This window comes from Cannabis sativa, chromosome 4, assembly GCF_029168945.1.
Source record: "Cannabis sativa cultivar Pink pepper isolate KNU-18-1 chromosome 4, ASM2916894v1, whole genome shotgun sequence".
In the NCBI taxonomy this organism is placed as follows: Eukaryota; Viridiplantae; Streptophyta; class Magnoliopsida; order Rosales; family Cannabaceae; genus Cannabis; species Cannabis sativa.
In genome coordinates, this window is record NC_083604.1 from 63,447,261 (window position 1) to 63,516,873 (window position 69,613).

The 69,613-nt window shown below is 34.1% G+C and overlaps 4 protein-coding genes and 1 non-coding gene across 8 annotated transcripts; 3 read left to right on the forward strand and 2 right to left on the reverse strand.

Annotated features, from left to right (window-relative positions):
* The first annotated feature begins 3,369 nt into the window (after nt 1-3,369).
* On the forward strand, nt 3,370-6,710 carry LOC115714105 (ras-related protein RABH1e). The gene is made up of 6 exons (XM_030642650.2): nt 3,370-3,779; nt 4,425-4,495; nt 5,435-5,523; nt 5,818-5,929; nt 6,078-6,168; nt 6,310-6,710. The coding sequence occupies exons 1-6, from the start codon at nt 3,663-3,665 to the stop codon at nt 6,451-6,453; spliced, it is 624 nt and encodes a 207-aa protein (XP_030498510.1). The 5' UTR covers nt 3,370-3,662; the 3' UTR covers nt 6,454-6,710.
* A 172-nt stretch (nt 6,711-6,882) lies between these two features.
* LOC115714104 (uncharacterized) lies at nt 6,883-10,202 on the reverse strand. 4 transcript variants are annotated; one of them, XM_061114280.1, is made up of 6 exons: nt 9,818-10,202; nt 8,611-8,775; nt 8,138-8,422; nt 7,955-8,042; nt 7,499-7,598; nt 6,883-7,279 (listed from the first exon to the last, which is right to left on the reverse strand). In XM_061114280.1, the coding sequence occupies exons 1-6, from the start codon at nt 9,839-9,841 to the stop codon at nt 7,201-7,203; spliced, it is 741 nt and encodes a 246-aa protein (XP_060970263.1). In that variant the 5' UTR covers nt 9,842-10,202; the 3' UTR covers nt 6,883-7,200. The 4 variants fall into 4 exon arrangements, with proteins under 4 accessions (XP_060970263.1, XP_030498508.2, XP_030498509.2 ...); XM_030642648.2 differs by having other exon boundaries at nt 7,499-7,607; XM_030642649.2 differs by having other exon boundaries at nt 8,611-8,781; nt 9,818-10,192.
* A 15,263-nt stretch (nt 10,203-25,465) lies between these two features.
* LOC133037061 (uncharacterized) lies at nt 25,466-37,829 on the reverse strand. Its single transcript, XM_061113870.1, has 2 exons — nt 37,589-37,829; nt 25,466-26,943 (listed from the first exon to the last, which is right to left on the reverse strand). Exons 1-2 carry the CDS (start codon nt 37,827-37,829, stop codon nt 25,466-25,468), a joined length of 1,719 nt encoding a protein of 572 aa, XP_060969853.1.
* Nucleotides 37,830-38,408: 579 nt separating this feature from the next.
* On the forward strand, nt 38,409-38,515 carry LOC133037579 (small nucleolar RNA R71). The gene has a single exon (XR_009687671.1). It is a non-coding gene; the product is annotated as a small nucleolar RNA R71 (small nucleolar RNA).
* A 26,065-nt stretch (nt 38,516-64,580) lies between these two features.
* LOC115714238 (probable mitochondrial adenine nucleotide transporter BTL3) lies at nt 64,581-67,481 on the forward strand. Its single transcript, XM_030642864.2, has 4 exons — nt 64,581-65,415; nt 65,813-66,116; nt 66,680-67,147; nt 67,232-67,481. Exons 1-4 carry the CDS (start codon nt 64,910-64,912, stop codon nt 67,304-67,306), a joined length of 1,353 nt encoding a protein of 450 aa, XP_030498724.2. The 5' UTR covers nt 64,581-64,909; the 3' UTR covers nt 67,307-67,481.
* The last annotated feature ends 2,132 nt before the right edge of the window (nt 67,482-69,613 follow it).

Genomic DNA, 69,613 nt, shown 5'->3' on the forward strand with positions numbered 1-69,613 from the left:
CTTTTTCTCTGATATTTTTCTAATCTTCTTCTATTTTAAATCTGCAAAAATAAAAGATAACAAGCGTAAAAATGCTCCAAACACGATTAAAACTTAATTAAAAATATACTAAACTTAATCTAAAATTAATACTAAAAATAACCTAACACTGGCTTCTTCGCAAGTGTAGATAAAAAGTACCTTGAACGCTTATCATTTCGAATAACTTCAGGAGGATACTCATAGCCTTTCCTGTACTTGTAATTTACTTCCAATTTCAAGTCATACTCCGCTTTGTCAACATCCAGTTCTTCGTACAAAACATCAACCAAACCTGAGTAGCTTAGGTTCAGATCAATGTCAATTGTCAAAGCGGCACTCCCTTTATAAATCCAATCTCTACCATCAAGCTCCCAAACACCGTTATACATAACACACGCATTAACAGTTGAATCTGTCACAAACATTTAAAAAAACACAGTTATAATTTACAACAAAAATCTCACCGAAAAAAATCTTAATTAATCATTAATAACAAAACAATAATAATTAATTGATAATAAAATAATAATTAATAATTAATAAATAATAAAAAAATAATTATTAATAAAAAAATGAAAAATAAAACTATAATTAATAATACATAATAAAACAATAATTAATAATAAAAAATTAAAAAAAATTAATAATAAAATATAATTAATAATTATTACTAAAACCATAAAAAATATAACAATAATTAATAATAATTCATAATATAAAATAATTATTATTTAAAAAAAAATAAAACAATAATTAATAATTCATAACAAAACAATAATTAATAAAAAAATAATAATTAATAATAAAAAATAATTATTAATTGATAATAAAATAATAATTATTAATAAAAGAAAAATTAATAACACAAATATTAATAAATCACTACAAAATAAATTAAGCATACAATAATAAACAATAAATAATCATAATTAATTAAATAAAAAATAAAAAAAAAAACTTGCAGTAGGGTCCGATTGGTCCGACCATCGGACCCCATGGAGGTGCATCGGACCATCCTTTAAAAAAATAAAAAAAATTAAAAAAAAAATCCAAAAACCAATCGGGTCCGATGGGGTCCGATTGGTCCGACCATCGGACCCATATGGAGAGCATCGACCCCAGGGTCCAAAAAAATTAAAAAATCAAATTTCCCATAAAAAATTAAAAATTAAAAAAATACACAGGGTCCGACCATCGGACCCACATGGTCCGACCATCGGACCCATCGGACCCACGTAGAGAGCATCAGACTCAGGTCCAAAAAAAAAAAAACACAACGGGTCGGACCATCGGACCCACATGGTCCGACCATCGGACCCATCAGACCCACATAGAGAGCATCAGGCCCAGGTCCAAAAATAAAAAATAAAATAAAAAAAAAATACACAACGGGTCAGACCATCGGACCCACATGGTCCGACCATCGGACCCATCGGGCCGTCTTCCCTGCCATCAAATTTTTCAGCTCATCGGACCCCATCGGCCAAAGACGGCCCGACGAAAAAAATGCAAAAACCGTAACAAATCCGAGATTTCACAGCAAGAAACTTTTTATCGAAAAATGTACTAAATAACAGCAACAATCTACAGATCAAGCATCAAAATAACATTCTAAACTAAATATAACAACAACAAACAAGATTGTTCAAACAAAAAAAAAATTACCCATGAGTTAGTGTATGATGCTCGTCCAAAAATGAGAGAAATTATGTGGTGAGCCTTGTGCAGTGTGGTGCTAGTGTAGTGAGGATGAGAATAGAGGAGCAAAATTTGACCTTCCCTTTGTGTAGCTTCGGGCAGGTTAGAGAAAAGAAGAGAGAGGGAAAGAGAGAAGAAGTGATAGGGGGGTGAAAGAAAAAACAGAGGGTATTTTGGGCATAATAGAAAAATTGTCATATATTTTAAATATGGGGTATTATGAGTTTTGAGGATAAATTTTAATTAAATGCAAGCATACAAATTCAAATTTCCCTTTAAGTAAAACTAAGCCTTATTTGATTTTCCATTGTTCAATGAGAAATAGAAGGCATGTATATATAGTACGTAGTATTGTACCACATTTTTTGTTTTCACTTTAAAGGCACCACCATAAAATAACTCAGATCTAATTCTTTCACTCTCCAATGACAATATAATTGCAAATAATAAGTAACTTCTATTTTTGGTGATGTCTCAAACACGTTTCATACACCAAGTCTTTAACTTTTTTTTCTCTTAAAAAAGAAAAAAGAAAAAAAAAACTATTAAAACAAGCCTTAACAATTACTCAAGCCTGTATAACAATATATATGCTAGTCAACTTAATCAAATTACCATACAACATACTAAAACAATTTGTTAGCTAGTATTTTTATTTTTTATTTTAGTTTATTTATTTATTTAATCTCAATCTTTTTTAAAAACGAAAAAGGTGTTCGGAAGAGTTCTCAGAAAACATCATCGAAATCGGCCCAGGTTAACAAAATATTAACTTGGGCGCTGGGCCAGCCCCAGGTGTCAACTTGAGCTCTGAGCCTTCTTTCTGACACTCGGGAAGTGTTGTTTCTTCCCTGAAAGGGACTATTTCTCTGTTTTTGATGAATACGAAGAAGATGCAAAAGTCGGATCATTTCTGATACTTGGAAGGCGCCCAGATTAATAGATTGTCAACCTGGGCGCTAGGGTGCTCGAGGTCCCGAGTGCTCAATAATGAACTTGCTCCAATGCTAATTATAATGCCTCAAATATGTCAGTGGTATGTCTAGTTGATGTCTCAATGCAAGTTTTGACCCATTTGCACTAAGACATTTCCGAAAACTAAAACCTTAGTTGGAAATGTCAACTTGGGCGTAAAACCCTAGGTGCACAGGTTGGCTTCAGGTTGCAGGTTCATGTAATTTTAGCTCTTGGGGCTTGGATTAGGTTGGTCCATGTCTTCATGGTACAAAGTACTAAAAGATAGTGAGTTGGATTCAAGTTATTGAAATCTGAACTTCCACCCCGAAGCTTCTGAAGTCAACCTGGGCGTAGGGTTAGGGTCTCCTCCCAAATCGACTGCTATGATCACTCGGGTCTACTCAACTGTATGACGTCATCCTTCTTTTTCACATGCGTATAAAATAAAAAAATCACGCGTGCAACAGAGTCTTTGAACACTGTTTTTAACGTGTTAAATTTTTCTAAATTTCTTAAAATTTTGTAGGATGTCTTAAATAACTATAACGTACACGATTTTGAGAAAATTTAGACTAAAAAATTTTCATAGATACCGATCAGTACACCTATTTTAAGGGTGTGTATTATAGAATTTTCTTGAAAAAATATAATATAAAATACAACATTATAGCAAATGGACCATTTATTCACTATTAAAGGGCAAATTGGGTATGAAATAAAATTCATAGATGATGACTTTTGCCGTCTTCGTCGTGGTTGGCGGTTTCTTCTCCCCTATGCTAATTAATACATTACATCCTCATATATAAATTACGCTAAACTCAAAAATAAATAAATAATATATGCAATTATATAGTGATCCTTTTTCCCCTTTGAACACAGAATTTTTCTGAGATTCAGATCCAAACCCGCTTTGTGTTCTTAATTTCCGCCATTGTTGCCAATTTGAAATTAGCTTAAAAGAAAAATCAAAGAACCTGACGAAAATGGCAACGGTGTCTCCTTTGGCCAAATACAAGCTCGTCTTTCTCGGTGATCAATCCGTAGGCAAGACCAGCATCATTACACGCTTCATGTACGACAAATTCGATACCACCTATCAGGTATATCTCCTTCTTTCCTTCCTTTTCATTGCAATTCTATTCGATTCGAAATTTCTATTTATTTTCGTTGCTTTACGTTGTGTTCTTGATATTTTCCCTTAACACTATGTATAGATAATACAATAATCTTATACGTGATCTTGATCTTTTATGGTTTCAGTTTTGTTTTTCATTCCAGACTATATAAAATTTATAAATTTATATATGAATATATACTTCACCTAAAAATGTGAACTACAATTGTTTTTGAAGAAATATATTATGAGATTGTGAAATGAAATAATTTGTTACACGTTTCTATGTTGATCTTACTACAAAGAAAGTCAGAATTGGTGATAAACGGTTATGAGCTGAATTAATTTAAGAATTGTTTTGGTAAATGAAATGTATTATTAATCATTATTCTCCATATAGTCTTTAAAGTAGCAAAGATCATGTTTAATCTTTTTGAATTACCTGATTGCGAAAAACTTTATAGCAAATTATGCAACATTATACTACTCTTTCATTTTGTCCTCCTTGTATACTGAAATTGCTAACTTAATAATGTGTTGCAATTGAAGCTTTATTTAAATTAAGATAAATGTTTCGGGTATGCAAATATTAAAGCTTAATTGATCTTATGATCAATAATGTTGTATACAGGCCACAATAGGCATCGACTTTTTATCCAAAACAATGTATCTTGAAGATCGGACAGTTCGTTTGCAGCTTTGGTAAGATCTTGCTAATGCTGTAGTCACTTTGAATAAGATTGCATAACTTCATGTGATTTAATGCAGCCTGATTGTATGAAATGATTTTGCATTCAAACTTTATTTATATTATATATTTATAAAATTTATTATTGGCAAATGATTGCTAGTTTAGTCTTTTGTTTTATTTTTCTCTCCTTTCTTCTAATTCAATCCTGAATTATCTTATGATAGAAAGTTTTTCTGTTCTGGTTTATTTGATCAATATAGAAATCTTGATTCTCGATTTTAGATCAAACGGTTTAAGCCTGCTCGTCAGTGTGGGCTATTATTATTAGAAGGCTAATTAGTAATTTTTCCTTCTGAATTTTGACATTTATTAAATCGTGTCCCCTGAACTTTTTTTGCCGTTAAAAATTCCCCTGAACTATTGAGATTGTTAAATTTAAGGACTTTTGTCTAATTTTAGTAAAAAAATTTTAACATGGATGAAAGTTCAAGGGGCATGATTTAGTACATATCAAAGTTTGAGGTACATGATTTGGTAGATATATCAAAGTCTTAGGAGCATGGTTTAGTACATAAACAATCACTGAAACGGTAAAATTGAATGAAATTAGACAAAAGTTCTTAAATTTAACAATCTCAATAGTACGGGGGAATTTTTAACGGCCAAAAAAATTCAGGGGGCACGATTTACTACATGTTAAAGTTAGGAGAAAAAATTACTAATTAGCCTTATTAGAAATAGTATGACATTCTCTGTTTTTGGATTTGAGTATATCCTTTTAGATAATTCATACATTTATGATTTATCTCATGTGGCACATACCCTGTATACATTTCAAATTACAAAACGATATAATATAATAATTAGCCTGTTATTTATGCATAATGTGTTATGTATAACATTTTTACCATTATTTTGGCATTTAAAAACTTTTTTTTATGACTAAGCAGGGATACTGCAGGACAAGAAAGGTTCAGGAGTTTAATTCCAAGCTACATCAGGGATTCATCTGTAGCAGTAATAGTTTATGACGTCGCAAGTAAGTAGAACATACGACATCAAGCCAAATATATCTATAGACAGTTCACAGTAGCAATTTTTTTCTTTATTAAATTCGAGATTTCGATTAATTAGTAGTAGAAGAAAAAAAAAAAAGAAAATTGGTTGCTGGGTCTTCCTCTATTTTCAACTTTTCATAATAGAAAGTAGAAACGACAGCAATGTCTGAGCCTAGGTTGGTGTTTTGCATTGGGTTGTGTGGAATTTCGTATTCATGTGAGTGTTTTCGTTTGCTTCCTCACTCACAAATCACAATGATATGGGCATGGTGCAGATAGACAATCATTTCTTAACACAAGCAAATGGATTGAGGAAGTACGTACAGAGCGGGGTACTGATGTCATTATCGTTCTTGTCGGAAACAAAACTGATCTCGTTGATAAAAGGTGAGCCAAGTATATGGTCCACTCACTCACCACAAAACTAGAAACATAATGTTTTTGTTGCTTTATTACTTTAATCATTTCTGCTTCATTCTCTTGTCATTATTATTCTATTGCCCATAACATAATACATCATTATTTATACAAACAGGCAAGTTTCTATAGAGGAAGGAGACGCCAAGTCCCGTGAGTTTGGAGTTATGTTCATAGAGACTAGTGCAAAAGCAGGATTTAATATCAAGGTATAGAAACAATTTTTGGTAGAAGTCTAATCATTGATTATTAGATTTGACTCATGTTAAGGTTGTGATTCGTTTGACATGCTCTGAGGGCTGAGCCATCTGATTCAAGCATTTCTTTTTTTTGTCGAATTGCCTTTGCAGCCTCTTTTCCGTAAAATCGCGGCTGCCTTGCCTGGGATGGAGACGCTTTCTTCCACAAAACAGGAAGATATGGTCGACGTAAACCTTAAGCCGACAGTTAACTCATCACAGATGGAACAGCAAGGAGGAGGTTGCTCATGCTAGCCTCTTCATTCTCTCTTCCGAAGAAGAATACTATGAAAATTGGTTCAACATATCTCTCAGCTGGATATAAACTTTTTTCTTTTTGTTTCTAAGTAATTCGTTTTCTCAGCGCATAAAACACATCACTCAAGTTCTAACAAAATCAGAGTTACAATTTTTGATGTATTTATTTTGTTTTAGATGCATTGTCTTGGAACTTTAACCTTTTTCACTTTAGTTATATTTTACAATATAAATTTATTCATTACATATCAAAAGATATGTAAGACTTAGATGCCCACAAACACTGTTAAGCTCGAAGAATCAGGGAACAAAAGGAAAAGTTACTTGCAATCCGTGATGCTTTATGGTTTTTATCTAATATAAAAGTTTAGGATTAGAAATAAATTTTAATGGTTTCAGACTGCTCAGATGGATCTGCTAAACATGTGAACAAAAGCACCAATTTACATAGAAAGCCTAACCAAGAATTATGAATATTTACATCATAAAAAGAAGGTTCGTTCAACATTAATTTCTAGAAGAGAGCTCAAAAAAGCATGCATATGAGGAAGACAAATAAAAATTCATTAAACCTAAATATTATAATAAAAGCCATCATCACTCTGCAACTCTAGACACTATACCAATATCAATATATACAATCTGAAGGGATCTTTTTTAACTCTAGTTATCAGGAGACAACTCAGAAAAATAAAAAAACAAAGGTGATGCGTGTGAAACAAGTAGCCGAGAGAGACACGATCTTCAGACATGAACAATGCTATCAGCACTCTGCCTGACTTTGAGCGTGAGAAATATCAAAATTAATGTGCCCAAAATTGACCTGGAAAAGAAAGAGCGGTTGTTGAATTACTAATAGAGACAAATCAAAATTACCCAAAACAAGGCTAGGGAAAAATAAAAGCTGAAGACAACAATCTCGGTTGTTGCTTAAAGATTTTAGACCTTTACTGAAAAGATGTACTGCATATTTATGGGTGCACAGAATTCTTTGGAAGTAAACTTGTGTTGTATCACATTTACAAAACCATTTAGAACTTACAAGATTGAGAACAGAAGAACCACTTTTCTTGAATCGAACGAGGCAGCTCGTTTGTACCTTCTCCATTGGTTATTTGGTGTTTCATGAACCCTCTCAACCCCTGTTTTATCTATTGAGAATGTGATAATGAGATCCCACTTTAAGACAGTTTTTTTAGACAAGGGGAAAGTACAAGTGATAAGCTAAATATAATCATTTTTCTAGTGAAGAAAGCAATTTGAAATTAAGTAAATTATATCCACGCCTTGTATACTTGAAATGGTAAAAGTGTGCAAGTATTCAGACCAGCATGCCTGTCTAACTATGGCAGCCTTGAACTGTCTTTAGATGACTTTTTTAAGAATAAGGGAAGATTTTACATAAGAAGAGCACTTGTGAAGAAAATTATCAAAGTATGGTTACTAGACAAACTTTTGAGCGAGTATTGCTACGAATTGTATAAAAATGTTTATGTACCTCTGGAAGTTCCGTAATTCATGAGAAGTTGGATCAGTTTTGCACCAACAGTTACACTTGCTTGTCTCCACAAAACCCTCTGCAAGTACTATAAGCAACAGAAACATTAGAGACGCAGAAAAAATATGTTTCCTTAATTAACTTAATGCTATACTACATGAAGATGAAGAAGTGAAAACTTACTAGCAAAACACTCTCGCTTTTCAAACTTTCCACAGCTTTCTCATTAGATTCAGGCACTTTCAAGGACATCTTTTCAACATCTATGTCAACAACACAAGAAGAAAAGGTCTGTGTACTGTTCATTTTTAAATCAGTGCTGTTCTGAGAGTTCAGTTTTGCTTCCATGTAGACCTGATCGTTCTTAGGATTAGTAACTTCTAGAAATCTTAAGAAAGCCAAATGAGAAGAACAATGTAGATCATTGCTCTCTTGGGGCAAGACAGAAATGCTAAAGAGATCTTGGACCTGCAGGAATGAAGAGAGAAAGAGAAGAAAAACAAAAATTAAGTTCAGAACCTTGGGACATCAAGCCATGTACGATTAGCAATGAAATGGTGCATTATAGCAAGCATGTCTTACAAAGAGGTATCAACAAAGAAAACCAACAACAGCCACTTAAAGATGTACCATAGGCAATAAAACAAGACACTTACATGTGAGCCATCCGAGGGGAGTTTTAAACTTCCTGCACACGAAGCCTCTTCAACAAGAAGGGGGAAATTACCTGAATCAAAACCTGACTTCAGCATTTGGAAACCTGAATAGCTGACAGGTAGGTTACAGCTTCCATCCACAGTTCCCTCAACCAATGGATTTGCCTGCAACTTTTGCAAAACATTTTAGCACATACAAGCCTCTCTCACTCTTACGTGGGGAAACTCTATACCAGAACAAAAAAACTAACTACAAAATGAAGTTACTTGACGAAATATGTGATTTGCATCCCAAGAATCATGTCTCACAAACTTGGTATCTGACAATTATGCAGAAATGCTTACACTTACTCACCATTACAAGATTCAACAAGCTGGTCTCAAGTTAAAGTAAAAGGAATATATATCTGTCACTTTTAAATGCTTACTTTTTCTGTCCTGCTCTTAGTTCTAGAATCCTGAGCTTTTTTATCACACAGTAACTGGACTATAACTAATTTATTCCTTTTTAAGATGGATGGGGAAGGGGAAGAGGGTTTATGGAGTTGAACATTTAAGAATCTCTACATGTTAATAGACATTCAAGCAAACCATTAATGTTAGAAGGCCATATTTATTGATCCACTCCTATTAAACATCACTTAAGCAAGCTAGTACTTACAGCTTACACTCTTAATTGCTAAGATGTGCAATAATCTGAGTACTTAACTCTATGAAATTGTTACTGCCATGAGACTGAACCATAAAATCATGCAAGACAAACACGACAAACATGCACAAAAAAAATTAAGAAAGAAAAATACTATAAATCCCCAGTTATTATACAAGACTGAATAGCATGCAAATCTAGAAGTTTTTGGTAGGTGTCTAGAAAGAAAGAAAAAAAAAGATTTTAAAATATATTCTTCCCATTGTTCAACCTAGAAATTAACGACAATTGGATCAAAACTCGAAAGAGCCAGAAGATTTTGTACTTTCTTTAATATTCACCCCTTATATTATCCGCGACAAGGTCAATGAAGTTCATAAATTGGATTCAAAATTTTCTCTTCTTGCTACAAAGCAAATGGGTTTTCAACATAAAAGTTAAACCTTCAAATGCAAATGAAATCAGAACAACAAATCTTCAGAAAATCTGTCAAATACATACAAAATAGCTCAATTGAGAACTAAAATGAGCCAAAAGCACAGAACACAGAGTTGGTACCTCCTCGGAGGGCTTAGCAGCCATCGCAGGCAGTTGCAGAGAATCTGTGAAATGCAGTTTCTTTCTTCACTGATTCAGCTGAGCCTAGAGAGAGAGAAGTAATCTCAGAAGAAGAAGTGTGGATGTGAACGTTGCATCGAAGAAGAAGCTTATTTATTTTATATTTTTAGTTTTTATTTTATTAATTTTATATAATTGGCGCGATTCGCCAGAAAAGGCTCCTGACTACGACATCGACTCCCAACGACCGTTTCTTCACACTGTTCGATCCATCATTTGACCAAAATACCCTTTCCTTTATTTAATGTGCATTATTTTATTTTCTTTGTCATATTTTCACTTATATATTCTTTCTATTATTTTTTTTGCCCCTTCCCAATAACCCTCATCCCTTTTTCTTCCTTTAAATGATGCTTCTTTTTTTTTTTTACTTTACTCTTTAGAGTCTTTTTTCAATTTATTAAATGGTTTTTTCATTTTTCATCTCCAAATTGATGCAAATACTATTCATGTTTAGTTATAAATTACTAGGTTGCTAGTACATTGTCATCAATTTTATTTCACATCTTTTCTCAATAACTCCCCATCCCCCACCTTTGTTTTTTGAGCTTATTGTACTATTTACTAGTGGGGTTGCCCCATTATTTTTGGACCATATCTCTCCAACCCTTATTTTCTTTAATCTTTTTTACACTCAATTATGTTACTCAAATTACAATAACACTCTTTTTTACCTTGGTTGGTACTTCATTCATTCATCTCTAACTTGGGTTCATTTAACTCAACCACAATATTGTATCCTATGTTAAATTATTAACTTGTCTTAATAAGTGTCGGCTCAAGAGGTGGGCATCTACCCTTAGGTTACGCCCCTTAAGGACAAAATCTTTTATTATAAAATCTTTGATAATCGATTCAATTATATTTGCACCTAATTCCTAGATAGTTTAGCCAATTTAGGGATTAATGTTTTTGCATTAGAAAGTTAATTCTGTTTTTGACCTAACCCCTAGATGTATATGAGAAATTAATTAGGTTTTTAAGAATGAGTTACACAAAGCACCTATGACTTCTTAAAGTGTATTGATTAAACTGTTAAAGTAATATAAAAGTTGTATTATTTTTATTTGTAGTTTTTCAAAAGAAAAAGCATAAACTTAAATATAATATTAATAGGCGTTGGGAAGGGCAAAATAGGAAAAGAGAAAGATAGAAAATAAGAAAGGTACGTGATGATAGATTAAGAGGATGCATGTGAGTTCGAAAAAGGCCAAAAGAAAAGATAGGCACGGGAGAGAGAGAAGAAGAAGAAGAAGAAGAAGTAGTCCCTCACGGGTGGTTTTACTATTTCTCACGGGCATTCTCCACCCACCTTCCGTACGTACTCACTCCTGTCCCCTTCCTTCTAACTTATGGGCCGCCCCATCTCTACATGGGCCGGGCTGCTCTTTTCGGAAACTACTATTTTTTTTTTTTTGAGAATTTACAAAAATGTAAGAAAAATTAACATAGCTTAGAAAAAGTAATGCATAATTCTAGAGAAATTTACAAAAATATTGAAATTTGGATTAATTTTTTCAAAAAATACTATCACATTGAATTTTTTTAAAAAAATACTATCTTTTTATAAAACACCAGTAAAACAAAAGCAGATTAACTCAAAACAACAGTAGAACAACTAAAAAACACCAGTAGAATAACAATGAAAACTTAACACAGTATAATGCAATATGAAACTTATAAAAAAATATAATAAAAAAGTAAAAAAATACCGCTTGATAGTATTTTTGTAAAAAATTGGCAAAAGTTAGTATACTATATAAATTTCTCTAATTCTATATATATCTTTATATATTAAAAGTGACTATCTAACGGCATTTGTTAGTTTAACGCTGTTTAAATTTTTTATTCTGTTAAATTTAACAGAGATTAAACCCTCCCGTTAACTTTAAAATAGTAAATATAAATTAAACTCTTAAGCCGACTGTCAACCCTTGTCAACCCCCGACTCCTGTGATATCAATCACCTATTGGTGCTATACGATTGAAAGATGGTGCCATACGATTGAATTTCCAATTTTAAAATTCAACAAATAAGCGAGAGAATAGAAGATTTTTAAGTCGGTACACTGATTCAATGGAACATTCAATTTTTTAATCAGAATTGATATAAAATTGTTGTTGATTGATAAGCTCCGGAATTGTCGATTGAGGCAAACAACGATTAGGTCGATACGATTTTACATACCCACAACACCGTTCATTCCTATTATCTTCCTATCTGCATCTTTTAGTCTTTGTTGGCACCCTACAAAAAAAGTATTGGTAGAAAAGATAGCAGATTACAAATCCTGATCGAGCATTGTGTCGCATTCGATCATCCTCCAAAAACTCACCATCTCCGCCATGGACTGTCCCCTTCCAAATGTCTAACCTTAACTTGTTAAGGTCAGACGAGATCAAGATCATCATCTTCATAATCATCATAGCCAGAGCTTTTTTTGAATAAGAAAAAATGTTGAAGCTTCCCGGTGGAGGTCGCTATGGATTGTCCCCTTCCAAACTCACCATTTTGTTTGCTTTATTATCTGTGTAATTTTCAAAATGTGTTCTTATATTTCAGGTATGATGTTATGGAAGTATCATCACTAATTTTGTTGCAGTGATTTTTTAATTCAGAAAAAACTAAAAGACGAACTGAAACTTCAGTGTTTAAATCGAAAACATTCTCTCTCTCTCATATTGACGGCAAAACATTTGATACCATTTTTAGATAATTGAAATCATAAACTAGCTCCGCATCATTACAAATATATGGGAAAAAATCCATAAAAATATAAAAATATAAAAAAAAATACCATAAAAATTTTAATAAAGAAAAATTGCCATATTTTTGTAAGACAATTTTTTTTCTTTCATATTTCATGTAATTTTCTCTTATTATTACAATACTATCATCTTTTCTTTCTTTTGTAATTTTTTTTATGTGTATGTTGTTATACCCGAAATTTAATTATACACCAGAAGGTGACATGTAACAGAAGGAATTTCAATCAACTCAATGAATATAATAATGACATTATATCATTAAATGCAATTTAAATAACTCATTTTAATTAAATATATGTTTGATAGAAATATTCAAACTCGCTGATTGTTTTAATCTTATGCGAGACAAGAATAATAACTATTAAATTAAGGATTGACAAAACATATGTCAGCCTTGGGATAAACTTAGTAAAATATATGAGAATAGATACTCTCATGCATGAGCAGAATAAAAGTGGCAACAACCGCCTTGCATTATTCATAATGTGGAGATCATCTCGCATCATTAATATAAATAGAGGGGTTCAGCGAGATAGAGTGCATCTAACACATAGCATTTTTTCCTATTAAGATAGATAAGAAGGAGAGCTCGTGTTTGACGAGATGCAACCTTCCTAGTCAGCATAACCGTCTAAAGGATAAAGATAAGGAGCGGTTAGGTAGTTATTAGATATTATCCCATGTGTGAATAAATAAAACGTGAGGAATGTCCATGTTTCATTAGCATTTATAGATGAATCAGTCCCAAATAAAATAAAGGAGTTCAACCTCTAGCTCCTCCAAACTTCTAAGGCAAAACCTAACCTAAAATTTATTGATTTTTCTACGGTTTTTGTTAGTTTTCAGTGGTTGTTTGTAGTTGAACATGTTGACAAATGTTCATTGGTAAGGTTTGGCTCAGGATTGGATGAGTTATGTGATTTCCAAACTCGGACAGGGAGATTTAAGACCATCCGATTTAGGCAGTTTTAGGATAGCCATTTAATTTTATTTTTGTTGATAATTTGATTGAGATTCCTTCATGAAAAAATTTCATTATGATGTTTTTAGGTACCCCAAAAAATTTGGTAAGATTTGGCTTAGAATTGAATGAGATATGCAAGTTTTAAAATTGGGTAGTGGAGTTCAGATTGTCTGATTTAGGTAGAATTTGGGGGTCCATTTTTAAAGCGGACTATCTATTTTGAGACTTTTCCAGGACCCCAATTGAATGTTTTCTCAATACTTAGGGTATTGCCATGATATTTATCGACAGGAAAACTTTTAGTTTTGAATTTAAGTCTCCAAAAGTGTTAGGGCAACACTTATTGGTTTTTCTAGAATTGTGACTTAGGGCCTTCGATTACCAGTAACTATTTCCACTCAGGTTGACCGATACACCTGAAATAAAAATTGAGGTAAGACTAGTATAACACACATACATATGTACATATTTATGTTTATGTTTGCCAGATGTATGACATATCCGTTAGAACGATAGTTGGTATATATATGATTGCATCTTGATATCATGAATATATATGTTTGGCAATTCAAAAAGTATGAACCAATGATACCAACACTTGTACGCCAGAGTACTGAGTGCATGTGGTATTATGGTTGATTATACTTTTGAAAGCATGAACTAATGCTACCAACACTATGTTGGGAATATTTTACCAGGATCTAGATTTACTAACAAGTATGTTGATTAACATCCTAAATATGAATTCTCTAAAACAATGAAAATAAACACATAACGGTTTAATAAAACCTTACATTGGTTGCAGCGGAATATAATGACTTTCATTCCGTTCAAGATCTCTAGCCCTTGATTCCTTTATGTAGCAGAGCATTATCAAGATTTGAACCTGGATCTCTTTCTCTCCTTCGGGTTTGGTTAGCACCGTCTTACTCACTATGATTGAGTACTTGACTTGATATGTGTGGGCACGTCACTCTTTCACTCAAGGTTTAGAAAGTGAAGAACAATGAAGGAGGTGAAATCTCTATAGAAGGAACTCTCTCATCTAGATTGGTTGAATAGTCAAGTTTGACATTAGTTTGACAAAGTGTCAAGTGGATGAGATGAGAGCATCATGTTCCTTTTATAGTGTTTCAACTAGGGCTTAGGGTTGAATTATATGGATTAAAAAAGAATAAAATATTGGGCAAAAATTACTTATGGCCGTACACAATAGTGGACCCATCTCTAGTTAGATTTTTGCCACTTTATTTCAATCACTTATTCTTCTTTTCAATAATATCATATTTTCCAATTCAATCATATAAATGCCAAAACTATTATTTAATAATTATAATTAATTACTAAATAAAATTGTCATTTATGTAATTTATTAATTAGACCACACAAAGTCTCTTTATTAACAAATTGACACCAAAACCTCTTTTCTTCACAATTAAGCCCTTGCTTAGTGAAAATTCATAAATAAGACATAGTCTAATTTTAGAATTATAATTGATTAATTAAAATTAATTAACTGAGTCTGCAAGCAGTATTATCTCAACTAGTGAGGGGACCATGGGCCTATATAACCGAGCTTTCAATAAGTAGATTTAGAATTTGTTGGGATTATTTTACCAGGATCTAGATTTACTAACAAGTATGTTGAATTAACATCCTAAATATGAATTCTCTAAAACAATGAAATAAACACATAAGGATTTAAGAAAACCTTATGTTGATTGCAGCGGAATATAATGACTCCTTCCGTTCAAGATCTCTAGCCCTTGATTCCTTTCTGTAGCAGAGCATTATCAAGATCTGAACTTGGATCTCTTTCTCTCCTTCGGGTTTGGTTACCGCCTTCTTACTCACTATGATTGAGTACTTGACTTGCTATGTGTGGGCACGTTACTCATTCACTCAAGGTTTCGAATATGGTGAAGAACAATGAAGGAGGCTGAAATCACTAAGGAAGGAACTCTCTCATCAACTAGTTGTCTCACATAGAAAACTAGGTTTGATTTTGGTTGAAGGCATCAAGTGGATGAGTGAGAGTATCATGTTCCTTTTATAGTGTTTCAACTAGGGCTTAGGGTTGAATTATATGGATTAAAAAACAATAAAATATTGGGCAAAATTCAACTATGGCCGTACACTTTAAATGGGCCATTCTCTGGTTACAATTTTGCCACTTTATTTCAACCACTTATTCTTCTTTTCAATAATACCATATTTTCCAATTCAATCCTATAAATGCCAAACCTATTTATTTAATAATTATAATTAATTACTAAATAAAATTGTCATTTATGTAATTTATTAATTAGACCATACAAGGTCTCTTAATTAATACATTGACCCCAAAATCTTTTTTTTTTTCACAATTAAGCCATTGCTTAGTGAAAATTCATATATAAGACATAGTCTAATTTTAGAATTATAACCTCTTTTCTTCACAATTAAGCCCTTGCTTAGTGAAAATTCATAAATAAGACACAGTCGAATTTTAAAATTATAATTGATTAATTAAAATCAATTAAGTGAGTCTGCAAGCAGTATTATCTCAACTAGTGAGGGGACCATGGGCCTATATAACCGAACTTTCAATAAGTAGATCTAGAATTCACCAAGTAAATTCTCAACTTATTAATTTTGCCTTGCTCTACTATAGATTTGGAATTGAATACACTCCCAGTTATATATAACGCTCTATATGTACCACGATATAGATACATTATAATTATTCATTGTTACAATCCTAATAGTCAAGGATCCTCTATAAATGATCTACACTTAATAGGGATAAATTTACCGTTATACCCTTCAATGTATTTTATCCTTAAAACACTTAGCAACCTATAAATGATACTTCAGTAAACTAATATAATTACTGAAATGAGGCCTCAATCATTTATCTCTATTCAGCCAAGCTCAAACGAAATCATCGTTTCACTTCTAAAAAACTTATAGAAGCTATAGATTCCATATTTATGTTTAGCGTTCCATCTCAATTGCACTACCATGTTCCTAAGATGTAAGTATCCACCAGAACCAAAAGTTAATTTCCATGAACAAGTCAAAGAACATAAATAATACAACTAAGTTGAACCTAATCATATCAAGATTAAGACCCATAAACCTAAGATCAACCATTGATATTGACTTAGAAAGATATAACGGTAAGTTTATGATATCTTATCTAAGATCAATATCGGTCTCTTCCAATGTATACTCCATACATCTGATATTGGTAAACTTTGCCAATGCCTTGGAAAGGACATAACACTTATCCAAGGTGTAAGTATACCTTATCGCCTATTATCATGCCAGTCTAAATCCAGTGAACTGACAAATCATGGGAATTAAACTTTTGAACATATAATCATGATTATATTCCACTAATAGAATTTATACATTAAACAATCATGAAATAAATCATGTGAACAATGCAACATAAAATGTAGTTTCTGATCTTTATTAATTAGTAAATCTGATTATATTGAAATGAGTTTTATTTAGGGCACAAAACTGTTACGAAAATTGTGAAACAATACGCAAGTGCACGCAATCAAGCAGTAAACTCACGCAAGTGAGATCAAACCACAGGGAATTGGATTAATTACTACTGAATTATACTTATGATTCTATTCGGCAAATCAATACTTTTTACGATTTGAAAAGAATAAAAGTAATTCAAGAAACTTAAATAAAACAAGTGAATATTAATCAAGATGAGACGATAGGGAGGAGAATCCTGTTGTTTGTTTACCCAATTGTTAATGCCTAATTGTTATCCTTTTCTCGAAGTGAAAGACAGATTATAAATCAACCTAACTCTTTTCAGATCTTTTAGGTTCTAAATCACATGTTCTCTAATTAATCTCTTAATTAAACTAACATGAAATCAACATTAAGCAAATAATCTAATTGTCACATAAGTCATGCAAATACTTTCGTTTCACATAGAACCTCGATTATCCAATTTTAGCATTCTCAATTCTCACTTTTCAGATTTTAAATTGAGATCATGGAACATGTAGAAGGTGATCAAGCTTACACATCGAATTAAACACAAATATAGATAATTTCACAATCAAGATGGAGGAATGGCAATTATTCATTAACTAGGCAAAAACTTTAAACAACATTCATCATCCTCCCTAAATGGTAATTTAGCTCATATTCAAATCCATAACCATTCCTAAAACAGAATTCAACATAAAGAAATTAAAAAGGAAGAGAGAGAGAAACTGTTGGTGGAATGACTCTGGATCTTCACTTTGCTCCTCTAGCCGCTCTCCACTGCGTTTTAAGTCTCAAAATTGCCTCCCCTAATTTTCAATCCCAGTCTTCTTTTTATTTCTCATTTTTAGGGTTTAAAGGACGAAAAATACCCCTGCTTGTACGGGCTCTTGCCGCGGCCATGGCATCCTCCGCTGCGGCGACTGGAGCCCCCAAAAACGACCTCTCTATTTTCGAGTTATGGCCGCGGCCATGGTGATCTCACCGCGGCCAAAAGTGCACCGAGCATCAATTTGGCGTTTTTCTTGGCTCCACTTGTCTTTTATTGCACTTTTGTATCCTGGGGCCTCCTTAACTCCGAGAAACCTGAAAACATAGAAAACAAGCGTAATTCTGTCCTAAAACATCGAAAAGCGAACATAAAAGTGATCCAGAATATAGGCTAGAAATAGCCTAACAAATTCCCCCAAACTGAATCTTTACTCACCCTCGAGTAAAGCTAAAACTAAAATAGAAATAAAAAAATGCATTAGATAACTAAACCTTCCAATGATTGAACTACCACTACCACCTGCACAACTTCAAGCAAATCAATAACCAGAATTTCAACTCAATAACTCTAAGAATTAACTTGGATGCACAATTCAGAAGTAAGCAATTCATATAGACACAAAACACCTCTTTTGACACCCATATCACAACCATTCTACACTCTCTGACATTCCGCTAACCCATGTTCAATAAGCTTGAATGACATACCTTTCTCCACTAATGTTAACAATTTTGAATCAAAAGGTCTTTTTCGATTACAATATCATGGCTTAGGTAAAACAGGTAGATGAGAAGTCATTTAGGCTACATTATACCATAAGCAAAATTATACAGAACAAGCACCCACAATTATCGATTCTTTCATCCCAAAGAAACTAGTAAGAGATTATATTTTCCTCTTTTATGTGCCCACCTCATTGTTCACATTTGTTATCTCAAGAAGAATTTATCACATTTATTTGTGTTTTTTTTTCTTCTTCTTTCTTTTTTTTTTATAGTAAAGGCACTCCACATAATAATTTTTTTTCAATCTCTTACTTTCATTTCCCACTTACAACACTTCATTCCCCCCAAACTTGATTAAAAGCTTATGGCATAATAAGGTACATTGAGAATGACATTAGTTAAAGATAACAAATTAAGCTTAGTTAAGTGGTGAGAATTTTGAAATAGGTTAAGGCTCAACTTTGGGTAAACTAAGGACAAAACTTTTCAGGTTAGCTCGAAAGGCTAAATCGATCCAAAGAAAATTTGCCTAAATCATTTTCCAAGAAAAAATCATCAAGGATTTTGCTTTAAGAGAGTATGTCACACAAGTTCTATTCCATGTCAAGCCAACATTCCACAATCCAAGTAGAATAAAAGTGATACACATCAAAAGTAAATGCTTTACATCTAAATGAACACCCTTTTTACACGACATCCAATTCAATTCAAAGAGTTCATGACTCAAGCACACGTTTAAAATTCCAATCCATTGCACAAGTAAACAACAGTAGTTCAATCAATATTCCAGCTCAGATATCAACCCATGACACTAAAAACAACAAGGACTAACTAAAAAAACGAAAAAACTGAAAAAATTAAATCTCTCCCCCCCCCCCCCCAAACTAAAGATACACATTGTCCCCAATGTGAGAAAATAAAATTGCGGTTGAGAGAGAATTACCTGAGCCCCATCAAAAGGGGTTTGGTGGAGGTCGCTGGTCATAAGGATTGAAGCGGGGCGGCATTGCCAAGTAGTTGGACTCTTCCACTCTGACATTCATTCTTGTGATCAGCGAAATCAATTGTTGCACCTGATTCTCATCAAAAACGCTCCTCTGCGCCATATAATTCTGAATGTGCATGTTTTGCTGAATAAGATAATTCAGTTGATCATGCATGTACTGCATGGCTGGGTCAAGAGGCCCATCAATACGTTGCGGTACATTTTCTTCACACTCTTCTTGTTCTTCCGCAGGAGGATCTCTTTGAGCTGGCGGTTGACCATAGGGATGCGGTGGTTTAAATCTAAACACCGTGGCCATGGTAATACTGCGTTGTGGTGCAGCCTTCGTATCATAGGAGTATTGTGGTACTCCATGCGCCTCACATAAAGTGGTGATAATGTCAGCAAGCCCGACTCCACCCCCACAAGATCCCTCAACCATAATATCAAAACTCGTTCTAATTATATCCCCCACATTTAGGTTGAAGCCCTTCACGATGGCATAGACGAATCTCAGCCTGTCTATCTGACCATCAGAATAGTGTTTATTGGGTACCAACCTAACACTTACGAAATATAGCCATGCTTTGGCCACCGGGTTTAATTCACACCTAAACAACTGGTAAGGTTCTCCATCGTATTCATGAAACTTGAGGCCTAGATAACCTAAAGTTTCAGCTATTTCATCATAATTCAACCTCTTTTCTCGGATAAGCTGTTTCAGTGGTTGTTCTTCCATAGTGAAGGTTGGTAAGTCATAAACGGCATGGATAGCTGCTGTGGAAACCGGCACTTTAACCCCACATAACTTTCACTTTTTCATCCTCTCTTTCTGGCCAATTGGCAAAGAATTCTAAAGCTAGAGTTTGGTTATTTCGTTCAGTAATATCCACAAATTTTGTCCAACCCCTATTGATTATTTGCTCTCTAATAGGCTCAAATACAGAAGGATTGCCTCTAAGTTGTCTAAGGTCACCAATGTCCATGCCCCTATCTTCTATGAATGGTCTATCCTTGAGTTGTAGAAAGCGCTCTTGTGCCTCGGCACTCACAAATCTAGCCCTATCAACATTTGAACGGCCCGATGACCTAGGTGGGTTAGATGAAGAAGCTCCCCCTCTTTCATTCACTCTTGCTCTTTTAGGACCCATTGTCGCTCCAAATTTCTAACACTCAAGAATTCAAGAAAATTTTGACAGCACATCCCCTTAAAATTCCACTTTTCGGGTGAAAACCCAATCACAAATATCACAAATTAATTCACAAACAACTCTCCACAATGATGCATTAAACGATATCCATAAAATCACACTAATTTCACAAGATTCTCCCAAAATAAAAAATTATCTATTAACAATTGCATAGATAACTTTAAGAAATTGTTACCTCAATGAAAATCTCCTTTACTCTACCTCCATTGAAGAAAACTTTGAAGTTCTTGAGGTAGATGATGATGAATAGTGAGATTTTTGAATTTAGGTGAAGTTTAGGGATTTGGATATGGTTTTTGAGAGGATAAGAGTGTTTGATGAGAGAAAAAAAAGTGTTTTAGAGTGATTGGGGATGAATGATTATGAAAAAATTGGAAGAAAAAGGGTTTTGATGAGATGAGAATGAAGAAATTTGGTTATGGGGAGTGAGTTTTCGGAGGAGGTGGTTTAGGGTTGAGAAAGGGGTTTTGATTTTGAAAAAATTGTTTCCCCCTTTTAAAGATTGTCAAGGCATTCTCACTGCGGCCACAAGTGGTCTCGCAGTGACGAGATGAGGGTAAAAAACACTGTCTCTGGAATCGACTTATGGTCGCGGCGATGGTAGTGCTCGCCACGGCGAGATAGCCTTTAAAAACCCCTCTCTGTAGTCGACTTTATGGCCGCGACCATGGTTGTGCTCGCCGCGGCCACTGGGCAATGCCCAGAAAAATAATTTTTTTTTTTAACATTACAAAAATAAAAGAAAACCAATGTTCAGTTTACAAGTTTAATAAACATAAACCAAAAAGAAGAAACAAAAATAGTAATAACAACTAAAAAAAAATAAGAGAGTTCAACTAAAACACCATAAAAATTTGGGTTGCCTCCCAATAGCGCTGTCTTTTTTGTCATATAGCCGGACGTTGACTGAGTTCTTCAAAGAGGCGCCAGAATCATGGCGGACTTGGCTTGATCAAAATGACCTCCCAAGTAAAGCTTTAACCGCTGCCCATTGACTTTAAAAGTCTCGGGGTTTTTGCCTTTCAGTTCTATAGCTCCATAAGGAAACGCCTTGACCACTGTAAATGGTCCTGACCACCTTGACTTTAACTTACTAGGAAACAATTTCAACCTTGAATTGAAAAGAACTTGCTGCCCAGGTTGAAACTCCTTTTTGACTAAGCTTCGGTCATGCTACTTCTTCGTTCTTTCCTTGTAGATCTTCGCATTCTCGTAAGCCTCATTTCTAAACTCCTCGAACTCATTCAATTGCACCAGTCTTTTCTCTCCTGCAGCTTTCAAGTCCATGTTGAGGGTCTTCATAGCCCAAAAGGCCTTATGTTCTAATTCCACTGGCAGATGACAAGCTTTTCCAAACACTAACTGATATGGTGGCATCCCGATCGGTGTTTTAAACACTGTTCTATACGCCCATAGTGCATCATCTAACTTTTGTGACCAGTCTTTTCTTGATCTATGCACTGTTTTCTCCAAAATCATCTTTATCTCCCGATTAGAAATTTCAGCTTGGCCATTACTTTGTGGATGGTATGGTAGAGCAGTTCTATGGCGGATGCCATATCTCGAGAGGAGTGCTTCAAACTGTTTGTTGCAGAAGTGACGTCCTTCATCGCTTATGATTGCTCGGGGAGTACCGAACCGAGTGAATATATTCTTTTGAAGGAAGAGAAGAACTATTTTACCGTCATTGACTGGTGTTGTTGCAGCTTCAACCCATTTCGAAACATAGTCCACAGCTAATAAGATGTACAGATTGCTAAAAGAAGAAGGAAAAGGACCCATAAAATCTATCCCCCACACATCAAACAATTCCACTTCCAAAATTCATGTTAAGGGCATTTCGTTTCTCCTTGAGATATTTCTTGTTCGCTGACAACGATCACATGCCTTTACAAAACTACTAGCATCCTTGAAAAGCGTAGGCCAAAAGAATCCGCTTTGCAACACCTTAGCAGCAGTTCTTGTGCCACTGAAATGTTCTCCACATGGTAAAGCATGGCAGTGATTGAGAATAAAGTGTTGGAAATATATTTTACCAGGAACTTAGATCTACTCACAAGTATGTTGATTTAACAACCTAAAATTGAACTTCTAAAACGATGAACTAAACACATAAAAGTTAAGAATAACTTACAGTGATGGCAGCGGAATTAAGTGTCTCCTTCCACTCAGATCTCTAACCCTTGATTCCTGTCTGTAGCAGAGTATAATCAAGATCTGAGCCCGAAAATTCTTCAGTTGGATGTGATCCTTCACAGTCTTCCAAACTATGATTGAGGCACTGAGTGATGTGTGTGGGCACTTCTCTCTCACTAGGATTTTCGAAATTCTCTCTTGTTTTCTCTCTTGATTTCGTGTATAGTGATTGCACACAAAGACCTTGCAAAAGCATACCAAGAGTAGAGAGAGGGGGCGGCTATAAATAGGAAAAGGGAAGAGCACAACTTTCCAAATAAACAGTTTCCTCTTTTACTGTGTAATTGATTAACTGTCTTATTTAGTGTGATCCACCACTTTCCTATTTAGGCAAGGCTTTGATTAGCAATTACATGACAATTTAAATTGAAAATAATAATTGGGAAACATGCAAAGGGTGGTCGGCCATGGTGTGTATGGGCCTCACCGGAATTTTACAGTTTCCTCAATTTTATTTCTATTTCTCCAAAAATGCCATTTTTCCAATTCTAATCTTTTAAATGCCAAAACTAATTATTTAATAACTAAAATAGATTATTAAATAATATTTCCATTTAAAATAATTATTAATTAGAAATGCAAAGTCTCTTAATTAATAATTAAACCTAAAAACCCTTTTATTTACAATTTCATCCTTAAACTGTGAGAATTCACAAATTAGACATAGTCTAAGTTTTAGAATTATAATTGATTAATCATAAATCAATTATAGAGTCTTACAAACAGTATAGTCTCAACTAGAATGGGGACCATGGATCTATATGCTGAGCTTCCAATAAGTTGAACCGATTTACCAAGTAAATCCCTAACTTATTAATTCCTTGTTGAATCCACTCTTAGAACTTGGAATTGCACTCTCAGACTTATATAGAGCATATCATATGTTTCACGATATCAATATGCTATCTCATTTAACCATTGTTATAATCTTAATGTGATTTAGAGATCCTCTATATAGATGATTTACATCGAGATGGGACCAATTTACCGTTTACACCCCTCAATGTATTTTGCCCCTTTGAACACTTAGTTACCTGTAAATGATGTTTTAGTGATCTAATATATAGTCACTGAAACAAGAGCTCATCCATTTACTTCTATTTAACTAAGCTCAAAGGGAATCATCACTTTACTTCTATACACCAGTAGAAGCTATAGATTTCCATATTTATGTTCAGCACTCCCACTCAGTTATGCTATCATGTTCCCAAAATATATGTATCACCCTGACCCAAAAGTAGGCTTAACTAATAAATCAAAGAACATGAATGGCACTCCTGAGATTGAGCCTAAGCATATCAGGATTTAGATTCTCTTAATCTAAGATCAACTTCTGACATTGACTTGGAAAGATACAACGGTAAGTTTACAATATCTTTGACCAAGTTCAATATCGGTCCAGTCCAATGTATACTCCATACATTCGAAACTAGTATACTTTGCCAATGTTCTAGAAAGAACATAACACTTACTCCAAGTGTAAGTATACTTCATCGCTGATTATCACATCAGTGTAAATCCAAAACACTGATGAACAGGGACCAAATCTTTTGAATCATATAATCACAATCACATTCCACTGTATTGACAATACTGTAATTGTGAATAACTATATGTTCTGGATTTAACTGATTTTGTGCATATATCAAGTATATATATTAAACCATAAACATGTAACATACATGTAATCATAAATCACTTCAAAATTCTAAATTGATAACTAATCAGATTGTAATGGGTTTTATTTAGGGCAAAAAACCCAACATAAAGTACATCTCCTCTTCAGGCACACATCTTCTAATTATTTGATCAGCACAGTGCTTGTAGAGAATTGGCTCTTCCCAATAGTAATGTTTTACCTCAGAAAAGAATTTATTTAATTGTTGACGAGATAGCTCAGGAGGAGTTATTATGGCAGCCAAGAAATTGACATAATCAGCATACGAAGGTACCATCAGGTTTTCCCTCACATTAAAGAGTTGTTCATCAGGAAATTGTTCATTTATTTGCATCTCTTTTGTATTTTGGCTCTCTTCTAATTCTAGTCTTAACAGATGATCTGCTACCAGATTTTCAGTTCCCTTCTTATTCTTTATCTCTATGTCAAACTCCTGGAGTAGAAGTACCCACCGAATCAATCTTAGCTTTGCATCTTTCTTGGTCATAAGGTATTTAATTGTTGAATGGCCAGTGTAGACTATCACCTTATTTCCAATTAGATAAGGGCAGAACTTATCACAAGCAAACACAATTGCCAGCATCTCTTTCTCCGTCGTGGCATAATTTAGTTGAGCATCATTCAGGGTTCTACTAGCATCGTAGATTGTATGAAACACCCTGTCAACCCTTTGACCCAAGACCGCTCCGATTGCGTAGTCACTTGCATCACACATCAACTCGAAGGGCATCTCCCAATTTGGTGAAGTGACTATTGGTGCTGAAATCAATTTCTCCTTAAGAACTTAGAATGCCTTCAAACATTCTTCTCCAAACTCAAAAGGAACGCCATTAACAAGTAAATTGGACAATGGTTTAGAGATCTTCGAGAAGTCTTTAATAAATCTTTGGTAGAAACCAGCATGACCCAAGAAACTCCTTACTCCTTTCACAGAAATTGGAGGAGGCAAATTCTCTATTATTGACACCTTAGCTTTGTCCACCTCAATACCTGCTTTTGAGATCTTGTGTCCTAAAACTATCCCTTCTGTTACCATAAAGTGACACTTCTCCCAGTTTAGGACCAAGTTTGACTTTTCGCATCTGATTAACACCTTTTCCAAATTCTCTAGGCAATGATTGAATGAGGAACCAAAGACTGAGAAATCATCCATAAAGATCTCAATGCATGATTCTATTAAGTCCGAAAAGATAGCCATCATACACCTTTGAAATGTAGCAGGAGCGTTACATAATCCAAATGGCATTCTCCTAAAAGAAAAAGTACCATAAGGACATGTGAAAGTAGTCTTTTCCTGATCCTTAGGTGCTATGGCTATTTGATGATACCCAGAGTAGCCATCTAAGAAACAGTAATATTTTTGCCCCGCCAACCGATCTAGCATCTGATCAATGAAGGGCAAGGGAAAGTGGTCTTTTCGGGTTGCTTTGTTGAGTATTCTGTAGTCAATACAAATCCTCCAACCAGTAACTGTTCTAGTAAGGATTAACTCATTCTTTACCACAGTCATCCCTCCTTTCTTAGGTACCACTTGAACTGGGCTAACCCACTTGCTATCTGAAATAGGATATGCTACACCAGCATCTAGCCACTTTACCACCTCTTTTCTGACAACTTCTTTCATTGGTGGATTGAGTCTTCGCTGTGCATCAATTGTCGGTTTGGCGCCCTCCTCCATTAGAATTCTATGCATAACTGTAGAGGGACTGATTCCCTTAACATCACCCAATGTCCATGCAATAGCCTTATTGTGCGCCCGAAGTACTCTAAGCAACCTATCAGTCTCCACATCAGAAAGTGAAGCGGACACTGTCACTGGAAGCTTCTTATCTTCTCCCAAGAACTCATATCGTAGATGATTAGGAAGCACTTTCAACTCTAGCTCTGGAGGTTTCTCTGTAGATGGTGCAAGCTCTTTTGGTACTACCCCCAACTCTTCATAATACTTTCTGTTCAATGGGCCATAGGAATCAAGCCATTTAACATACTCCATTACCTCCTTTCCCTCTTGCTCAGTCAAGTCATCTTCAATTAAGCTCAATTCTAGAGGATCATCTATCAACTTTTTCTCATTCACAATGGTATCAATCAGATCAATAAAGAAACAGTTATCACTTGCCTTTGGGTAAGTCATCGCCTTTAACACAATGAAAACCACTTCTTCTCCTTGCACTCGCAGCTTCAATTCACCCTTCCGAACATCGATCAAAGCTTGGCCAGTTGCCAAGAATGGTCTCCCAAGAATGATTGGGACGTTGTTATCTTTTTCCATGTCCAGAACAATAAAATCAACTGGGAAGATGTGTTGGATATATTTTACCAGGATCTAGATTTACTAACAAGTATGTTTCATTAACATCCTAATATGAATTCTAAAACAATGAAATAAACACATATAAAGTTTAGGAAACCTTACATTGGGTGCAGCGGAATATAATGACTCCTTCTGTTCAGATCTCTAGCCCTTGATTCCTTTCTGTAGCAGAGCATCACCAAGATCTGAACCTGGATCTGTTTCTCTCCTTCCTTTGATGGTGATTCTCCTTCTTGTTGGATGATTTTCCACAGTCTTACACACTATGATTGAGATACCACTTGATGTGTGTGGGCACTCACTCATTCACTCAAGGATTTCGAAATTTAGAGAAGAAAAGAGAAGAAGAGTTTTCGGCTATAGAGAATAGAAAGAGGCTCAGTTTTCATCTGACAAAGTTAAGTTTGAATGAGAGCCATCACTATCCATTTATAGGTAACCACCTAGTTTTAAGTTAGAATTATTTGGCATTAAAATAATGAAAAAATAAATGATAAAACCCTATAAGTGTGGTTGGCCATGGGCTTTGGATGATGGGCCTCACTTATGCAATATTGCTGTTTTATCATTTCTGCATCTCATTTTCTCAAAAATGCCAATTTTCAAATTCAACCATTTAAATGCCAATTGTAATTATTTAATAACTAAAATTAATTATTAAATAATATTATCATTTAATATATTAATTAATTAGACATATAAAGTCTCTCAATTAATAAATAAACCTAGAATCTCTTTTCTTTACAAATTCACCATTGATTAGTGAAAATTCATAAACTAGACATAGTCTAACTTTAGAATTATAATTGATTAATCAAAATCAATTAACTGAGTCTTACAAGCAGTATGGTCTCAAATAGTATGGGGACCATGGGTCTATATATCCGAGCTTCCAATAAGCAGATAAAGAATTTATATCTTAAATTCACTGACTTATTAATTCTTCGTTGAATCCACGCATAGACTCTCAGTATATAGAACGCTCTATATGTTCCACAATATAGATACGTCATTAGTTATCCATTGTTATAATCCTAATTTGATCAATGACCCTCTAATAGATGATCTACATTGAATAGGCACTAAGTTACCGTTACACCTTCAATGTATTTTATCCTTAAAACACTTAGCTCCGTATAAATGATATTTCAGCGAAGTGAAATGAGATCTCCACCATTTATCTCTTTTTAGCCAAGCTCGAAGGATATCATCGTTTCACTTCTAAATTCCTATAGAAGTTATAGATTCCATATTTATGTTAGCGCTCCCACTCAATTATACTATCATGTTCCCAAAATGTACGTATCACCCTGACCCAAAAGTAGGCTTAACTAACAAATCAAAGAACATGTATAATACTCTTGAGATCGAACCTAAACATATCAGGATTAAGATCATTTGATCTAGGATCAACAGGTGATATTGAATTGAATAGATATTACGGTAAATTTTAATATATCTAATCAAAGTTCAACATCGGTCCCTTCCGATGTATACTCCATACATCCGATGCTGGTAAACTTTGCCAATGCCCTGGAAAGGACATAATACTTATCCAAGGTGTAAGAATACACATCGCTGATTATCATGTCAGTCTAAATCCAGTGAACTGACAAATCAGGGAATAAACTTTGGAACATATAATTAAGATTATATTCCACTGTGTTGACAACACTATAATCATTAACAAATTGATATGTTCTGGACTTAAATAGAATTCATACATTATGTAAATAATCATGAAATAAATCATGTGAACCATGCAACATTAAATGTTATTTCTGATCTATATTAATAAATAAATCTGATTATATTGAAATGAGTTTTATTTAGGGCATAAAACCCAACAAACTCCCACTTGCACTAATATAAAACAAAATGTGCATTTCAAATAATCTCAACACCTTGATATACAAATCAAGTGTAGTAGTAGTAAACTCCTCGTAATAGGATTTGACAGGTTGAATTAACCACAACCTCTCCTTCACCATAACTCTTCCTTAATCACAAAATCATTGATAATGTGAAATTCCTCTCTATATGTCTACTCTTTTGGGATATTGGATTCTATACCTTTGGCAACTACTTTTGGTTAATCAGGAAATTAACACTAGTAGTTAAGATAAGTTGAAACGGTGCCACAATTGTATAGAACTTTCCTTAGACTGAATAAGTACCTTTCCAGCAACTTTAACATTCAGTCCTTCTCTGGTAGACTAAGAGACTTCAGATAGGTTTTTACACTTCTCCAAAATCACTACTCCACCCCCAGAGTAATCACCATCTTATCAGCAGACTTTCTAGCACAAAGGCAAGTCTCGAAATCTGATGTGGTGTAGTCTAAGAGTTTTAAACACACCCTTATTGACTAACATATAGTTCCTCTTCTTAATCTTAAGATTTACTTGATTGTCTTCCAATGTTCCTCTCCTGGATTAATCTGATACCTACTCATTACTCCCACTCAACAGCAGGTGTCTGGTCTAAGGCATACTAAAACATATATGAGACCTCTCACTGTTGATTTAAGAAATTCTTTCATGGCTTTATCTTTTCTGGAATAGTTGAGACTTTTCCTTAGATAAATAAAATATATGCCTAGAAGTCGAGAAGCTTCTATAGATTGCCATTAGAAAGAAAATGCTTCAGCATCTTACTAAAGTAACTTGCTTGCACTAGAGTAAGTAATTACCAGGTATACCACAAGCCATAGGTTTCGATAAACTCAAACCTATAATACTAGGAACAGGAAGTTTTGTTAAGGCCATTGAATAGACTTATTAACGAAAATTTCCTTTTATGTCCTTGTAATAGAAAACTTTAGGTTATTCCATGTGAATGGATCAAACCATAGTTCTATTGGCTTTCTTCTTAGTTTCTTATTTTGACAATCCATTACTTGTTTAAACTCATAATGGATTTTAATCACTAGTGTCTTCCAAGTCATAAGAAGTGAAGTTCTTGAAAACTCTCCCACTACGACAAGGTACCGTGAATTATGTCTAAGAAAACTAAATGGTATTGATTTCTTCGGTTGTGTCAAAACAACAGAGACAGTGGGATCATCATATGGAATAAGATGATAGAATACTTTTGGAATCAAGAAAAAAATATCTCCTTTATTTGCTACTTTATTTTCAGACTTAGTCATTTTCTTAGAAAAGTAGTATTTGTTTAAGCAAACACTTTCTTATCTATTGACTATGGGATGGTCCACCCCTAATCACTTAGAATAGCTAACAAACCACGGTTAACAGTTCTAGCTTTTCTTAAGATTTTGATTAGGTCATCCATGAATCCAGTAATGATTTACACTAAGTACCCAACCATTGCATCATTCTGAAATTGTATTACCATAGAAGGATGTAGGCAACGACTAGTAACTAATCATCAATATGCAAATCGAAATTTCTGGGGAGGTGAGTTTGGATATAATTCAAAAATCAATTTAATGATCTTTGAACTGCATATCTACTAACTATTTCTCCACCCCTATCAGTTCGCAAGATCTTTAACCACTTACCATAATAGTTTATCACCATTACTAGAAATTTATGAAATATTTCAAACATTTCAAATTTCTTTGCATAAGGTATAATCTAGAGTGATCGTTTTAAGAATACAACGAAAAAAACTTATATCCACCCCTGAATGTACATCTATCTGCAAATGAGATGAACTTACTTTCAGTGGATATAGGCATATTAACTCTTTGCAGAGATTGATCTTTTCAAAACCACTATGAACAAGATACAAATGCCATAGATTAAAAAAAATTGTGGTTGTGTCTTTTGATGACTTAGGTTTAGTTACATCAAAGAGTTCTTAGAATAGTGCAAGTGGATCCTGGTCACAGAATACTAAACTCATATTCCATACAGTTTGCATCCATTGATAGAAAATGGTATTAAACACTTATGAAAGTGTAACTGTATTGTATTCTGGAATTAGAAATATAAGAAAATTTCTGTTTGGAATCTAAAATTAAAATCAAAGACTTAAATTTATACCAAATATAATGAGTAATTCTTTCTTGGACCACAACTACTAATTTAACTCTAAGTTTGATTTACCCATACAAGTAGGAGATTTCTAAGATTGAGGATTTATATCATTTTGGGATAGAATTTCGGGAATATAATCATATGCGTCATTTAATTTCTTAAGAGAAAATAGAATGACATGAAATGATTTATAGACCATTCATCCAATGATATGTTATTGAGCTAATTCGAAATGAATAAGCTAAGAGGAATTAGGATAATTTCGTTGTTTAAATAAGAATCCAACGATGCTTCGATTAGCGAAAGACAAAGTAATCTTATTTATACAATCTTCTTGTTTCATATTGTAAAAATACTAGTCTAAGGTGTCATCAATTGATGAACAGCTAGATGTTGCATATACAATATTTATCTTTCGAGATCTAACACTATTATGTATGTCTAATGGTGAAAATCCATTAGGGATTTATCTCATTAGAAAAACAAACCAAGTTAGACCAACAACGAAGATTCAAAATTAAACTACAATTTAATAACAGAAAATAACATGGTTCAATATAAATTCATACACGATTCAGAAATTATTAAACATATAGCAAGTAGGAATGACAAGTGAAAATACTAAAACATACAATCCTAAATTATTTCTAAGGTCTTCAACAAACTGATATCAGTGTCCCGTTTAGGCGAGAGTCAAAGCTACCATCCATTGAATAGAGTTGTCAGCTCATCTAAAATGTTAAACATTCTAGCAACCTTTTATTCGATCAAGATTGGAATCCAGCGTTGTCCCGTTTAGGCGAGAGTCAAGGCTATTCTATATTATGAGCTTCCACCATTGTTTCATATTTTGTAAGTCAAATACAGTCGCCACCATTAGGGTGATCCATACCATATAAAATACTTACAAAGCTACTTATCTTTCGAGATTAAACGGTGCTAACTTGCTAATGAACGTTCCTCCATTAGGGAGGATTACTCACTAAAACAAAAGCTATGTAAAACAAACAATGGAGATTGAATGTCCTAATAATAAAGCTCATTCTTTAAAGTGTATTTTCTTCTAATATTTATTTTAATCTATTTATTTTAAATATATATATTTATTTAATTAAAATTTCCAATTTAGAATGAAAAATTCTAAATATAAATTTAAATTTAATATATATAAATTTTACTTAGATGGATATGAAAATAACATGAATTATTTCCATCTTAGTAATAATTTCAAATAAATATTTAGAAAAATATTCAATTTAAGTTGTTACAAAATTAATTTAAATTAATTTACAACTCAAATTTAATTTTCTATAAATATACATTGCATTTCGAAAAATTGAAGTATTTAAGAATACTATTTTCGAAAAAAAATGCTTTAAAATAAAATAAAAATAAATTCTAAAAAAATTATTCTAATTTAATGTTGGCCCAAAATTAATTAATAAAATTAATTTACAACAAAAATATAATTTTCCTATTTAATTAAATATATAAGAAAAATTTAAAAATATTTAAGTATCATGATGAAAATCAACTTAAATATTAATTTTCTTTTTAATTAAATACACTAAAAAAATACTTCAAGCAAAAACAGATAAAATCTATCTAGATTTTTATTGACTAATTAATTCATTTTTTAATTAAATATATTTTACTTCATTTATTTTTAATTAATCACTAAATGAAAAAATTATTGATTTAAGTTGGTCCAAAATTAAAATAAATAATTTACAAGTTTAATCTATTTTTCAAATAAAATTCGAAATTTCTGCATTTAAGAAATGCAATTTCGAAATTGTGGAAAAAAGATTAATAAAATAAAATAAAATATATTTCGAAAATTATTCAAATTTAAGTTATATGAAATAAGATTTCAAACTTAAAATAATTTTCAATTTTAATTAAATAACATGAAAATAATAATATTTAAGTATCATGATGAAAATTAACTTAAATATTTAAATTTTCAATTTAATTAAATGTATTAAATTCAAGAAATAAATAATTAAGTATAGAGAAGACTTAATTATTAATTCTAATTTAATACTAGGAAAAATATACTTAACTTAGATTGTACCAAAATTAATTATTAAACAATTAATTTCACAATCTATGATATTTTCCTAATTAAATATTAGAAAAAATAACTAGTTCTAGAAATAACTATCTAGAATAATTTCATTTACTAAGTGTTTTTCTCAAATTAACTTTAAAATATTAAATGAAAAAAATAAATTTCATATATTTTAAAAGTTAATTATGTTGCTAATTCAATTTTAATTAGGTTAGACTAATATAATTAACCTAATACAATTATTTAAATAAGGCAAATGGGCCTTCACAATTGGGGTAGTTCATGTGAGGGGGAGCTGGGTTCAGTATGTCGTACCCACTTCTATTGGCCCCCAACTCTCACACAAGGCCCAAAAGAGAGGAATTTAACCTTTAAATAAACAATTGTTATTCATTGAATAAGCCCAAATTTAATTGGGCCTAAATAAATTTACTTATGTCAAAATTTATTTTAGCAATCTAGTCCATTTACTTAGTAAAACTTAAATGGGTTTCCTATATGCATCTAAGCCCAATAGCAAACATATAGGCTCACACAGGTCAAATGATTTGGATGGGCCCTATCATGTTACCAGGTTTACACAGATGAAAGAAATTACAAAATTTATCTGTTACAAATTATTTATAAGATCTATTGACAATTGAACTATTATTAAAATCAGATCATTGGATCTGTCAACAAGTTAATCATAGCAATTTAGATCAAATAAATAATAGGTTTGTAAAAACAAATTGAATACATAATAATATAATCAAACAATACAAACAATAATAATTGATCTGGAATATCTGGAAAGTAAGCTAAAATATCTCAATTTTAAAATTTAAAGTAAAATTAAATTTTTAAATAAATATCTTAACTAGAATTAAAATTTAGGTTGTTAGAGAATATTTGAAAAAATTCAAAATTCAACAAACTCCTAAATTTCTTAAATTCTAACAAAAATAACAAAAATATCTAACCAATTTTTCAAATATCAAGTTTATTCAAAATTTAAATTTATTTAAAATTTCTAATAAGATAAAATAATATAATATCTTGAATTTTAAATTTAGATATTTTATTATATTCTGAGTCTTATAATTTAATAAATTTCAATATTACATAAATAAACTAATTGAAAAATAAGATATTTTATATGGTTAGAATATTTTTTTAAAAAAAAATAATAAAATAATAAGTTTGAAAAATTTATGGTTTGAAACCCTAAAATATCTATTCAAACTAAACTAACCAATTTTTCAAATCTTCATGTTATTTTTGCCAAAATATAATTTTAATAAAAAAAAAAATCTAACAAGATAAAATGTTAAACCTAACATATTCCTAATCTTATAATTTTAATTAATAAAATATATTTTGAAAATAACAAATTTGAAAAGAAATATGATATGGTTAGCAAATTTTGAAATTAGTACAAGATTATTTTAAAAAAGATAATATTTTAATATAAAAGTAAGATCATTTAAAATTAAATTAAAAAATAATATCTGATCTTATAATTAAAATAAATAAAATAATCAAAAGTTTCAAAATTAACCATAAGGCTCCTTTGTGAGAAATCAAATTTTCAAAATTCAAAGCCTACTAATATAATAAACTAATTTTAATTAATTAAAAAATTAATAAAAATTAATTTTATTCTGAAAATTAGATTTTTAATTGAAAATTCAGATTCTACACAAAATTCTACCAAAAATTGACTTTTGTTTCAATGAAAAACGATTTTTGAATCAAAAGTTATGACGAAAACAAGTTTGAGGCATAGGGGTATGCATTGCATACCCATGCGCGCCCGGAAGCAAGGGTGCAAGCAGCCCCATTTGACCGAGGATCTTGGGTGCGAGCTGCCCTTCAGACAGTAGCATGTCCGAGAGGATCTGAGGCTCGTGCGCGCGCGTGTGACATTCAAATCCCAATATTTTCGTTCAAATTCAAAAAATCATTACTAATTCATAAAAAATCCAAATTAGGTTCTGTAAAAGCCTAAATTTATTAATTTTTCGTCTACTTTCCGGAAAAAATAATTCCAGATCGAAATAAAAAATATTTCAGTAACATATATTGCGATTTCTAAACTATCATCAAATAAGCACATAAACCACATGAAACCATCCAAATCAATGCAAAACATCGTTTTAATTCATATTTCATGAAAGTAAATCATTACCATGGCTCTGAGGCCAGTTGTTGGATATATTTTACCAGGATCTAGATTTACTAACAAGTATGTTTCATTAACATCCTAATATGAATTCTAAAACAATGAAATAAACACATTTAAAGTTTAGGAAACCTTACATTGGGTGCAGCGGAATATAATGACTCCTTCCGTTCAGATCTCTAGCCCTTGATTCATTTCTGTAGCAGAGCATCACCAAGATCTGAACCTGGATCTCTAGCCCTTGTTGGTTGATTTTCCACAGTCTTACACACTATGATTGAGATATCAATTGATGTGTGTGGGCACTCACTCATTCACTCAAGGATTTCGAAATTTAGAGAAGAAAAGAGAAGAAGAGGTTTCGGCTATAGAGAATAGAAAGAGGCTCAGTTTTCATCTGACAAAGTTAAGTTTGAATGAGAGCCATCACTATCTATTTATAGGTAACTACCTAGGTTTAAGTTAGAATTATTTGACATTAAAATAATGAAAAATAAATGATAAAACCCTATAAGTGTGGCCGGCCATGGGCTTTGGATAATGGGCCTCACTTATGCAATTTTACTGTTTTATCATTTCTGCATCTCATTTTCTCAAAAACGCCAATTTTCAAATTCAACCATTTAAATGTCAATTATAATTATTTAATAACTAAAATTAATTATTAAATAATATTTTCATTTAATATATTTATTAATTAGACATATAAAGTCACTTAATTAATAAATAAACCTAGAATCTCTTTTTCTTACAATTTCGCCCTTGCTTAGTGAAAATTCATAAACTAGACATAGTCTAACTTTAGAATTATAATTAATTAATCAAAATCAATTAACTGAGTCTTACAAGCAGTATGATCTCAACTAGTATGGGGACCATGGGTCTATATATCCGAGCTTCCAATAAATAGATAAAGAATTTATATCTTAAATTCACTGACTTATTAATTCTTCGTTGAATCCACGCATAGAACTTAGAATTGCACTCTCAGTATATAGAACGCTCTATATGTTCCACGATATAGATACGTCATTAGTTATCCATTGTTATAATCCTAATTTGATCAATGACCCTCTAATAGATGATCTACATTGAATAGGCACTAAGTTACCGTTACACTTTCAATGTATTTTATCCTTAAAACACTTAGCTCCGTATAAATGATATTTCAGCGAAGTGAAATGAGATCTCCACCATTTATCTCTTTTTAGCCAAGCTCGAAGGATATCATCGTTTCACTTCTAAATTTCTATAGAAGTTATAGATTCCATATTTATGTTAGCGCTCCCACTCAATTATACTATCATGTTCCCAAAATGTACGTATCACCCTGACCCAAAAGTAGGCTTAACTAACAAATCAAAGAACATGTATAATACTCTTGAGATCGAACCTAAACATATCAGGATTAAGATCATTGGATCTATAATCAACAGGTGATATTGAATTGAATAGATATTACGGTAAATTTTAATATATCTAATCAAAGTTCAACATCGGTCCCTTCCAATGTATACTCCATACATCCGATGCTGGTAAACTTTGCCAATGCCCTGGAAAGGACATAACACTTATCCAAGGTGTAAGAATACCCATCGCTGATTATCATGTCAGTCTAAATCCAGTGAACTGACAAATCAGGCAATAAACTTTCGAACATATAATTAAGATTATATTCCATTGTGTTGACAACACTATAATCATGAACAAATTGATATGTTCTGGACTTAAATAGAATTCATACATTATGTAAATAATCATGAAATAAATCATGTGAACCATGCAACATTAAATGATTTCTGATCTATATTAATAAGTAAATCTGATTGAAATGAGTTTTATTTAGGGCATAAAACCCAACAAGATGAACTTGTCAACCTTGACTAACACATCCTCAATGACTCCCCTAGGATGAGCTAGTGATCGATCAGCCAATTGTAAAGTTACTGTAGTAGGTTTTGCCTCACCAAGCTGTAATCTTCTGAAAACTGACAAAGGCATCAAGTTAATGCTGGCTCCCAAGTCACATAGTGCGTTTATTCCTTCAATTTTTCCAATGGTACAAGGAATAGTGAAACTCCCTGGATCTCTGAGTTTGGGAGGGAGTTTCTTTTGCAGAATGGCGCTACACTCCTCAGTTAATGCCACTGTTTCATAGTCCTCCATTTTTCTCTTCTTGGACAATATCTCCTTCATGAACTTCACATAACTGGGCATTTGTTCCAAAGCTTCAGCGAAAGGAATGTTGATGTGTAATCTTTTAAAGACCTCTAGAAATTTTGAGAACTGCCTGTCTAGATTGGTCTTTCGGAGTCTCTGCGGATAAGGTATCTTCACATGATGATCTATACTGATTGGCGGAGACTGTTGTTGTGGTGCAGGACTATCAGTAGCCATCGTCTCTGTTGATGTTGGAGTTGGTGTCGGTTGATCTTTAATTTCTTCATCCACTGGTTGTACCATATCAGGCCCTTCATATTTCTTTCCACTTCGCAGGGTGATTGCCTTGCAGTTTTCTTTAGGATTCACTTCAGTTGTACTAGGCAAGTTTCCCTGAGGACGAATCGCTATATGAGTTGCCAGTTGCCCCATCTGAGTTTGTAAGTCTTTAATGGAAGATCTCGTCTCTGTCATGAATTGCAATAATAAATCTGTCTGAAGACCAGAATTTCCACTAGAGCTTTGTTGCTGAGTCTGTTGTTGGTTCTGTGACTGGTTCTGATTTCTCTATTGATAGAACCCACTATTCCTTCGATTTCCTCCTTGATTAAACCCATAGTTGTTGTTGTTTTGAGAGTAATTTCCAATAGCTTTTGCTTCATCCATTGCAAATTATTCACATCTTCCTGACATTCTGCATAGGGATTAGGACCCCCACATAGCTCACAGACCACTTGAGCTTGTTTTACTTGAACAGACATCAGTTTTGTTAGGGCCTCTACCTGAGCTGTCAACTTGGTAATAGCATCCACCTCAAGCATCCCGGCCACCTTCTTTGACTGACTCCTTTTAGTTGGCCACTGCTGATTATTCAGGGCCATCTTTTCCAACAAATCATAGGCCTCATTTGCACTTTTCCTCATAAATGTTCCACCAGCTTCTACATCTATAAGGGTTCTTGTGTTACCTACCAGCCCGTTGTAGAAGTTGTGAACCAGCATCCACTTCTCAATACCATGATGAGGGCACTTTCTGATGAGATCCTTGAACCTTTCCCAAGACTCATGGAGAGATTCATTATCCTGCTGACATAAGTTGTTGATTTCTCCTCGCAACTTGGCAGACTTTGCTGGAGGAAAGAACTTAGACAGAAATTTTGTTGCCAAGTCATTCCATGTTGCTATGGAGTTTGGAGGCAAGGAGTTCAACCAACTCTTGGCTCCTTCTCTCAACGAGAATGGAAACAGTCTCAAACGGATGGCATCATCACTAACTCCATTGACTTTGAAAGTCTCACATAGTTCCATGAAGTTTGATAAGTGCATATTGGGATCTTTAGAAGGGAGTCCACTAAACTGGATTGAAGACTACACCATTTGAAGTATGGCAGGCTTAATTTCGAAGTTGTTAGCATAAACTACTGGTGGCCTGATGCATGACTGAACCCCCGTAAGAGTTGGGAGGATATAATCTCTCAAGCTGCGGCCATTAGCTTGATCTTCAACGGCACCTCCATTATTACCGTTGTTTCCTCCATTATTTGCAACATTAGCGTTATCAGCCATGATTACTGGTGTTTCAGCAGGTGCTGAAACTCTCTCTTGCCTTTTGTTCCTTCTGTTTCTCCTACAAGTCTTCTCAATTTCAGGATCAACAGGCAATATGACTCCTTGACCTTGACGGCGCATACACTTAAAATCCTTAAGATAGATAAAGACAGTATTGCAAGAAACAGATTAGAAATTTAGCAAGAGAAATAAACCAAAGTAGAAGTTAGTATAATTTTATGTAATATTAATCTTTATACAATTCTCCAACAACGGTGCCAAAAACTTGTTACGAAAATTGTGAAACAATACGCAAGTGCACGCAATCAAGTAGTAAACTCACGCAAGTGAGGTCGAACCACAGGGAATTGGATTAATTACTACTAAATTATACTTATAATTCTATTTGGCAAATTAATACTTTTTACGATTTAAAAAGAATAAAAGTAATTCAAGAAACTTAAATAACACAAGTGAATATTAATCAAGATGAGACAATAGGGAGGAGAATCCTGTTGTTTGTTTACCCCATTGTTAATGCCTAATTGCTATCCTTTTCTTGAAGTGAATGACAGATTATAAATCAACCTAACTCTTTTCAGATCTTTTAGGTTATAAATCACATGTTCTCTAATTAATCTCTTAATTAAACTAACATGAAATCAACATTAAGCAATAATCTAATTGTCACATAAGCCATGCAAATACTTCCGTTTCACATAGAACCTCGATTATCCAATTTTAGCATTCTCTATTCTCACTTTACAGATTTTGAATTGAGATCATAGAACATGTAGAAGGTGATCAAGCTTACACATGGAATTAAACATAAATATAGATAATTTCACAATCAAGATGGAGGAATGACAATTATTCATTAACTAGGAAAAAACTTTAAACAACATTCATCATCCTCCCTAAATGGGAAATTTAGCTCATATTCAAATCCATAACCATTCCTAAAACAGAATTTAACATAAAGAAATTAAAAAGGAAGAGAGAAAGAAACTATTGGTGGAATGACTCTGGATCTTCACTTTGCTCCTCTAGCCGCTCTCCACTACGTTTTAAGTCTCAAAATCGCCTTCCCTAATTTTCAATCGCAGTTTTCTTTTTATCTCTCATTTTTAGGGTTCAAAGGACAAAAATACCCCTGCTTGTACGGGCTCTCGCTGCGGCCATGGCATCCTCCGCCGCGGCGACTGGAGCCCCCAAAATCGACCTCTCTGTTTTCGAGTTATGGTCGCTGCCATGGTGATCTCGCCGCGGCCAAAAGTGCACCGAGCTTAAATTTGGCATTTTTCTTAGCTCCACTTGTCTTTTATTGCACTTTTGTATCCCGGGGCCTCCATAACTCCGAGAAACCTGAAAAACATATAAAACAAGCGTAATTCTGTCCTAAAACATCGAAAAGCGAATATAAAAGTGATCTAGAATATAGGCTAGAAATAGCCTAACAAAAACCCAACAGACTTCACCAAATAAATTCTCAACTTATTAATTCCGCCTTGCGCCACTATAGATTTGGAATTGAATAACACTCTCAGTTATATATAACGCTCTATATGTACCACGATATAGATATGTTATGATTATCTATTGTTACAATCCTAATAGTCAAAGATCCTCTATAGATGATCCTATAAATGATATTTCAGTAAACTAATATAATTACTGAAATGAGATCTCAATCATTTATCTCTATTCAACCAAGCTCGAAGGAAATCATCGTTTCACTTCTAAATACTTATAGAAGCTACAGATTTCATATCTGTGATCAGCGCTCCCACTCAATTGAACTACCATGTTCCCAAGAGGTAAGTATCCACCAGAACCAAAAGTTAGCTTCCACGAATAACTCAAAGAACATAAATAATACAACTAAGCTGAACCTAACCATATCAAGATTAAGATGCATAGACCTAAGATCAACCATTGATATTGACTTAGAAAGATATAACGGTAAGTTTATGATATCTTATCTAAGATCAATATCTTTCACTTCTAATGTATACTCCATACATCCGATACTGGTAAACTTTGCCAATGTCCTGAAAAGGACATAACACTTATCCAAGGTGTAAGTATACTTTATCGCTGATTATCATACCAGTCTAAATCCAGTGAACTGAAAAATCATGGGAATTAAACTTTTGAACAATATAATCATGATTATAATCCACTGTGCTGACGACACTATAATCATGAACAAATAAATACATATTTATATATGTTCTGGACTTAATAGAATTTATACATTAAATATAATCATGAAATAAATCATGTGAACCGTGCAACATAAAAGTGATCTCTGATCTTTATTAATTAGTAAATCTGATTATATTGAAATCGGTTTTATTTAGGGCACAAAACCCAACACACTAGTACGTCAAAGTACTAAGGGCATGTAGTATTATGGCTAGTTGTACTTATACTATGGATTAATAATACCAACACTAGTACGACTAGAGTACTAAGTGCATGTGGTATTATGGTCAATCGTACTATGGTCAAGAACGTTCGAGACTCAGTCATACGTGTTTGACATGGTTTATGACTTGTTGATAAGTGTATTGGCGCTTAGCCGCAGGTCGATCATATGTTATGTTTTATGTTTTTCTTACTGAGTATGTCGACTCACAAATGCTATGTTATGTGCAGGTAAAGGAAAAATTGTTGTTCAACGGCAGTGAGTTTGAAGCTGGATGAAGATTGAACGTATCGAGACAGTTCGACCTAGAGTGTTGGATCTTCGGAACAGCTATCGCTCACGGTTCTGTAGTCGTTGTGCGACATCTTTTCATTATGTATAGTTAAAAAATTTAAATAAAGGATCCCACATTTTATAAATATAATACAATTTATGTTTATTTATTAAAGTTTAAATTTTATCACTTTTTGATAAACTCTTTGTTTAGCAAAGGTTGCACACTAATTATAAAAAGCACTATGGAACGCCTAAACTAGTAGGGTGTTACAAGAGCAGTCTCTTATAAAATAAACACATGGATCCAATCCCCGAGGAAAGGATGGAATGTTAATTGATGACTCTCAAAGAGTTAGCCTTGCTTGATCAGAACTTGTGAGATGATGTGACCTTGACAGGGTCTAATCGCATACTATGCCTTGCATAGTCAAAGACAAGCAGGACCAAGAGGATTCAATACAAGTCGTGTATGTATCAAAACATATGTGGCGACTAGGTAGTCCTCTCCTGTAACTAGTAAATATCGCTTCTTTACATAAATATCAGTCTGAATGATTGATCGTGTTTGACGACTCGTTAGGGACTCGCATGTCCCACGTTTTGAACAAGTGAGATGTACGTCTATGTGATCTTAGTTGAACGCAGACATTCAAACGATAGGCCCATGAGCCACTTAGCAGATACAAAATGCACTAAAAGCCTGCAAGCTTGTGCGAGAATACGAACAGACAACTCATGCTAAGCAAGTTGCATACATTGCCACACTTAAAGCTAGAACAAATTAAATTGTTCTTCATTTATTCTTTGACGTTTATTCTGATTTAATACTCTCATTTATTGTAAAATGGTTCTAAAACCGATCAGTTATGTAAAACTAAAGGGACACTTGCTTTCTATATAAAAGAGTGATTCAAATCAAATAAAATAAGCTGAAAATCTTTGCAACAGTGGACTAAACAAACCAAGATTTGACTGAACCACTATATTTTCTGTGTATTCTTGTTATTTTTTGCTTTTTATTCTATTTGATAGTAGCCAATTTTTTGAGTACTCGCTACTCTACGTGAGTATTCGCAAGTTTTATCTGTGTGTTCTTACTAGCATTAAATACTCCTACAAATTTCGGTGTTGTCCAAATTCCTCCCACAACACCTAGTTTAAACTTTTTGTAATTGAATATATAGTGAAAGCTAATTGTGTAATTCAATTAGTGATAGTCCAAAAAGACATTCTCACTTTTATATAGGTTATAGATTATCAAATTTCCCTTACAAAGAAGGGAAATTTGACAATCCATGCTTAAATTGGGTGCATGGTCTTTTAGTATCCCACTTTAAAATGCATAGGACTTTAATACTCTAAAACTCCTTAAACTTCAAAATACTCTCCTTATTCAAATTCTCTCTCATTTTAACCCTCTCTCTTTCTCTCCTCCAACTCTCCTCTTTCTCTAACTCTTACCAAATCCACCTGAAAACACCCACGACCACCGTCATTCGCCTGCCCATCCCTAAACTGGATGAAGTCTAGACCTCTAAACCCTCAACGAAACACACTAGAAACACCCCAAAAAATCATGAAACCCACCCCCAAAATCGCAAAAAAAAAGGTATGTTTCTGAACTTTTGTGTGATTTTAAATGGGTCTTTAGATTTGTGTTGTTGTTTGTGGTTGATTGCAAGAAAATTTATTTAAATTAGGTTTGATTTTTGTGTTTTGGGTTGATTTTCATTGATGTCTGTCCAACTCCTAGTTTTTTCACAGATTATCGACATTTAGCGATATTGTTCGCGAGGTCTTACTATATTGCGAGGTCTTCCTAGTTATTTCTCTATTAGCGACATTTCTCTACATATTAGCGACTTTCCTAGACATAGTTTGGTTAGACTAGGAAGCTCTAACGGTTAGCGACATTAGTCGACATAACTTGCAACATTTTGCGATATTAGTTAAGTTATTGGAAGTTAAAACCCTTGGCGACTTGTAGCGATATGTTATCGACATCATTTGCGATTTTGTTATCTTTTGATTATTTTTCTTTCTGTCTTGTTGTAGTTAGCGACATGTAGCGATATGTTGTCAACACATTTTTGCGATATTAATGTCTTTTGATTGTTGTCTCTTTGCCTTGTTGTAGTTAGCGACATGTGGTGACACGTTTGTCGACATGTTGCGATGTATGTCTTGGGGAAGGAAAAAATACAGTACAACTACAAATACAATTGAATCTGCAAATAAAATGGAAAAAATTAGGCAAGAAAAAAATATGTTAAGAAACCTTGCAAAAGATGTCGCAACATGTCGTGAACCATGTGACAATTGCATTGCAACAAATCGCTACTAGTCGCTAGATTTTATTCTCTACTTCACCAAACACTATTTCTAAAAACTATCGACACATATCACAAACAATATCGATTGACATCACTAAAATTGTAAGTAGATAACAAATCTTTCCTAGTGTTGTAAATTTCATCGCTACATGTCGTTAAAAGTCATTCTTGACCTCTAGCACACTCTCATGTCGCTAGATATCGATAACGACATCACTAAAAATCGCTAAAACTACAAAAAAAAATTACTAAAAAATGCAGAATTCGAACAGATCAAGTTTTAGGAACAAAACAACCAAATAAGAAGAAATATATGTGTAGATTTATTTATATCAACTTAAATACAATAAAATCTAACAATAATTACTAAATAAATTACATACTTAATATTTTTTTCAAGAATTATATCGATAAGGGAGTTTGGGTTGTTCCTACACACTTGGTTGTCAAGCTAAGTTGATGGATTCCGACAAATGGTGCTCTAGCAAAAGGTGTGTGACCTTCTAGAGAGAGAGGAGAATGAGAGAGGGAAGAAAGGGGAAGGGGTTTAATTTTATTAAGGAAATTTGGTTTAGTATGCTTAAATGTAAAATATATTGTTTTAATATACCGCCAAATTAGAAATAGTATATATATATAATTTTAATATTTTTTCCTCCCAAAAATATCCTTACATTTCAAAAAAACTTCTCTCTCTCACTCTCTAGCGTTACCCCGATCCAAAACTCCTACCGTTGAACACACAGACTCAGATCCCCGGTCGCAAGGTCTCGACGTCATCTTCTCTCATGGCCTCTCTCGTTTTTTGCATTTTTTCTTCTGATTTACCAATTTTTTGCGATATTTAACGATGTATTTGCAATGATAGAACAAATCTGAAGTTAGGGATGAAGTTTAGCGATGATTTGCGATATTTAGCAATGATTTGCGATATTTAGCAATGTGTTTCGTGATGTGTTTCACGATGTTGTGGATTGGAGACATTTAGCATGTTTCATGACTTCGCAATGTTTCGCGACATCGTCAAAAATCAGAAAAAAAATTGCAGAAAACAAGCGAGTTGAGAACTCATAGATTTTGGGACTTCGGGTTTCACGATTTCTCTTTGTAGTTTCGCGATATCCTCTTCGGTGTTGTCCTACATTTTATCTTCGGAGTGGGTTTCGCTGGAGGTGGTGCGATGGTCGTGGGTTTGGTTTGGGTCTTGTTCGGTATGGTTTTGTGGTCGTGGTTATTGGTTGAGTTTAGTGAGAGTTAGAGAGAGAGTGAGAGAGGGCCAAGAGTAAGAGGGAAGGTATAAGGAGGGTATTTTTGAATTTAACTAATTTTAGAGCATTAGATTTCTATGTATTTTAATGTGGCATACTATACTATAAGACCATAAATAATTTTTAAGCATAAATTGTTACAGGTATATATATATATTTTTTTTTTAACATAAAAAGTTACAGGTATATTTGATATTTAATAAGATATATGCATGTCAAATTTCCAAAGGGAATTTAACTTTTTGCCCTTAATAATATACCCCATATCAAAATTTATACTCTCCCTTAATTTGTACAAATTTAGTCCATTGATTACATAAACTTCCCATTTTACCCTTTTTTTTCAAAAAAAAAAATAAAATTGGTAAAAACTGAAATTGGTCTTTCTCTCTCTCTTCCCTCTCTCTCGTGTACCACTCTCTCTCTAGAAAAAACTGAAAAATTTCTCAAAAAATGTCTCTCTGTCCGTCCCACTCTCTCGTCCCTCTCTCTCTTCCCTCTTGAATGGTTGTTTCTCGGTGGGTGTTGGTGGAAAACTGAAGCACAACCCAATATCACTCAAGAATCTTACACCATTATAATGGGTAAGTTGTGTTTTAAGCATATTGTTTGACTTTATGTAGTTTAAAATTGTTATATGTGTGTTATTTGTTGGAACTGCTATTTTTTGGTCTGAAATTGTTGAGATCTGGTTTTCAGTCGAAATCTGGGTTTTTCAGTGTTATCGATGATATATCGATAACTTATCGATGGTTTGTCGATGATTACACGAGGAAAGGTCAGTGATGACCATTATCGATGTTATGTCGACAGTATGTCGACATGTTATCGACATTAAGCAACCAACATATTATTTACAAACAGTTTATCGATAGCATGTCGACAAAAATCATTTATCTTTTTTTAAGAAATTGTCGATATTTTGTCGACACCATGTCGACATTATATCGATACAAATGAAAAAAGCCATAAATAAAACATGACATAACATTAAAATAACATAAAATAAAATAACATAAAAACATAACATAAAAAAACATTAAAAAAAAAGAAAATAAAGTTCAAAAAAAAAAAACAAACATTAAATAAAACTCACCACAAGCCATAACATAACAAATTATTTTTTTTTAATTCTTTGGCTTGTGGTTGAGCCTTGCAATACTTGCATAATGTTCCAGGCTTCACCGGTTTACCGTTAAAGATGCCTAGTTTGCAACGACGGCATCCTTCGGGGAACCCTGGTGGTGGAGCCGTCCATACACCAGTTTTGCAAAAATGTGCTTCAAGTTGCCTGAACCTGAACTCGTTCCCACATCGTTCTCTTTCGAAAGCTCTATCGGCGTCAAAAACTTTCTGCATTTCAGGAGTAATTATGCCAACATCAGGCTCCTGCTTCAGCTCTTCAGTAGTTAAGATGGGGAATTTGCCTTTGTTCTTTCTTGGCGTCATATTTAGAACTTAAGAATAAGAAAAAATTTTAAGAGTAAGAGAGAAGTAGAAGACAAGAGCACTTATGAATAAGAAAGGGATTTACTTTTATAGAGCAGTAAACATGTTGGGAATGTAGGAAAATTTAATGGTCATTAAATGTGTAACTGTACAGGTAAAACGCATGAAATGGTGTATTTGTCGACTGAATGTCGATACTATGTCGATATGATGTCGACAACATGCCAATTTAGTGACACTGCAGACTTATTTGTCGATACCATGTCGACGTCATGTCGATAGCTTGTCGATAGGACACGTGTCTGACATGCACCGTGGCAGTTGGGAAGGGTTGTTGGGAACGTAGGTAAAATTTATTAACATTATTAAATGTGTAACCGTAAAACATGAAACGCATGCACTGTGTGTTTGTCGATTGAATGTCGATGGTGTGTCGATGTTATATCGATGGCGAGCATGCTTGGTGTGGTTGTCGATATTATGTCGACAAAATGTCGACAATTAGTGTCATATTTTCTGCTGTTGTTGTTATCGACATTATGTCGATTAATATCGATGGGATGTCGATTTTTTTTTTTTGGTGTTTTTTCCTTTACTCACCTTGCTTGTTTGGTTTGCAACTGCTAGAGAGAAAGTGTTCCTTATTGTATCGTACGATGGTGTTTGGTTATGTGAGATAATTAGATCTACAAAGCAAATAGCAGCTAAATGTTGACAGTTACAACTGAGACAACCCTACAAGAACTGGGACAAATTTTATATGAAGAGTTGGAAGTTGATCTGGTAGCGTATGATTTACAGTTGGAGATTTGTTCCTTGTACATGAAGGGACAAATGGTTGCGCCAGAGGTTATTAAGAGAGAACGCCAACTGAGAACGTTCTTAGAGATGAGGGCAACAATGTCAAATACAGAGTTTATGCCATTATTCGTGACCAAGGTGAGAAAAGTTGGGAATTCGGAGCCTACGACGCCTACTAATCCTCTCCCTCGAAGTGTGGTAGGGTCTTGCGTTCCCGAAACAGATGTTGGGATTGGTGTGAATGAGGAGGTTCCGACCAATTTAGAGGTTCCGACCAATGTAGAGCAAGAACAAGAAGCGACACGATTTCTTCAGTTTGAAGAGTTCGATACAACCTTCTACAATAACGATCCTATTGTAGATTTGAATATGGACGATGAACATGATTTGGCAGTCGATGAAGCCGTAGCGGGACTTTCGTTGAGGTTAGAGTGTGTACCGAGTAACCAAGGTACACAGCGAGAACGACAACCTCGTACTGAAAATCGCACTACACCTGGAACTAGCAGTAGTCGACAAGGCAGAACTGAAGAACATGCTCGTCATGCAACCTTCTCAACGTTCTCCTCTTTTGAAGTTTGTAACAAGTTCAAAGCTCCCATGTGGACAAAGGAAGATATAATGGAAAATCATGAGCTAACTACTTGTTTACAAAGTAAGGAAGCAGGGGTGATAGAGCTTGGTAATTTTTTATGAAAACAAGGAAGAACTAAGACAAGTAGTGGGTAGGTTTGCACTTAATAACAATTTTGAGTGGATGGTGAAGATGTCATCCACTGATGTGTTGTACGTTACATGCAAGGCTCCAGATTGTAAATGGAGATTGAGGGGGAGGAAGAAGATGCATTCTAACAACTTTGAGGTCACTGTATTTCACAATGAACACACATGTAACTTGAATGCGAGACGTTCAGATCACCGTCAAGCAGCACCATGGGTAGTTGGCCACCTTATTAAGGGGAAGTACACCAAAGATGGAACTAAGTACAAGGCTAAAGACATACAGAGGGACATGTTTGACAACTATGGTATCAGTATGAGTTATGTGAAGGCGTGGAGGTGCAGGGAGATGGGACTTACGTATGCTAGGGGTACGCCTGAGTTTTCATACATGAAGCTTCCTGGGTACTTGTACATGCTGGAACAGAAGAATCCAGGTACCATTACTGACTTGTACTTAGAGGATGAGCGGTTCAAGTACTGTTTTATATCACTCGGTGCATGTAGAAGGGGCTTTTCTTTTTGTCGTCCTGTTTTGAGTATCGATGGCACCTTCTTGAAGACGAAGTACGGCGGTATAATGTTAGTTGCTGTGGCATACGATGCGAACAACCAATTGTTGCCGGTTGCTTATGGTATCGTTGACAGTGAGAATAACGACTCCTAGACGTATTTCTTACAGAAGTTGAGGGTAGCAATTGGCGTGGTTGAGAACTTAGTGTTTGTGTCAGATAGGCATCAAAGCATTGATCATGCTGTTGAACTCGTTTTTCCCGAAGCAGTCCACTGTGCATGCTATCACCACATTGTTATGAACGTGAACGCCAAATTCAAGACTGATGCTTTTCACAACCAAATATATAATGTTGCTTACGCATGGTCGAAGACTGAATGTGATAGAGAGTTCGAGAAGCTTAGAAAGATGAATCCGGCCATTGCTGCATATGTGGAGAGTATAGGGTTTGAGAAGTGGGCTCACCCTTATTGTTTGGGCGATAGATACAACATCATGACGAGCAACGCTGCTGAAAGCTTCAATAGTGTCACAGAAGAGTTCAGGAAATATCCAATAACTACTTTGGTTGAATTTATCAGGTTCACACTCCAATCGTGGTTCGCTGATCGCCTCGAAAATGCTGACAAATGTACCACCCCTTTGGCCACGCTCTTTGAAAAAAACTTGGCAAAAATTCATGAAAATGTAAGGTACAGGCGCGTCCAACGAAATGGAGCCAATTTGTATAACGTTGGTAGGGGACCTAACGGTGAAAGAGGTGGTGATGTGAATCTAGTTGAAAGAACATGCACCTGCGGCGTGTTCACGTTATTGAAACTCCCTTGCCTTCATGCATGTGCCGCGACATTGAAAACGAACACAAGTGTGTACACGCTTTGCTCACCTTATTATTCAAAAGAAACGTGGAGGAATATTTACGATGATACCATCAATCTTGCTGGTGACGAGGATTATTGGGTTCTCCCAGAACACATCAAGAATATGAAAGTTGGGGTACCTGTGGAAAAGAAGCCTGTAGGTCGTCCAAGAAAAAGCAACGCTGGAAAAAGACGGGAGAACCGTTTCCCGTCTGGTGATAAAAAAGGTTCTGTACCACGAAACTGCAGCCGCTGTGGCAGTTCAGGCCACAACAGAGAAACATGCAAAGCCCGTATTTGAGGCGTCCTGTACTTATTCGTTGTAATAACATGTTTTCTATTTCAGGTTCGAAACTGCTTTAAAATAATGTCGAGGTTGAATATTTTTTTAATATTTTAATTATTTTTAGGTTTAATAGTTATTTTTGTTGAATAATATCGATATTTTATATTTGAAACCACGAATAATTATCAAAATTTGAACGAAGAGAAAGTCTATATATACATAACTGTAATGTTAATTACACAAAATATACAATGTCCCAATAATTACACATATAATCAGCCGATATTTTGGTAAAATAAATCAACACACCATCGTTGACGAAACATAGCTATCCAGCCTGGCGTCACATCGGTCAATCCACGTTGCATCATGAGATGCTCCACATACTCAATGCAATAGACGCCACAATCACCACTAAATGCAAAATAAAATGTAAAGTCAGTCTAACGTAAAACATATTTTAATACTATAGTACTTTTTTATCGCTATGTACCTGGTTGTTGCCTTCGGAACTAAGTCGTGAGTGGCTCGAGTCGAATGCATTTTTGGAAGCACCGTGATGTCCCTGCTAGTTAACGCCATGATCTGGTTGTTACGTGGAAATTCCCCGGTTGCAAGGATTAGCGAGGGCAGCAGTTCTTCCCAAGTCTTCAGGATGGGTTCCTGTTGGAAATTATTTTACCAGGATCTTAGATCTACTCACAAGTATGTTTATTAACATCCTAAATAAGAACTTTCTAAAACGATAAATTAAACACATATAAAGTTTAAGAAACCTTACATTGGGTGCAGCGGAATTAAATGACTCCTTCCGTTCAGATCTCTAACCCTTGAATCCTTTCTGTAGCAGAATATTATCAAGAGTTGAACCTGGATCTTCTTTCTCTAAATCCTTGATGCTGAATCTCCTTTGCTGATGATCTTTCTTCACGATCTTCCTCACTATGATTGAGGTATTGCTTGATGTGTGTGGGAACTACTCTAATCACTAAGGTAGGTCGAAATTATCAAGGAAGAAGAGAGAGAGAGGGTGGCGGCCAAGGTAGAGAGAGAGGCTCAGGTTTTCTGATTCAGAAGTATAATTTTCCTGAAGCCTTCACTATCTATTTATAGCATTCCACTAGGGTTAGATTTGAATTATATGGCATTAAAATAATGAAAATATCAACTTAAAAAGCCTACAAAGGTGGTCGGCCATGGCTTAGTGGACTGGGCCTTGCTTTTTGCAATTTTGCAATTTTAACACCTTTTGTATCTGATTTTCTCAAAAATGCCAATTTCCTAATTCAACCATTTAAATGCCAATTCTAACTATTTAATAATTATAAATAATTATTAAATAATATTGTCATTTATCATATTTATTAATTGAACCATACAAAGTATCATAATTAACAAATATGCCCCTATTAACTCTTTCTTTACAATTTCGCCCTTACTTAGTGAAAATTTCACAAATAGACATAGTCTAATTTGTGAATTATAATATATTAATCAAAACCAATTACATGAGTCTTACAAACAATATTATCTCAACTAGTGGGGGGACCATGGGTCTATATAACCGAGCTTCCAATAAGTAGATCAAGAATTTAGCACTAAAATTCACTAACTTATTAATTCTTCGTTGAATCCATGCATAGAACTTAGAATTGCACTCTCAGTATATAGAATGCTCTATATGTTCCACCATATAGACACGTCATTAGTTATCCATTGTTATAATCCTAATTTGATCAATGATCCTCTATATGAATGATCTAAACAGTAAAGGGATTAGATTACCGTAACACCCTACTATGTATTTTATCCTTAAAACACTTGACCCCGTATAAATGATATTTCAGCTTATGTGAAATGAGATCTCCACCATTTATTTTCGTTTGGTCAAGCTCGAAGGAGATCATCCTTTGCTTACTATTCGCCAGATAGAAGCTATAGATTCCATGTTTATGCTAGCGCTCCCACTCAATTGCACTACCGTGTTCTCAAAATGTACGTATCACCCTGACCTAAAAGTAGGCTTAACTAACAAATCAAAGAACATGAATAGCCTTTCAAGATTGAGCCTAATCATAACAGGATTAAGATCATTTGATCTAGGATCAACTTGGCGATATTGACTTGAATAGATTCTACGGTAAGTTTAATTAAATCTAAGTCAAAGTTCAATATCGGTCCCTTCCGATGCATACTCCATGCATCCAACCTGAGCTTTACTTTAACCAATGTTCTGGAAAGAACATAGTATTTCTCCAAATACAAGTAAACTCTTGTTGTAGATTATCATATCAGTAAAACCCTGTGTCTGATAAATCTAGGAAACTTTATTCACATAGTCATGTTTACTTTCCAATGTGATGACAGCACAATAAACATGATCAAGTATGTGAAAAGGGTTTAAGATGAATTTATAAATCAAATAGACAAGCAATTGATAAAGTGAACCAAAACATACACAAATGAATGAAAAATACTTCTGTTTCTTTATTGATGTTGAATAAAATAGATTACATTGAAATGGAGTTTTATTTAGGGCATAAAACCTAACAAACTCCCACTTGCACTAATATAAAACTAATTAGTACATATCAATTAATCCTAAATTCTGACGGTGCTTTTCAAAGGTTGTCACGGCCAGGACTTTGGTAAATGGATCAGCTAGGTTGTCCTCTGTGTCAGCTTTCTCAACTAGTACATCCCCTCTTGCCACGTATTCTCTGATAATGTGATACTTCCTTTCAATGTGTTTGCTTCTCTTGTGGCTTCGAGGTTCTTTATTGTTTGCTATTGCTCCATTGTTATCACAGAGTAGTACCAGAGGCTTTTCCATTCCAGGAACAACTCTTATGCTGGTGAAGAACTTTCTTAGCCAGACAAGTTCTTTAGCAGCTTCGGCTGCTGCTATGTATTCAGCTTCCATAGTTGAGTCCGATATCGCGGTTTGTTTAGCACTTCTCCAAACCACTGCTCCACCCCAAGAGTAAACACCATCCCAGATGTAGATTTCCTGTCTTCAAGACTTGCCTGGAAATCTGAATCAGTGTAGCCTATGGGATTTAAAGCACCACCCTTGTAGACTAACACAAGATTCCTTGTACTCTTTAAGTATTTCAGAATATACTTAACTGCATTCCAATGTTCTTGTCCTGGATTAGACTGATACCTGCTCACGATTCCAACAGCATAACAGATGTCAGGTCTAGTGCATAACATTGCATACATTAGACTTCCAACTGTAGAGGCATAGGGAATATTTTCCATGTCCTCTATCTCTTGAGGATCAGTCGGAGACTGTTCCTTAGATAGACAAATACCATATCTAGAAGGCATGTTTGCCCCATTGGTGTTGCTCATGGAGAATCTCTCTAAGACTTTGTCTATGTAGGTTGTTTGAGAGAGAGCAAGAGATTTGTTCTTCCAGTTTCTTATAATCTGAATACCAAGAACATAGGCTGCTTCACCCAAATCTTTCATATTGAATTGAGTGTTGAGTCATTCCTTAATGTGAGTCATTTTCTTGACATTGTTTCCAATGATCAAAATGTCATCAACATAAAGGACCAGGAATACTACTATTTGGTCTTCCTTGAGTTGGTAAACACAAGGTTCATCTTCATTCTGAAGAAAGCCGTAGGTCTTGATGATTTCATCAAACCTTTTGTTCCATGAGCGAGAAGCTTGCTTAAGTCCATAGATAGACCTGTTTAACTTGCAAACTTTCTTTTCCTGCCCAGGAAGAACATAACCTTCTGGTTGCTCCATATAGATGGTTTCTTCAAGTACCCCATTAAGGAAGGCAGTCTTGACATCCATTTGCCAGATTTCATAATCGAAAGCAGCAGCTATGGAGAGAAGAATTCGGATGGATTTGAGCATGGCAACAGGACAAAAAGTTTCCTCATAGTCCACGCCTTCTCTTTGGGTATAACCCTTAGCTACAAGTCTAGCTTTAAAAGTTTCGACTTCGCCTCCAGCTCCTCTTTTCTTCTTGTAAACCCACTTGCATCCTATCGGATGATAGTCGTCAGGTGCATCTACATATTCCCAGACTTTGTTCTTTTTCATGGAATCCATTTCTGAATCCATGCCGGCTGACCATCGTTTCCGTTGCGGACTAGCCATTGCCTGTTTATAGGTTAATGGATCGTCATCAATACCGTCACCTACGACCATATTGATTTCACCATCCAAGCCATAACGAGCAGGTTTTGTTGAAACCCTCCCACTACGACGAGGTACGGTTGTCTTCTGAACAGAAACTTTAGTAGTAGATTTCTCAGTTTGTTCAACTGAGGGAGTGGGATCGTCTTCTTCACGAGTGGAAGAGGACGAAACATTGGAAGGACTTACATCTGATAGCAATTCCTCTAGAACAACTTTACTTTTCGGTTTGTAGTCTTTAATATAGTTCTCTTCAAGGAAAGTAGCATTTGTAGAAACAAACACTTTGTTATCCTTGTGACTATAAAATAGTCCACCCCTAGTCTCTTTAGAATTTCTGAAAAACATGCATACTTCGGTACGTGATTCAAGTTTGCCTTCTTTCTTTCTTAAGACATGAGCAGGGCACCCCCAAATTCTGTAATGGCGTAAACTAGGTGTTCGACCATTCCAAAGTTTGACGGGTGTCTTAGGGACTGCTTTAGATCGAACAACATTTAGAATGTCATTTGCCATCTGTATAGCATATCCCCAGAAGGACGTAGACAGAGTTGAATAACTCAGCATAGACCTAACCATTTCCAAAAGAGTGTGACTTCTTCTTTCTGCAACTCCATTTTGTTGTGGAGTAGCTGGGGCAGTGTATTGGGATTCAATTCCAAGTTCAATTAAATGATCTTTGAACTGCATATCCATATATTCTCCACCCCTATCAGTTCGTAAGATCTTTAATGATTTACCTAATTGGTTTTGGGCCAAAGCATGAAACTCCTGAAACTTTTCAAACGTTTCAGATTTCTTTTGCATTAGGTAAAGAAAACTATATCTAGAGAAATCGTCAATGAAAGTGACAAAATACTCATAACCACCTCGAGCTTTGACATTCAAAGGTCCGCAGACATCGGAATGCACTAACCCTAGAGGGATTTTGGCACGCTCTCCCTTTGCAGAGAAAGAACGTTTAGTCATTTTTCCTTCTAGGCAGGACTCGCATACTGGCAGTTCACCTAAGACGACATTTTTCAATGGACCGTCTTTGGTGAGCCTATTGAGTCTATCAAAGCCTATATGACCTAAATGTAAATGCCATAGATAAGTTTGATCATCATTATCAATCTCTTTTCTTTTTAGGTTTCTAGGTCTAGCTACACTGAAAAGTTCACTATTTAGTGAGATTTGAGTACTCGGTCTTAAAACATAAAGCCCTTGTTCCATTATAGCAACACATATTTGAAATCCATTACGAGAAATTGAACAATTTGTACTCGAAAAATTCAATATATAAGATTGTGTTTGCAAACATGAGACACTAATCAAGTTTCTACTAAAGTTTGGAATAAATAAAACATTTTCTAAAATTAAAAATCTTTGTTGAAACTTGATGTGGGCTTTTCCTCTAGCTTTGACCGATACTAATTCGCCATTGCCAACTTTAAGCTTTAACTCTCCTGGAAGCAGATTTTCCCAAGTTTCAAGCAACTGCAGTGAAGAACATACATGGTTAGTAGACCCAGAATCAACAATCCAGATGGATTTGTCATTCTCTAAAACACGTGATTCAAAGACAAAAGCATTACATTCGTTTGAATTGTTTAGAAGCCTGGGACATCGTTCTTCATGATGACCCTTTCCATTACAATTCGAACATAGAAGATTATGTCTGATAATTGTACTTGAAGAAGCAGTTTTGCTAGATCCTTCATACCTAGTCCTTTTCCTTCGATTATTGATTGCAAACCCAGGGGGACCCATTGAAATCAAGTTCCGTTCATGGGCTCGTAATTCTGCTTCGAGCTTGTCCATGTCGGAGGAGTTAGAATTGTTGATCATGTAAGAGATAACAAATTCATTATACTCTGGAGGAAGACTATTAAGGATAAGTTGGACCCGTTGTTCTCTTGATAAATCAATTCCTAGTAGATTTGCCTTTTGGAACTTCAGATTCATCATCAACAGGTGCGAGTTAATGCAACTACCAGGATGCATTTTCACACTATAGAGTTCTTTTGCTAAGATAGTAACTAAGAGAGGATCGGGGTGCGGGTTATTCATAATGACACTACAACACATCAATAAAACAGAAGTAAGGTTTTGGCTCATAAATTCATACACAGTTTAGAAAATAACAAGTAATGACATATGTTATAGAAATACTAAATCTAACATAGTTTATTTTTCAAGGTATTTCAACAAACTGATACAGTGTCCCGTTTAGGCGAGAGTCAAAGCATCATCCATTGAATAGAATTGTCAGCTCATCTAAAATGATAACCATTCTAGCAACCTTTTATTCGATCAAGATTGGAATTCAGCGTTGTCCCGTTTAGGCGAGAGTCAAGGCAATTCTATCTTATGAGCTCCCACCATTGTTTCATAATTTGCAAGTCAAGTATGGTCGCCACCATTAGGGTGATCTATACCATACAAAACACTTACAGACTACTTATCATGCGAGGTTAAACGTTGCGAAATTGCTAATGAACGTTCCTCCATTAGGGAGGATTACTCACTAAAACAAACGCGGTGTAAAACCCACAATGGACATCGAATGTCTCTTGATTAAAAGCTCATTATTTAAAAAATATTATATGTATTTTGTATAATCATTTAAATTCGATATTATAATAATACAAACTAAAGTTGGTTTAAATAAAAAATCAACTTTAATTAATTTTCAATTATTATTTAAATTTGAAAAATAAATTCAAATAAATATCGAACAAGTTCCATAATATAATAATGAAAAATTACAAATCAAAATTGATTTAAATAAAAAATCAACTTTAATTAATTTTTAATTATTAATTAAATTCAAAAAATAAATTTGAATATTAAATGGAACAAATTTGAAAATATCTTGTTTAAGTTGTTTTAGAAGAATCTAAAAAATCAACTTAAATATCTTTCAAATCAAATTTAATTTAATTTAAAATTAAGTTGTAACCACTTAATTTGAAGATATTCCATTTTAAGTTAATATTCGAAAAGATATTAACTTAAAAAAAAAAAATATCTAAAGAATCTTAATAACCAATGCCTAAAATTCCTCAACTTAATTTTGAAATTTTAAATCCAAAAGATATTCAGATTTAAGTTGGTTAGTTGTAAATAACTAAATATCAACTTAAATAGGAATATTTAATGAAAAATTTAAATTAAGCTTCAGAAAGAATCTAGATGGTTATAATTCTATATTTAATTAAATACAAGAAAATACATATAGTTTAGCTTAGAATATAAAATTCTTTAAACTATGATTTTCTAAATTAATTTCAAAATAAATGAAATTAATTATGATGCTAATCAATTTTAATTAGGTTAAACTAGTGTAATTAACCTAGTACAGTCATTCAAATCAGGCAAATGGGCCTTCACAATTGGGGTGGTTTATGTGAGGGGGTGCTGGGTTCAGTATGTCGTACCCACTTCTATGGCTCCCAACTCTCACACAAGGCCCAAAAGAGAGGAATTTAACCTTAATAAGAACAACTGTTATTAATTGAATAGGCCCAAAAACTAAATGGGCCTAAATAAATTCTATCAAGAAATATGATAATTTATTTTAGCAACATTAACCTATATGCATCTATAATAAAATTAAACACATAGGCTCACACAGGCACACTTTGGATGGGTCCTATCATGTTGCTAGGTCATACACAGATGAAAGAAGATTGTAAATATACCTGTTACAAATTATAATCTTGACCAAGGGAGCCATCAGATCATTAGATCTGGCGAAAAGTAACCATGGCTATTTGCAATCAAGTAATAATAGGTTTTTAAAAAACTTACATACAAGTTAAAACACATACTCCTGCAACAAGGTTAGTTGGATAGTTGGAAGTAGGATTTATTTAATTTTAAATTAAAAAAAATTAATTTCGAAAATTATTTAAAAAAAATTCGAAAATTTTAAAAAAATTTGAAAAATTAAAAAAAAATTCGAAATTTAATTAAATATTTAAATTTAAAATTAAACCTACAATTTTTGAAAAATTAGGTTTCAACCAACCTAAATATCATTTCAAAAAAAAAAAAATTGCTAACTACATTTAAATTTAAAATGTTATTTTATAAATAAAAATTAAATAAAAAATTAGAAAAGATAAATAAATATCTTTTTCAAATTTTAAATGTAATTTAAATAAATAAAATAACAAAATTTAAAAAATTAGCAAAATATCTTATATCATTTAAAAATTACATGATTATAATTATCTTATTTTTAAATTTAAAATAAGATAAGATATAATCAAATTTTAAAATAAGATAGATTTTTAAGCAAGAAGATATATACTAATTCTATTCAAATTCAAATTACACTAATATCTTGAATTAAATTTAAAAAATATTAAATTAATTCAAAATGATAATTAGAATTGAATTAGGAATAGTAATAGTATAAATATAGAACTACACAAAAAATCAGAAGTTAATTCCATGAAAAAGCATGAAAAATCGAAGAAAAACGAAAAAATTGTGAGCTGTACGGACAGTTTTCGCGATCGCATGAAAATTTCAGCACGGCCTCGATTTTTTCAAATCTTCAAAAATTCATAACTAATTCAAATAAAATCGAAATTGAGTTCTGTAAAAGGCTAACTTGCTTAATTTTTTCCATACTATCCAATAAAAATAATGTCAGAAACAGAATCGCAATTATTTTTCACGAAAATTTACAAACATCAATCAATCATCAAATAACACTCAATACAACATGATACCATCCAAAAAAACATACAAACAATCGTTTTAAAGTCTAAATTTCTTGCAAGTAAATCAATTACCATGGCTCTGAGGCCAGTTGTTGGAAATTATTTTACCAAGATCTTAGATCTACTCACAAGTATGTTTATTAACATCCTAAATAAGAACTTTCTAAAACGATAAATTAAACACATATAAAGTTTAAGAAACCTTACATTGGGTGCAGCGGAATTAAATGACTCCTTCCGTTCAGATCTCTAACCCTTAAATCCTTTCTGTAGCAGAGTATTATCAAGATCTGAACCTAGATCTTCTTTCTCTGAATCCTTGATGCTGAATCTCCTTTGCTGATGATCTTTCTTCACGATCTTCCTCACTATAATTGAGGTATTGCTTGATGTGTGTGGGCACTACTCTAATCACTAAGGTAGGTCGAAATTATCAAGGAAGAAGAGAGAGAGAGGGTGGCGGCCAAGGTAGAGAGAGAGGCTCAAGTTTTCTGATTCAGAAGTGTAATTTTCCTGAAGCCTTCACTATCTATTTATAGCATTCCACTAGGGTTAGATTTGAATTATATGGCATTAAAATAATGAAAATATCAACTTAAAAAGCCTACAAAGGTGGTCGGCCATGGCTTAGTGGACTGGGCCTTGCTTTTTGCAATTTTGCAATTTTAACACCTTTTGTATCTGATTTTCTCAAAAATGCCAATTTCCTAATTCAATCATTTAAATGCCAATTCTAACTATTAAATAATATTGTCATTTATCATATTTATTAATTGAACCATACAAAGTATCATAATTAACAAATATGCCCCTATTAACTCTTTCTTTACAATTTCGCCCTTACTTAGTGAAAATTTCACAAATAGACATAGTCTAATTTGTGAATTATAATTGATTAATCAAAACTAATTACATGAGTCTTACAAACAATATTATCTCAACTAGTGGGGGGACCATGGGTCTATATAACCGAGCTTCCAATAAGTAGATCAAGAATTTAGCACTAAAATTCACTAACTTATTAATTCTTCGTTGAATCCACGCATAGAACTTAGAATTGCACTCTCAGTATATAGAATGCTCTATATGTTCCACCATATAGACACATCATTATTTATCCATTGTTATAATCCTAATTTGATCAATGATCCTCTATATGAATGATCTACACAGTAAAGGGATTAGATTACCGTAACACCCTACTATGTATTTTATCCTTAAAACACTTGACCCCGTATAAATGATATTTCAGCTTATGTGAAATGAGATCTCCACCATTTATTTTCGTTTGGTCAAGCTCGAAGGAGATCATCCTTTGCTTACTATTCGCCAGATAGAAGCTATAGATTCCATGTTTATGCTAGCGCTCCCACTCAATTGCACTACCGTGTTCCCAAAATGTACGTATCACCCTGACCTAAAAGTAGGCTTAACTAACAAATCAAAGAACACGAATAGCCTTTCATGATTGAGCCTAATCATAACAGGATTAAGATCATTTGATCTAGGATCAACTTGGCGATATTGACTTGAATAGATTCTACGGTAAGTTTAATTAAATCTAAGTCAAAGTTCAATATCAGTCCCTTCCGATGCATACTCCATGCATCCAACCTGAGCTTTACTTTAACCAATGTTCTGGAAAGAACATAGTATTTCTCCAAATACAAGTAAACTCTTGTTGTAGATTATCATATCAGTAAAACCCTGTGTCTGATAAATCTAGGAAACTTTATTCACATAGTCATGTTTACTTTCCAATGTGATGACAGCACAATAAACATGATCAAGTATGTGAAAAGGGTTTAAGATGAATTTATAATCAAATAGACAAGCAATTGATAAAGTGAACCAAAACATACACAAATGAATGAAAAATACTTCTGTTTCTTTATTGATGTTGAATAAAATAGATTACATTGAAATGGAGTTTTATTTAGGGCATAAAACCTAACAGTTCCATGGCAGTCCAATGACACTCGCTGGAATCACAGTCGTAGACATTAATTTTCCACAGCTCTATGTCAACTTCAAGTGTGACCCAGTGCCTTGCCTCGGGAAGATGCAGAATGAAGTAAATATACTCGTTACCCCTCCATCTCTCAAAGACTTGGGACTGTAATTACGGAGAACAACGAAACAATTAAGAAACCATAATAATCCTCCCAAACAATTAACAATCGAAGTTATAATCATAGTTCAACATTTAAAATCTTACTAAAACAATACCTTATGAACCCCTCTGCAGTAGTCCAGGATATAATCCTCCCACACAAAGTTTCTCCTCGGACCCTTGTGGTTCGTCCATGCACTGCTGATCATGGTGGTCGCGAATGTGGAGAGAATGACACCCTTCTGAGGAAATGTCAGTGGATAGTCGGTGTGTCGCCTCCTCAGCATATGCATTGCTGCATCTATATGCTGCATATAAAGGGAAATGTCAGTTAGACAAAAAAATATATTAATTGCACATAAAGTTGTAAAGTGAAAGTAATATTATAAAATACTTTACTTACGTCATTTGTAAGCCATTCCTTTGGTGTGAGCATTATCCAAAAGAATGATGGACTGTAATCACCACTTCTCAAATCCCGAAGTCGGTGGTTCGGAATGAGTCCAACACACCACTTTCGGAAAGTAACTAACAATTTCTCATCCGGTGGCTCCAGGGGATCAAACGTCGAAGATGGCCTATGTCTCCTCTTCATCTCCGTGTAGTCACCGAACCATACAGGAGGATTTCTCTTCCTCTTCCGACTCTTAACCACTGCAGGTTGTGCCTCTATCGACAGAATCTCACCCTGCGACTCGGTGTCATGTACATGGATAACACATGTATCGATGGGAGTCGCTGGAGCTCCCTCATAAGGATCGTACCCGTCGAGGAAGACCTCCTCCTCTTCTACTGGGGGTGATGCAGCTGGTGGTGGGGTAGATGGATCTGCTGGGGCCTCCGGTGGTGAAGCTGTCGTTGGCGGACGATTCAACATGGCCAATATGTCTCTGAGCTGCTCCATAATTACGTTCTGACCACCCTTCAGCTCTACATGGCTGGTCTCATATGCCTTCTTCAGCTCGACATGAGCAGCATACAGACCCTGAGTGTCAGCCTCGATCCTATCCAACCTCGCCACTAAATCAGTGTACTCGGCACCACGAACGCCTGATGAAGATGGTGCACTGGGCTGAGGTTCTGAACCAGTGGCCTGAAAAAATATATACCAAAAAAATACGGTAAGCATACGATAATTCCACAATGTAACAAATATCACAAAACAAAAACAATAAAAAATCAAGACATAAAAAAAAAAGTTCCAAAAATTGGTACCTGAGTGTCTGTTTCCTGAGTGTCTGGTACCTGAGTCTCTGGTACCTGACTACCTGCCTCAGCCTCTGTATCATCCACACCATCATCAACCAGGTTCTCCACACCATCGTAAGATATGGTCCTCACAAATGCCTCCTCCTCTGTCCGTGGAAGTAGCCCCTTCACCACTTCAAGATTCTGTTTATGGTTCAAAAAATATCAAAATAGAACCATTTAGCATTTATTACAAGCATTTATGTTAAATAATAACTCTGAACATAAGTGAAATTCATACCCGGCTAGAAAATAATGCGCTAACTTCTTTCTTCCCAATATCACCCTTGCTCGTCCAGCTAAGCATCCTGGGGAACCGAATCCCGTGATTCGTGCCATACCTCTTCCCTACCTCCAAAATGGCCTCGTACGCCCAATATTGTACTGCAGGTGCGAAGCCATATGCTGTGTATTTGCACTCGTGCTGAACATCCGAACTCAACTTCTTCTCGTAGTTGGCCTTCTGTTTCAACATATCTTTTTGAAGCGAGTGCATGAGTCTGGCAAATGAGTGCTTCCCCCAAGGAATCCGGAAGAAGAACTTGAGGTCTTCGACATATCTAAGTATGTCAGGAGTAATCAGCGCGTTAGCCTCGCGCCCCAGAAGCACTGACTCCACAAACAAGCACAAGCCGAGCTTGTACAAGTCTTCCGGGTTCTGACAGTTTGTGAACCTATCTTGGAGTGCTTCTGTCTTCACACTACCAGACCGGTTGAAATATTTGTTGATCAATCGGTCTGAGCCTGAGCGAGCAACCTGCGCAGCCTTCTCCTCTTCAGTTGGCCCCGAGGAGAAGTCCAGTCCTGTAATGAGTGCAAACTTGAGCACTCCAAATCTGACTTCCTTCCGACCAATGTAAAACCGCATCCTCAACTCCTCCTGGGCATCTACCTTCATTTTGTGGAGCATAGGCTAGTGAAATAACACCGAGGAGAATGTCAAGGGTACGGCATTCCAAAAGCTGCCGAAACGGCTTTCCTTCGCCGTGTTATTCAAGTTGTACTCCTCAAACCGAGACTTTATTTTTGCAAAAGTTTCGGTGCCTCTGTAAGTAACGCGTCCGGTAAAATGCTCAGGTGCTGGAATTATGAGTCTAAGAGCCATCTAAAAAAAGAAAAAACAAATAAATAAAGCTGCCAAAAAATTTAAAAAACATATCGACATTATATCGACATTATGTCGACATTATCAAAAGCAAACACAATTCAATTATGTCGACAAAATATCGACATCCTGTCGACATTCAGTCGACAATTTTAACAATTTCACAACATGTCGACAAAATATCGACATCCTGTCGACATTCAGTCGACAATACAAACTTAAATTCAACATGTTAATATAATCGACAACATATCGACAACCTGTCGATATGCTATCGACAAATTCAATCAGACCACAATTTCACAACAAGTCGACAACATATCGACATACTGTCGATATTCAGTCGACAATACAACCTAACAATAAACAAGTTAATTTAATCGACAAACCATCGACATACTGTCGACAAGTCGTCGACAATATAGGGCAGAAAATACACTTAAATCACCAATCGACATCCTATCGACATACAAACGATATCCTATCGACATACAAATAACAGCTAAATTCAAACAGACACACAATCTATCGACATCCTATCGATATCCTATCGATACGTCATCGATAAACCCTGTACATACATATAATTTCACCAAAAATAATACACAGAATCAAAGTAATCCACAGAATGTACATGAACAAAGATAAATCACAAGTAATCAAGTAATCCACAAAAATCTAGCAAAATTGAACATTTAAAATCAATTTTTTTTCAAAAAAAAATGGTACATTTTTGACTGAAGTGGGTGTCGATTGAGGACGGTGGTGGGTGTCGACTGGATTTTGTGGTGGTTGTTTCGTGGGTTTTGTCGTCCTCGACTGGGTTGTGGGTTCGTCGATTGGATGCACACGAAGACGAAGTGGGTTTGGGTTCTCGGACTTTCGTTGTGGCGAGGGAGAGGGAATGGAGGTTGGGGAAGACGATGTGGAAAGAGAGAGAGGGAATGGAGGTCGGGAATGCCTTCAATGGAGGTGCCTCACTGGTTGGGTTTCTCAGAGGTAGGTGGGGGATTGGGGAAGACGAAGTGGGAAGAGAGAGGAAAGGACAAAGGGGAAGAGAGATAAACTGTTAGAGGGAAATTTTAATTAAAGGGTAATTTTGGTATCTTTTAAAATTATAGGTATTAATTTGTACAAATTAATTTAGGGTATAAATTTTAATATGAGGTATATTATTAAGGGCAAATAGTGAAATTTCCACTTCCAAAATAGAAACCATTTAACGCATTCATGTTGTTCTCTTTTAATGGTCTCAGAGGTATTCACCACCACGTGCCATCCACGCTCCCATTTCAATCTCCTACGACAAATGGACTTTGGTCAGCAATTTAAGTCAACATCACCACCAACGCTTTTTTTTAGGGGAAATAAAAAAAAACAGAAGAGAGAGAAACCTCTTTGCCTCTCTTCTCTTCTCTTCTCTTGGCGATGAAAGCTAGGAAGAAGAAGAAGATGAGAAACCCGAATCTTCATCTTCATTGAGCAACTTGCCTCTACCTTCAGTCACTCTCATAACATTGTTGGTTTTTTTTTAATTAATATTATTCCATTCTCTCTTTCTCTTCAAGCTTTCTCTCTCTCTCTAGATAAATAGAAAAACCCCATACCCTTCTCCTTCTCATGTCTCAGTCTCATAACCTATTACCGTTATATCTCAATTACGACGTCGTTTATTCACAATGCCAAACTCAACAGAGAATACCCATCTCCTTGCCCACTTGATCAACTCTCACCCCTCCCATTGTTTCTTCCCTGGAGGAGGCTTATTCGTCGACCCTTCTTACTCTCTTCCTCCTTCCCTCGTTTCCTTCATTTCCTCAAAGACCCGTTTTGAGTCGGATTCGGATCCGGGTTTGGACTCCGTCTCGGTTTCTTGTGCTTATCGGGGTGGTCATCGCCGGAAAACGGTGCGTTTTGAGGGGTTGAGAGGTGGGAAGAGTTGTGGGTTCTTCTTGTCGGTGAGTTTGTCGATAAAGAAGAGCGAAGAGGGGTATGGTCGTGAATCCACGGATGATGTTTTGGGGCAAAATGAAAATAGGAATGGGATTTCGGAGGTAGAAGAGGCGGTGGTGGTTTACGAGCATGGTGAGAATGAGACCGTACGGAGAGTTAAGGAGAAGGGATCAGGTGCTTTGAATACAACTAAGCATCTCTGGGCTGGAGCTGTTGCTGCCATGGTTTCAAGGTTTGTCTTAAATTTAGTTTGATCAATGTGAAAAAAGTGTTCATGTTTTGTTTGATGTTCTGTTTCGAATCAGTGTTGAAAAAAAAACAAAGAACATTTGTTTTGTTATTGGGTAAAGAAGAATCAATGTCATTTTCCATGAAACTCAAAGAAAACTGAACCCTTTTGATCTTTATTGTTTTTGTACTAATCTAAGCTATATATTTGACTCATATGCACGGATCAATCAACTTAGCGACAATTTCATTTGTTGTCGTTATTTGAGGCATGTTGGTCATTCATTTCATTTTCAAGGGAGACATGATCAATTATTGGTCATGATTAGTAGCTTTGTAGTTCTGACTATTTGGAGTTTCTGTTGAGTTGGTATATGATTATGTTTTGCTTGTTCTGTCAGGACATTTGTTGCACCTCTTGAGAGACTAAAGCTGGAATATATAGTTCGTGGTGAGCAGAAGAACCTTTTTGAGCTCATTCAGACTATTGCATCTTCTCAAGGGGTTAGAGGTTTTTGGAAAGGTAATTTTGTGAATATTCTCCGTACGGCACCATTCAAGGCTATCAATTTCTATGCCTATGATACATATAGAAGCCATTTGATGAAAATATCTGGTAATGAGGAGTCCACGAATTTCGATAGGTTTCTTGCTGGAGCTGCAGCTGGGATAACAGCTACCATTCTTTGTTTGCCTATGGACACTGTAAGTAGCTAGACCAACTGGTTGTCTTTGGTTTCACATGATTTTTTATTTCTCTCAACGGTATAGATATCTTTCTTTAAATTTTGCATGTGTTACCAAGTTGTCTTTAAGCTCTTGAAAGTAAACTACTGGCTTGCTCAATGTATTTTTCAACTTTTAGTAGTGAAACAAATTGTGAATGTTTTCTTAATTTTATGGTGTTAAAGCAATCAAATGTTGTGAATACGTTGATGGTTGGGCTAATCACTAGTGTCTTCTACTCGAGTTTTAAAACAATGTTTTTTGAAAAACTTCATGCTTTGATAACTTTACTGGTGCCAAGATGCTTACGTTTGTGGCGTAGAGGCTATTCTCACGGTTATTTTTTTGTATATATGTGGCTAAATGTCTCATTCAATTGGTGAAATAAAGCTTGTTGACAGGCCAATTTGATCTGTTTAAATTCATATTCACAAAAACATATTTGTCATCCCCTACACACCCTTGGAAATAGGACGAATGCCATTAATGCTGCTGTCTGAAAATTTTGAAGTCTCAATATAATTAACTTCCAATTCTTTCAGATTAGAACAAGGATGGTAGCTCCTGGTGGCGAAGCCTTAGGAGGCGTAATTGGTGCTTTTCGCCATATGATTCAAACTGAAGGCTTCTTCTCGCTTTACAAGGGTCTAGGCCCCTCAATTGTAAGCATGGCACCTTCTGGTGCTGTGTTCTACGGTGTTTATGATATATTAAAAACAGCATATCTTCAGTCACCTGAAGGGAGGGAAAGACTAAAACATATGAAACAAGAAGGTCAGGAACTGAATGCTTTGGAACAACTAGAATTGGGTACTGTCAGAACATTGCTGTATGGAGCAATTGCTGGAGTTTGCTCCGAAGCTGCTACTTACCCATTTGAAGTTGTGAGGAGACAACTTCAAATGCAAAACCGGGCAACAAGGTTAAGTGCATTCTCAACTTGTGTGAAAATTGTCGAGCAAGGAGGCGTTCCTGCTCTCTATGCTGGATTAGTCCCCAGCTTATTACAGGTATGGTATTCCAGTGATAGTTGAGTGTTGTTCCAATCCAAATATATTAGTTGTTAATTTATTTTTGCTTGGTACAAATTGCAGGTTCTACCGTCAGCTGCCATTAGTTACTTTGTGTACGAGTTCATGAAGATTGTTCTCGAAGTGGAGTCCACGTGATACATATGATTCCTAGTCAAGAGCGGGCACATTTTTTTGTTTCTTTTAAAGAAAGAAATTTAGTTCATGAGATGAGATATATTTTTATGAAAATACTTTTGAGAGAGTTTGAGTTTGGGGTTTATGAAACGATTGAAATAAGATGGTTGGAAGTAAGTAATGGTCCATTTTGTCCGTATCTTATTATTCTCATAGGCATATATGTTGTGTTGTGCCCCTCGCCTCGCCTCGCCGTGGCCCATTGTTTTTTGTTTTTGTACTACAGATGATGATGCCGACCAACAAGTTTCTGTCTGTGTCTCAATTCTCAAAAAGACTAAAATTGACTAATAAATAATAATAGAACAAGAGAGTGCTGAGGACACTCTTTTTGAGTGACATGTGTACCTTTTTAAACTATATTTAAGTTTAATTACAATTACACTGTTTTTACTTTTCATTGATAATTAAAATGGGTCATGTCACTTACTTAGCACTACCTTAGCTGGGGCAAGGCTAGGGTCACTTAACGTGTTTTTAATGGAAAATTGCGATATAAATTTTCACAAATAATTTTTTTAATTTCTGTTTACAATGGAGGAGGGGTATTTAAATAAATATAAGTGTGGAACTAATAGATTATGCTTATGACTACTATTTAATAATTTTATTTAATTATTTTTTTTTTTTTTTTTCTTTTTTCTCTTTCTTTCTTCTTCCTTTTTCTCACTCTTGGTTTTTTTTGTTTATGCTTCAACCAGAAAATTAAACAATGCTTCGGGCGGTATTGTAATCGTTTTTAGTTAGTATTGATAAATATTTCTATTATCGGTATTATTTTGTTGAGATGTTTATAATATTATTTGCATCTAAACTAATTGCATATATGAATTATAATTTATTAATAAAAAAATTACTTATTTTTTATTTAAATGTTTATATAGCTATGAAAATATATTTAAAATAAAAATTTTAAGGGTCTGTTTAGTATGCGGGATTAGACTAGATTAAACAAGATTGGATTATGGTGAAAGTAATCTTGTGTGGTTTAAGAAGACTACACTGTTTTATTTTTTTCTTTTAAGAAAAACTTAAATTGAAATAAAAATATATAATAATAAATAAATAAAAATAAATAATTTGCAATAAAATAACAAGAATAAATAATAAAAATAATTAAAATATAAAATAAAATATCATATATAATCAAGTATATCTATTCTATATAAAGTATAGCTATGTAACAGAATTTTTAGTTTAGCGATACATTTTTGGTTTCTACGTTAACTTTACAGAATATTCTTTATTAATTTTATAATAATATATATTCAAAAATAAAAATTATATAGATATTTTATATAAATAAATTTTTATTTTAATTTAAAATACCCAAAATATTATTGATAATTTTAATCTTATTTTTAAATTTATTGGTTTAACTTTAAATTAAAATAAAATAAAAAACTATGTTAATATTTTATATAAAGAAATTTAAATTTAAAATATTATAAATATTTTCAATTATATTTTTAACTTTATTATTATTTATTTTATATTTTAAATTAAATTCACACATCATATTTTTCGTAAAGTTTAGAAATAAAAAACCTTTATATTAAATTACGAATCCAACCTATATATAGACACACTCAAATTTAGTTGTGAGTTTTGCTTAAGAATAAATAAATTACAATATATACATTATCATATATGTTATCTAATTAAAAAAAATTAAAATTTAAAAATTCATATATATAATCATATTCAAAATGACACACCGATGTAGCAATAGCTAAAAAATTCTTAAAATCAAAATCTCACTCCATTTCAAAAATTAATTAAAAAAAAAATACATTACTCAATTAAAAAAAAAAATTAAGCATACATGTATTGCACTTAACATCACCTTATTGAACCTAATTAAAAACAAAACTAATTATACGTGCATTGCGCGTAACATCAACCTAGCATCATAAATATATAGTAAAATGGTTTATAATATTTTTATTTAATAAATAATTAAAATAGTAAAATAAAAATACTTGAATAATATAAAATTATTTATGCTTAACACTAATTTAATTATTAATTTAATACAAATATTAATATAAATTTTCATACATAATATATGTATTCTATCGATATGATATTATGTACAATTTATTTGGTTACCTTATGTGTGATAGACAATGTTATGGTGATTGATTATATTATCCAAGTAGGAGAATGTTAAAATTATTCATTTGTGGACTAATATAATACCATAATTATAATCATTAATTATGTACACAATATTTCTCAACAACCATAATGGGATGGTTAATAATT

Coding starts and splice junctions, on each gene's coding strand:
- LOC115714105 (XM_030642650.2), top strand. CDS start 3,663: ATGGCAACGGTGTCTCCTTTGGCCAAATACAAGCTCGTCTTTCTCGGT. Junction 3,780..4,424: donor AATTCGATACCACCTATCAG/GTATATCTCCTT, acceptor TGTTGTATACAG/GCCACAATAGGCATCGACTT. Junction 6,169..6,309: donor AAGCAGGATTTAATATCAAG/GTATAGAAACAA, acceptor TTGCCTTTGCAG/CCTCTTTTCCGTAAAATCGC.
- LOC115714104 (XM_030642647.2), bottom strand. CDS start 9,841: ATGGCTGCTAAGCCCTCCGAGGAG. Junction 7,608..7,954: donor GAATTACGGAACTTCCAGAG/GTACATAAACAT, acceptor CATTCTCAATAG/ATAAAACAGGGGTTGAGAGG. Junction 7,280..7,498: donor GTTCTTCTGTTCTCAATCTT/GTAAGTTCTAAA, acceptor TTTCTTTTCCAG/GTCAATTTTGGGCACATTAA.
- LOC133037061 (XM_061113870.1), bottom strand. CDS start 37,829: ATGGGGCAACTGGCAACTCATATAGCGATTCGTCCTCAGGGAAACTTG. Junction 26,944..37,588: donor ACAACAGTCTCCGCCAATCA/GTATAGATCATC, acceptor ACATGGAAAAAG/ATAACAACGTCCCAATCATT.
- LOC115714238 (XM_030642864.2), top strand. CDS start 64,910: ATGCCAAACTCAACAGAGAATACCCATCTCCTTGCCCACTTGATCAAC. Junction 65,416..65,812: donor GTTGCTGCCATGGTTTCAAG/GTTTGTCTTAAA, acceptor TTGTTCTGTCAG/GACATTTGTTGCACCTCTTG. Junction 66,117..66,679: donor TTTGTTTGCCTATGGACACT/GTAAGTAGCTAG, acceptor CAATTCTTTCAG/ATTAGAACAAGGATGGTAGC.